Consider the following 65,659-nt stretch of genomic DNA (forward strand, 5'->3'; position numbering starts at 1 on the left):
GCTTGGGAAGAGGAAGGAGCATCAGGAGAGGTAGTAAGGGATGAAAGGGAACAAAATAAATTATAAAAATGTCAATGGAATCCATTATTTATTCATATATGCTAATAAAACTTTTAAAAATGTTTCAGCTTTGGTGTTAGCTTGGTTATTCCTAAAAAAAATTAAATATGTAATATCATAATCCCGTTCCTAGATACATTCCTAAACGAAAAGACAACAGAGACTGGAAATCAGTTAGTGAGTGGTGGCCAAGGAAGGAAGGAAAGGAAGTGATGCCAGGAGTGAGAAATTGAAGGGTAATGGATGTTCTTCCTCATGACTCACGAAAAAAAAGTTTTCGTCAGATGTGATGGTGCACGCTTTTATCCCAGCATTCTGGCTGCAGAAGCAGGAGAATTTCTTCCAGTTTGGAGGCCAGATTAGTCCCAGGCTCCAGCCGGAACGTTAAAACACCCCCCCCCCGCCCCCATGTACACACATATGCTTGGTCTTGAGGTGGTTCCCCTGAGTAAAGGGCGCAGGGGCTGTCTCTGACACGGACTCTGTTGCCTGCTTTCCCATCACTTGCCGGGCCACCCTTGTAGAGGTCCTGATGCAGCTTGAAGTGCTGGGGTGGGTTAGCAGGAGGAGCTCCCCTTTTCTGAGTGGGAGGGGAGAGGAGGGTAAGAGGAAGGAGGAGGGTGGGTGGAACTGGGAGGAGAGGAGGGAGGGGCATACGATTGGAATATAAAGTGAATAAATAAACTACAAAAAACAAATTCTCTAGTGGAGAGGGGGCACTGGCACAGCCCTGTGACTGTACTAAATGTCACTCAACCGCGCATCCTGAATTTCTCTGATCTAAGCGAAGCGCCTGGTTAGTACTTAGGGGGAAGATCCCTTTGGGAATATTTGGTGCTTTAGGCTTGAGAAACAAATAGGCAAGTATGGTATGTGAACCTCAAATAAGTTTTAAAGACTTCACAAATATAGCATGGGGGGGAGGAAGAGAGGGAAGCTGGAGAGACAGATACCGGGGGTGGGGGATGTTGTGATAGCGAAGGGAAGGGAGAGGACAAAAAGAGAAATATGAATTAAAATGCTTAATTTACTGAATTAATTAAGCATTTCAATTCAATTAATTTAATGCATTTTAAATGCTAAGCGCATGCCCTGAAAACTCTCCACAGCTGGGGTTCAGTCACGGTGGTAGCATTTTTTTTTTTCCAGCAGAGTGACGTCAAAGCAAGATTTCACACCATCTCTCCACCAGGCTGGGTGTTTCAGAACTGCAGCTGGGGAGGTCGGGTCTCTGGACACACCCACGTCGGGGCTTGCGGACCCGCCGGCAGTATAAATAATTACACAGACGCTTTTTAGTATTTTAAAGCTTAGGCCTTTCAGCGAGGGCGCTCTTCCAACCAGCTTTCTAGCTTAAGCAGATGAATCCCGGCACTGCCACATCCCGCCCGCTCTACCTTCTGCTCCTGTTCACGGAATCTCTCTCTCTCTCTCTCCCTCTTCCTCTTTCCCCTCCTCCTTCTTCTCTTTTCTTCCTTCTCCCTCTTCCCTCCCTCCCTCCTCCTTATTACATCCATTCGGCAAGTGAGAAAGGACGAACGACATTAACATTAATATAAGACTGGTGATGGGCCATAGAAACAGTACCAGGATCTAGTACTTAGCTCTCTGCGGGTTTGGCCATCAACACACACCCACTCCGCCAGACAGAGCCGGCTGCACAGAGGACCTGTGTTGAGTCCGTTCCATTGTGTAAAAAAACCCGATCGCTCTCGGTGAGCCAACAGTGGGCTGCCCCTGTGAGGAAGAGCAACAAGTACATTAGCCAGGTACCGAGCAGCCGTGGGGTCGGCCAGGAGGTCACCCCTTCACCCCAGGGAAGACACGTGCTTGCCAAAGCGGGGCCCGGTCGGACGGAAACCTTCCCAGACCAGGACGACAGGCGCTGGGCACCGCAGGCTCGCCGGTCGGGGTGCTGCACCCAGCCCGAGGGCACCCGGGAGCATCTCATCCCGGGGCCCGGGGCCCGACCGCTCACCGGCTCGATTCGCTCGGCGCGGGCCTCGGTGAACGGACCCCGGCGCCTGGGCTGGCTGGACGTCTTCCGCGCCGGCTCGCGGCGCCCCGGGCCCTGCCCGCCTCCCTGGCTCCTCTCTTCAGCCCGGGCTCCCTCGACTTGCTGATAGAAGTTAGCGGGAAAAAGATCTCAGTAAGCTTTAGAGGGAAAGCGGCAGCGGTGGCCGCCAGCGGGGCCTTCGATAGCTCAGTTGGTAGAGCGGAGGACTGTAGTTGGTCTGACTCGGCAATCCTTAGGTCGCTGGTTCGATTCCGGCTCGAAGGACTTCCTCTGCAGTTTTTATTTTTTAGCTTCCCCCTGGCTCAAATTACCCTGCCGGGAGAAACGCTTACTTAAAATATGGCCCGACCGTTTGCCGGACTAGTGCTGACCGCGGGCGGGAGACGTAGGCAGCTAAGTAGTCGGAGTACAATGCGGCTTGTTCGCGCATTAGGTGTAAAGATCAGCGACAGGTCCCTCAGGAAAAGCCCCTATTGCTTACGTGTTTGTTACTGGGCTGTGTCTCCAGGCCTTGCTGAGGGTTCCACCCTGCGGTGTAGCTCCTCTCAGCCACAGTAGAACCCTCCTGCCCTATGGACCGCCCAGAAAACCATGTAAAGACAAAGGAAGGTGAGCTACCACGGCCGGGGGATTAGCTCAAATGGTAGAGCGCTCGCTTAGCATGCGAGAGGTAGCGGGATCGATGCCCGCATCCTCCACTCCTTTTTTGCACTGCGTGTCGGCCTTCTCAGCACCGGGCGCTGTCGGTTTCTTGTTCTGGTACGGGCGCGTGGTCACACCGCAGGGCGAGGGGCGCAGGAGGCAGGGATGCGCTTCATAAGGTCTCTTGTTTTCCGCAGGTGAGCCTCTGCCTGTGCGTCCGTAGGCCCCCCTCGCTGTGTCCTTCCCGCCCGAGGCGGGCGGTTAACCGCCTACGGAGAAGACCGCCGCGGCGGCGGACGGCGCTGGCCCGCGGGAAGCCCCCAAACGGCCCCCGCACAAGTACCTGCCAACGTGCGCGGAACCCTGCGCGCCGACCAATGGCAGTGCGCTTTACTGGGCGAGTAGCCAGCTGCTGCTGCGGCCAATAGGCAAGAGACTTCTTGTTTCCTGGCAGAGCGGGGTCCCGGCACCGCGGCTCTGTGGTTTTGTGTGGGTCCTGGGTGAAGGGCCTGGGTGCCGGGGCCCGAGGGCCGCCTCGCTAGCGGGAGAGGGAGCGGGAGCAGCGGTGAGCGGGAGCAGAGGTGAGGGGCTCTGCGCGGACTGCGGCCCCGCCGGCCGGCCCCGCCCCCTTCTCCAGCCCGCTGCGCCCGAGCCCCTCTCGAATGCCACCCCGCCCCCCGGCCCGGCCGGCCGACCCCGCCTCTGGTGGACCACCTCTGCCCCTGTGGCCTCACCTCTGACCCCTAGGACCGCCCTTCCCATCCTCCTGTGTATTTGTCTCGACCCCTCCCAGGCCTCCAAACCCCACCCTGCCAGTCAGTGCGAGGGTCCTCGCGAATCGAGCAGCTGCCTGCTACTTCCCTGCGGGATTCTACTGGCCCAGCCTTCCTAAGGGTGCTTAGGACGCCCGTTACCCACACCTTCGAGGGTAGCTTTTGCACTGCCTCCAAGTGTCTACAGGGCGGGAGGATGGAAACAGAGCCTAATTGGAACTGAGGTTCAGGGCAGGTGAGCAAGTGGCTTTGACCTGGCACAGGCCACCTTTTTCTAGTTTTCATAATAGGTGTAGTAGAGGAAAGGGGTGGCAACAACAGAAACAGCTCTTCAGAGTCTCAGAGGAACAACAGCATAATTCTAATTAGTGCTTTCGAAGACAAAGGGTAGAGAAAGGAAGCTACCCTTTACCCTTAGAAACTTGGTTCTTCCTGCTCTGGGCTGCACAGTACAAAGCCAATCTAGAAAAAAATTTCAATGTCCCCTCCCTCGTAGAGTTTGCGGCAGTCATCTGACCTCTAGTCTCTGCTCTTTGGGTTGTTGAAAGGCTTGAGAATGTAGCATTCCCCAAGTCAGCTAAGGAAGCCATTGAGCATCTGATTTGGGAGCAGCTGTGTTGTAAAATGGGGTCTTCTTTATTATCACTCATAACCCTTGGGTGTTCAGGGACAATGTTCTAGTTTCTCTTGATCTTGCCCAAAGTCTACTTCCATGTTTTCTGAGAAAAAGGAGTATTTTGCTTCATAGAATAACCAAGACACTGTTTCATTTTCTTCCCCCTCCTCCCTATCCCAGCTTTCAGCTCTCAGGGCCTGTGTGGGGAGAGGATGCTTTCCCAGCCCCACCATGGAGCTGCGCTGTGGGGGATTGCTGTTCAGTTCTCGGTTTGATTCAGGGAACCTAGCCCATGTGGAAAAGGTGGAAACTGTGCCTAGTGATGGAGAAGGAGTAGGAGGGGGGACGTCAGCTCCCACTAGTAGTGTTTCTTCTCCTGACTACGAGTTCAACGTTTGGACCCGGCCAGACTGTGCTGAAACAGAGTTTGAGAATGGGAACAGGTATGAGGACTGCAAGGGAGGATGGGAATGTCTAGGTGCCCGGATGCGTACTGTAGGCAGTCCTTTGACTTTGGTTACACCAGCACAGTATCTTTCCCAACACCTCCTCCCTTTCCTCCTTGCCTTTTGTTGTTTGGACTTGATTCAGCTTTCCCCACGAATCTCTCTAACCTCCCGAATCTAACAGTTGGTCTCTCTTTTGGCTCTCAGATCATGGTTCTACTTCAGTGTCCGGGGAGGAGCTCCAGGAAAGCTTATCAAGATCAACATTATGAACATGAACAAGCAAAGCAAACTATATTCTCAGGGCATGGCCCCCTTTGTGCGGACACTGCCTTCCCGGCCGCGCTGGGAACGCATTAGAGACCGGCCCACCTTTGAGGTAAGTTCTTCATTAGGAGGAGGGGCTGGGTACAAGTAGATGAAACAAGTTCCCGAGAGCAAGTACCAGGCAGGTGGAACCCCTACATTTTAGTGTGTTCTTTCTTCCACCCCTAGCTGGGGTCCAAGATGAGCCCCTGCTTCAGCAAGCCTGAAGAAGCTGGTTATCTTAAGGAAAGTATCAGAGGGAGGGGAGTTGAGAAAGGCATGGCGTCAGTTCCTGCTGTCCTCAATTCTGATACAAATGACGTTTCCCTCTTCCTCCTCTGGTCCCTAGATGACAGAAACACAATTTGTGCTGTCCTTTGTTCACCGTTTCGTAGAGGGCCGGGGAGCCACCACCTTCTTCGCCTTCTGCTACCCTTTCTCCTACAGTGACTGCCAGGATTTGCTAAACCAGCTAGACCAGCGCTTTGCAGAGAATCACTCTGCCCATAACAGGTGCTGACCCCTTCTTTCCTCTGCTACACTGTGTTGGATCCTACAGCACCTCTGCTGCCTCTGGCATTTGTTCTAAGACCCATTGGCCAGAACGTCGTCAGTCTTTTCCCTTTGTGGAATGTAACATTTTTTAAAAGGTGTTCCTACTTAACCGTAATCATCGCGTCACCACCCACACTCCCTTCTCCACCTGCCCAGCTCACGTACCTACTCCAGTTGCCATGAGTTATCTAGAATTTAGCCAGTACTGTGGTTAATCAGCATAACTTCCTCATCTTCCTCTACTGAGAACAACTCTCTGTATATATGAATTAAGCTATCCTGATGGTCCACAAACTAGGAATGCAAACAAAAAGTCCACCCTTAAATAAAAGGGGTGGAGGCGTGACAGCCAGATGGCTGCTTGCTGCCAACCTGATGATATGAATTCATCTCCAGAACCGACATGCCAGAAGGATAGACCCAACTTCTCCGAGTTGCTGTCTGACTTCCACATGTCATGGCATGTACTCGTGTGGGTTCCAGCGCATGTATGAATGCATGCACACATGCGTGCGCACAGGCTGAAAACTTCAGTCCTGCACTCTGCATCTGGCAGTGCAGATCCACACGTATCCTTCGCCTCACCAGCTCAAAGCACTATGAGGCCCCAAAAGTTATGGGACCAGATAACATAAGCCCTGAGCTGGCAATGCTGCACGCTCTTGCTAGAACTTTAGGGACTCCTGACTAGTGATTTTATCCTTATAGTCCTGTGGATAGCATTTATTACCACCGGGAGCTTCTCTGCTATTCTCTGGATGGACTTCGGGTAGATCTACTAACAATCACTTCCTGCCATGGGCTTCGAGAAGAACGGGAGCCCCGTCTAGAGCAGCTATTTCCTGATCTTAATACTCCCCGACCATTCCATTTCACAGGCAAAAGGGTAAGTGGGGAGAAATAAAAGTGGTCCTCTTAGGTGGAAGAGATGGCGCAGTTCTAAGAGCACTTGATCCTCTTACAAATGGTCCTTGTTTGGTTCCCAGCACTCACACTTTGTGTAGTTCCCTGTAATTCATGTTCCAGGTGATAACAGCTTTTTCTAGCCTCCACAGGCATCCATACACAGGCACACTGACATACATGTAAATAAAATAGTACTCTAGCCTTATCCACCAGACACTGTGGAGAGCTTAAAGCTTCACCTTGACACATTTTGGACTCAACTTAGTCTGTAGTCCAGGATAGAGGATTACAGTCCTCTGCCTCTGGCAAACAGAAGTCTTAAGGCTCTTTCTGCTTCAACCACCCCTGCCCACATATATGTCAGAATAGAACTATAGCATCACTGACCTCATGTCTGCTTTCTTCTCCACCTCAGATATTCTTCTTAAGCAGCAGGGTACACCCTGGAGAGACTCCATCTAGCTTTGTGTTCAATGGCTTTTTGGACTTCATCCTCCGACCTGATGACCCCAGGGCGCAAACTCTACGCCGACTGTTTGTCTTTAAGTTGATTCCCATGTTAAACCCTGATGGTGTGGTCCGGGGCCACTACCGGTAAGCAGCCTTCCTGCATTTGCCCCAGTCTCTCTCATGTCCTACTTCTCTGTGAAAGTCAGCCAGCATTCTGACTCTTTTTTTTTCTAGTTCTCTTGTACCCTAACATGAGCAAGCCCCTCTAATCTTCCAGTGAGCTGAAACGGTATGGGATTGCATGTAAACGTACCCTAGGTGGGAGCAACAGCAAAGACTTACTTGAGTAGAAGGAATTTTCCTTGGACTTCTGTGGTAGGGTGACAGTAAATCAAGGAAGGGCCATGTCCTCCTTTCTTTCCCAGCATAATATAAGCCTTTCACTTTACAAGTCTTCCAGTCCCCTTTTCACCTACTCCGGCGTCTCCTTTGCTGCCCAGACCTCTAGACCCTGTTCAGTCCTGTCTTCCTACAGCACAGACTCACGTGGAGTGAATCTGAACCGTCAGTACTTGAAGCCTGATGCTCTCCTGCACCCAGCCATCTATGGTGCGAAAGCCGTGCTTCTCTACCATCATGTGCACTCCCGGCTAAACGCCAGGAATCCCTCTAACCAGCAGCCCAGTCTTCATCTCCTTCCTGAAACTCCTCTTTCTGACCTCGAGAAAGCCAATAATCTCCACAATGAAGCTCACCTTGGGCAGTCACCTGATGAGGAAAACTCTGAGACCTGGACTGAGACGGAACCAGCAGATGAGAAGACTGACCCTGTGTGGATTGTACCACAACAGTCTCCTGAACCTGAGGAGCCAGCCCCTGACACCATTCCCCCAAAAGAGAGCGGTGTTGCTTACTATGTTGATTTGCATGGACATGCCTCCAAAAGGGGCTGCTTCATGTATGGAAACAGCTTTAGTGATGAGAGCACCCAGGTAGGACTTGGGATACTGTGTGGCAGTAAGTGTTGCAGGTTGGGAGATAAGGGTTATTTACAAACAGGGTGGGAGGGTAGCCTTCTGGAGGAGCAGGAAGCCTGGGCACACTACCTCTGTACAAGCGTCAAAGGACACAGAGAGAGGGCAGAGAGATGCGCAGGGGCATCGTAGCCATTTTACCATGACCTCTGAGTGAAAAGCAAGCTGCCAGCCTCCCAGTCTTCCACAGAGCTTTGAGAACCAGAGCAGAAGGGAAATTTGGAGGGGAAATCTAAGAGCTTAAAAGAACTAATGCTCAACAGTGAGACTTGAAGAAACATTGATTACTGCTGATGGTTGTAATGGTATATGCTTCAGAGTCACATGGCTATCTGCCTGATTTTCTTTGCCTTTGTCCTTTCTTTCTGTCATCTTCTGAGTTTCCTTTTCCTCCCCGAACAGGTGGAAAACATGCTATATCCAAAGCTCATCTCCTTGAATTCAGCCCACTTTGACTTCCAGGGCTGCAATTTCTCAGAGAAGAACATGTATGCCCGAGACCGTAGAGATGGCCAGTCCAAAGAGGGAAGCGGCCGTGTTGCCATCTACAAAGCCTCAGGGATAATCCACAGGTTGGAGGAAACTGGCATAGTTGAGAAAATAACTTCTTTAAGGAAAAAGATAATTATTCCAGGGTGTTTGAGGGGCTGGAACCACCTGAGTCTTCTCAAAAGAGAGCTTCAGTTAGCAAGGTTGGCATTAATCTGGGAGTCTTACTTCTGGAGGACTTCTGGGCCCATGGTCAGTTGTTACTGGGAAATTACTAGCATTTTCTCTTGGCCTTGTTTCAGTGATTACGTTCTTAAACCATCTACAGTGTCCGTCAGTGTTCTGTCCTGTTCAGACAACACACTGATATAGGTCTCTGTGTCTTAGCTACACACTTGAATGCAACTACAACACTGGACGCTCAGTAAACAGCATCCCTGCCGCCTGTCATGACAATGGGCGAGCCAGCCCTCCTCCCCCACCAGCTTTCCCCTCCAGATACACTGTGGAACTATTTGAGCAGGTATGAATCCATAGAGTAAGTGGGAAAGGGGGAGCCCCAAAATCTGGGAAGAGTTGATGCCCAACCCTAAGGTCCACTTCAGGGTTGTACTCATTTTCTTCAGCTAATTTTCACAGCAATAGGCAAGAACACAGACATGATTTCTGACCACCACTACAGACATTACCCTGGTACATCTAAGTAAATCACCTGGTCTGAGCTGATCTCCTTCATAGGTTTATTCAAAAGCACCATTATCTCGATGTGTACAATAGAAGCAGAACTGCAGGTTGTAAACAATACAGACTCTTCCGAGAAAGTCACTCATGGTGTCAGCCAGGAGTATAGCAGCCCCTGCCCAGAATAGCAAGCTGTAAATATGTTTGAGATAAAAAACCTGGGCACAAAATCTAGGGTACCCCCTGTAAGTTTAGCCTCTTTTCTATTGTTGTGTGTACCACACCCCCAAACAGCAGATTGGAGGACAAAGATACTGAACCCATCTGAATTCCCCACAGGTGGGCCGAGCTATGGCCATCGCAGCTCTGGATATGGCAGAATGTAACCCATGGCCCCGAATTGTGCTGTCAGAACACAGCAGCCTCACTAACCTTCGGGCATGGATGCTGAAGTATGTACGCAACAACAGAGGTGTGACCAGTAATGTGAATGTGGGCGTGAACAAGAAGAGAGGCTCTCGAACTCCTCCCAAAAGTAACAAGTAAGAGCAACAGGGAAGAGAGTGCAGGGAGGCAGGCAGGCTCTAGGGGCAGGGGTTCCAGGGAAATGCCACCCAGTGAGTGCTTTTGGTTAAGTGAAAACTGCTAAGATTACCTCAGTTTTTGAGAATGGAATCCTCTTTCTTTCCACCTAGTGGTGCTACATCTAAGAGAGCTGAAAATCAGGCCAAGGGACTCCTAGATCTAGAGCAGTGCACAAACCCACTGTCTTTGTGGTGAGGGTGTGGCAGGTCTGACTCCAAAAGTTCGGAATGACTAAGTGCAGAGGGTTCTAGAGCCAGCACCAACAAAATAAGGGAGAAATTCTTTGTGAAGTTTAGCTACTGAGGATGATCTTCCAAGATTAACTGGTATGCCCCAACTTAGATCCTCATTCATGGCTATGCATTCCCTCTTTTCGTCCTAGGAATGGGTTCCTATGCCCTTTTATACCTCAGAAGGGGATTTTAGTTGTCATATTCTGAAGAAAACCCTAGGATACTTCTTCCCAGGCCCAGGGTTAACTGGCATCTGCTTCTTTGCAGTGGATTGCCCACTTCCTGCTCTGAAAATGCCTTGAGCCGGAATCGAAGTTTTAGCACTGGCACGAGTGGTGGTGGTAGTGGCAGCAGCCAACAAAATTCTCCACAGATGAAGAACTCTCCCAGCTTTCCTTTCCATGGCAGTCGGCCTGCAGGGCTGCCAGGCCTGAGCCCCAGCACCCAAAAGGCCAGCCATCGGGTGCTGGGCCCTGTCAGAGGTAAGCCAGTCTGGGAGCCCCTGCAGCAGGCGTTTGGTTGTTTGGGGTATTGCTGGGGGAAAAGAGCTTGAAGACATGCAAGGGGTGAGTCAATAAAACTAGCCTGTAGCAGAAGACTCTGCAGCCTCTCCTGCGACCTTGTTGTTCCCTGCGGCATGACTTCAGAGCAATACTGTGTATGGCCGACCCTAGGAAGAAGTCTGGGGGATTGTAGTTTGAGCACATGCTAGGAGCCAGGAACATTTCCAAGGACAAAACACTAGCTAAAGCAGTGCCAAACACGGACATGGAACTTCCACATCAAGGACAATATCACAGTGTCTTCTTGTTGGCAGTAGGAGGAAATGTCTTTAGAATTTAAACTGTAGCACTATAGAATGAAGAACACTATTCACCGCCTCTGTGGGCTGAAACTTCCTGGCTTCACGATAGCAGTATCAAGATTCCAGTTCCTCCAAAGAAAAACAGAACTGAACCAGCTCCTATTCTAGGTTTGTAAACCAACAGCCTACCCATTCCAGCAGTGCCCAATTGCTCAACTAGGCATTAGTAAGTACCCTCAGGTCTGATGTGATAAGAGATTCTGGATCAGAAGTTTATGACCAAAACACGGGCTTGTAAGCAGTGGGGTGGGGGCAGGGAGGAGAAAACTGGCAGAAGCTGGACTGTGGTGGGGTATTGTTCTGGACATACATACCACAGATCAGTACTGTGGATGTCTTCAATGTGTTGTCAAAAATGGAGACTTGTAAGGTGGAGCTTTGTAAGCTTACAAGCTTTATTGGGCCTCCAGCTGTCTCCAGTTTTTGAGCATTTTCTGCTTTTCATTTTGCAACCTGGTTTTTGGAATGGCCCTGATGTGCACTGGGTCAGTGTCTGTGAATCTGTTAGTTAGAGAAGCTGCAGCAGAAGTCCAGCTTCAACGAATTGGGCTGTTGCTGTTTCTGATATGAAAACTGGTTTTGTTCATATTCCAAACCCACTTTGAGATTCTGTCTAAATTTGGGAATAAATACTTAAATGCACTGTGCTTTAAAGTATTAAATTAGTAACAATAATGCTTCCTATTTAGGTAGCTTTAATAATGAATAAGATAGCTTCACTTATCTGACCAGGTCCTGTGGGATAGACGGTATTCCCATCTTTCTGATGAGAAAACTTAGGAGACTGTTTTAGGAATGGCTCATCCAGCTGGGTGTGGTGGCATGTGCCTACCTTGGTAGGCCAAAGCAGAATAACAGGATGAAGGCCAATCTAGCCTTCCTCTCACGGTGGGTGAAGATAGTGAAGAGTGGTTTATTCCACAAGCGCAAGTTAGCCCAGCTTGTGTTTCAGGCCCCAGTATAGATTGGCTAAATCTGGATGGAATTTTTCTTTTTGTTTATTTTGTTTTTCTTTTGTCAGCCTTTCCTAGGTCATAGCTCATAATGTCTTCATCAGCATTGTAAATTCTCTGTCCTTGCCCACAAAGAGCTTTCTCTAGATCTTTCCTAAAGGATTCAAGGCAGATTTTTGTTTTTGAGCCAAGGTCTTGTTCTATAGCGTAGATTGGCTTTGAGCTTAGGATCGATCCTCTTGCTTCAACTTCCCAAGTGCTACCATTCCCAGCTGTAGGCAGTTTTTAGTCAGTATTTAATTGACAGTCTCCATTCCCACTTTTTGATAAAGAATTTTGCATTGAAATCCTTGAGGGGGGGGCTATGTATTTTTTATCTGTTACTTCCTCAGAGAACTAATGGATAATATGCACCAGAGTACTAAGTAATTCTTGGTTGACTGACTTGAAGCTTAACAGAGGAAACAAGATAATAAATACAACATAAAAAGTACGCGCACATTACAAACATCCAAGGCATTTGGGGAGCTACTGTGGTAGGTCATGAATAATTAAACAAAGCATGCTCAGTTGAGAAATCGCTCTGAAGAACAAATAGTATGTGGCTTGATAAAAATGTTTCAGAAATGAGAAATGACAGCCATGATGAGAAACACAGTTGTTGGGTGGACAACAGAACAAGGATGCTGAGGTGAACGAGGCGTATGGCAGCAACTGTATGTTTCTAAAAAGGGGGGAGAAAAGACTGCACCATACATCCGGACAGGAATGTATGAGAGGCTTGCAGTCATTTACAGATGCACTAACCAGAACTTGTACCAAGGTCTGCAGAGGAAAGAAGTCTTAAGTATTGGAACAGAAGCATCAGGATCCAATAATGGTAAAAGGCAGATGAACTAAGACTTCAAATCTGTGTACTGGAAGAAAGTTGCGGTGACATTAAGACACAGTTGGGGGGGAAAAGTGAAAAGCTATTTCAAACATGCCTAGACTCCTTGGGTTACCTATGAAGATGCTTTGTAGGTAGAACCATAGAAAGGGCAAGTGGAAGGGTTGGAGATCTAAGTCCCAATATAGAAGTGCCAGTAAAACCAAGTGAGAAGGCACTGTTCCCTCAGGGGAATGAGCTTGGGACAGAAAAACAGCTGGCTAGAGAACAGATATATACATTCTTAGACAAAGCAGAAAACTATGGCTTTAGAGTCAAGGGCCAAGATGAAAGGTTTATTAAAATAGACACTGTAAAGAGTTAAAAAGTGAGGTCCTAGGAATCTTAACAGTGTTCCCCTGGGCATTTACTGGCATGGTACTTTTAAGATCTCCAGGAAGGAAGACTGGTTCTGATTTAGATAGAGCTGCAATGGAGACTAACATCTAGACAGGACATCTTGAGTCAAATCTGGAGAAAACTTGTTTGTCCAGTGTGATCTGTCTTCCCATGTGCTTTGTGACATTTGTTGCCACACGTCTGACTCTTTGGCCTCTACCATAGCAAGAGAAATGGTTTATTTACATTTATTGTGAGTGCACTTATGTCTATGGGGACGGACACATGCCTTGGCACCTATGTGGAGGTCAGAGAGCAAATGATGGGAGTTATTTTTCTTCTTCCATGTGGGTCGTAGAAATTGAACTCAGCTTTTCAGGCATGGTTTATATTCACTCAGCTATCCTGGCTGGCCTGTTGTTTTCAAAGCTGGGAAAAAACAAACAAAAAACACCCACATGATCTCAGGTCTCAGAAATTTTATCTGTAAATGAGCTATACTTTCCAGCGCCCAAATTTGGATTGTGGTGATAATTTTGTTATTTTTGACTTGTGAATTTATTTATAAAATTTTGATGTCAGGTGTGGTGGTGCATACCTGTAATTCCAACACTTGGGAGATGAAGACAAGGTCACCCCTTAGCTACATACTGAGTTTGAGACCAGCTTGGACTACATAAGACCTATCTGCCCACCCACTCCCCTTAAAAATTTCAATTACTGCATATTAACTGTACATTTTATTGGTCTTGTTGGCTAGAACAAACATGAGATTGGAGGTTCCAGGGAGTTTTCTGAGAAAGGATCTGGACAGCTTAGCCAACAGGGTAAGACAGAGAGGTAACTGATCTGAAAGGTTCCATCTAGAGCTGGGACATGGTGCTGTAGAAGGCCAATGAATCACCAACGTTAGACAAACAGGAAAGCTGCTAGCACAGGAGGCCAAAAAATTCTGAGTAAGTCCTAATTCCCAGTACCTGACCTTAGGGCCAGAGCCTACCTGACTCTTCCCAGCTGCAAAATATGCTCTACCTACCTTCCCAGATCTGTAGCACAGTTCCAGCCTACTGTCTCAGAAACACCAGTAGAGTTACTGTGGCTACAGGGGAAGAAGAGGTCACTGGAAAACAGTACAGAAGTGAGAAGTCAGAGGCATGCAAGGCACTGCAAAGGCAGAGATGAAAAGCTAAAGAGAGACAGGTGCCTAGGCAGTCTCTCCTGTGTATCATGCTTAGGTAGTTGAGGCCCAGCACACACAACTTCATGATCATGCAGTAGCCTCCTTCAGTTTTGCATTCCAGGATCTCACTTGCATGATTCCAGTCTTGACCCTTCAGTCTGTCCAGCCAGACACTGGCGTGAAAGATGAGGCACTGAAGTATAAAGGTGGGAGCCTCTGTCAGCCTGTCACCAGCACCTCTCTCATCTGACTCCCAGCTCTCACACTTGAACCGTCTATCACTACAAGTCTTTTCTGGCCTTGTCAATGCCTTGGGTCAGTCAACAGGCAACTTCTGGTAGAGTAGCTAATATCCAGCTATCAGCGGCAGTTCCTCTGGAGTGAATCAATAGAACTTGCTATCTTTATCACCATCGCCACTTTTATTCTTTCAACTAGTATCAGGAAATTCCCCCCAATACTTTAGTGTTCAGCAAAAACTTACTATGTGTTGAATGAAAAGTTTGGTTCAGAGTCAAATTAATGCTTATCTATCTTTCTAATTCTCATAGGGTTATAAGAACCAGCTGTGTGAGCATTCCAAGGATTCAATAAGATCTAGGGCTCTACATGGAGAGATGTCCCAAAGATGTTTGGAGAAATGTAGAGTCTAGGTATAAAGCAATAGACTAATACTTCTAACTTTGAGGCCTTAAATTCCAAGGCCTTACAACATGCACCCTAACACATTCCAGGTGAGGGCAGCCAGCTCAACTTACCAGACCATGGCTCCAGCCCTATCCTACCAGTCCCAGCTTGTTACTGTAAAATGCCATTTTACCAGTTTTGGAAGCAGAACCGATTATATTACCCTGCACTCAACATTAAGCTGTTGTCTGTAACTCAAAACTAAATACAGAATTGGGGCTCCTTTTATCCTCTCAACAGGAATTGAGTAAGGCCTGGATTAACAGGAGTCAAAAGTCAAAACACAAAAGTGAGCCAGAATTGTGTTTTTACTGACAGGAAGGCCTGGACAGGTCTTAGTAATTGAATTATACCATCTTTAATACCTTATATATTTCATACCAATTTGATTAGGGATTAAGATTCCTGAGCTTTAGCCTTGCTATCTTTCTCAGGATCTACTCCTATATTTGTATTGACTTTTTTTTCCTCTTTATCTCTTACCTGGTTTTCGTCATTATTTTCTAGAGTGACAGTCAGCTCTCCATTTATTACTAGAACCTACATACACCCCAAAGGCTTTAATCACTTTTTTTTTTAACGTGACAGAATCTCATAGAGCCCGAGTTGGGCTCAAACTTACTTTGTAGACAACTGGCCTTGAATTCCTTCTTCCTGCCTCCACCTCCAGAGTGCTGGGATTACAACGCATGCATTACCATACTCCAGTCACTTTGCTTGTTCATTACTTCCTTCCTTAGGGTAAGGTGAAAGTTCAGCGTATCACTATTTCAGCTTGTCTGTGTACAGACTCTGATCATCTGTAAACCCTATTACTTCTGCCTTCTGTGCTGAAGAACATGCTTTAATTTTTTTGACAGGGACTCACTCTATAACCCTGGCTAGTCTAGAATTTGCTGTATAGATTAGACTGGCGTGAACTAGTGTAACATAGAAATATGCCCACCTCTGGGATTAACAGTGCACATTCAGCCCTAAGGGACATGATTTTTAAATCCATATTTTAGTCAGAATCACCAGGTCTATACACTTGAGTCTCTCTATCACCGATTCACTGATGGTGTCAAATGTTTCAGGTTGATGTGGCCACAAGTTTCACTGACTTCTGTTATCCTATCAGCTAACTCTCATTAGCCCCATAAGGACTGGTTGTTTTGTACTCTTGTGCTAGCCACCTCAGACTCTAATTGGTACCCAGTGCAGTGTGACATAGCCAGAAGGATTTCCACCTAGGATCATCCATTCATTGTAAGAGTCACTACAGGTAACTTGAACTTATAGATTTCAGAAATATTCTTTGAAATAGGGCCTTATTATGAAGCACAGACTGGCCTAGAACTTGTGATCCCCCTGGTACAAATTCTGCATGCTGGGATTACAGGCATGTGCCTGGCACTGCCTGCTAAAACCAAGTATAGACAGGATAAAGTTACTGTCACTGACTTCCAAAGTTAGAGGCTTTTCACAGCACGTAATTTGCATTAGAGGACGTCTAGAATACTGGCACGACCATTTTATTTGGTTCAATGATGATTCAAGAGCATCTGGCACCTGCTAAAAGCTGCTGAACATGCAAGTCCCCTAACCCATCCATCTACCATCTATCTGGGATCCCAGCCTTCAGAACTTGCTATAGTCAAGTTCCAGCCAAAGCAGTACATCAGATTACTACCCCTAAAGATTAAGTATGCCCTTAAACTTTAAGAGGTAACTGATCTATAAACAACTACTAGCCGTGTTAAAAAAAAAAAAGTCAGTGGTGCTCTGAAAACCAGTTCTGCCTGTAAATGGCCAAGGTGACATTTACAGGGAGCTGACATTTAAGATGAACATGGAGGATAATCAAAGTACTCCCTAAAAAGAGAAAAAAATTTCAAAGGAACCACATAGCTCATAGCAGTATCAGCTTGATAGCCAGCATCCTAATGATAAGGTAGCCTGGAAACACAGCAGACAGGACTCTGAATGTACGATGTGGAAGGTTGAGCAGACGTTTATCTTTTAAAAACCTTCACAAGCTAGCCACTTGTAGTGGTGCGCGCATACAGTCCAGGTACTTTGCAGGGCGTGGCGGAAAGACTAAGAGTTCAGCTCTAGCCTAGCTTATGTAGTGAGGAAAGTCTAGACTACATAGTGAGGATCTTTCTGCAAATAAGTTCTGTTTCTCCCTTTCCCAAGCCACAGTTATTTTGAAAAACCAGGCCTTTATTTTAGGATAACTTGGTGGCGCCTATGTAAAGGGTGAGTGACTAAAAAAAAAAAAAAATGGGGGCTGGAGAGATGGCTCAGGAGTTAAGAGTGCTGGCTGCTCTTCCAGAGGTCCTGAGTTTGATTCCCAGCAACCACATGGTGGCTCACAACCATCTATACTAGATCTGATGTCCCCTTGTGGCATGCAGGTGTACATGCAGATAGAGCACTCATATATGTAAAATTAAAAAAAAAAAAATCAAGCTAAGAGAAAAAGGAAAAAGAGTGAAAAGACCTATATCTAGACACTAGTGATGGCATGAGAGTAGGATTCCATTGCACACCTACAACCATTAGATTTGACCAAATGCAATAGAGAAAGAGAAAAATTAAAGTTTTCTAACAGATAGGGAAAAGGAAAGGACTGGAGAGAGAACAATGAGATTTGGCTTGATAATCAGGGACTTAGCAGGTAGAAATGTCTGACAGAATACATTTTGGGATAAAAGGGCCTGAGAGAGAGATTTAAGAGAAGGCCAAGGCTAAATGGCTGGGAATACTGGTCCTTAGGTGGCAGGAAGATCAGTGACAAGAGCAGTAGCTGGCGCTAAGAGAAAAGCCCAGCAAAGCCGTGTTTAAGAAGCCAAGTTCAGTAACTTTTTACCAAAATAAACTGGCAGGATAAGAGCTGGCTAAGATCTGGATGACTAGAATAGATATTAGATATCCTTCCACTTGGTTCTCAGTTGTTTCAGAACAGAGTAGGTAGCTGGTTTGTTGACAAACTTGAAAGCAGGCATCTTTTGCCCATGCCTCACCAAGGGAAGATCAGTTAAGGCTATCTTACAGTGTCTCATTTATTTGATCTTTTACCTACTTGTGTCCTTTCCACCCAGAGTCGCGGTGCACAGAAAGAAGACGGAAGCAGCAGCCACTGAACCATCGCCCTAACACAAGCAGCCTGACCCCATCCCCAACTCTTGCTAGTTCTGCCCCAGCCTCCTCACGAAACCTAGGCTCCTGCCTCCTGCCTAATTCACTCAGCTTATCAGGTCTGTACGCACTGCCCCTGAAATCTGAATTGCCCGGTTTCTTCCCTCCCTACTACCCCGGGCCTAGACAAGCTATCAACTAAGCCTAAAGAAGAAACCCCTTCAGCCAACCTGGACTTCTTTCTTGACCCGATATACATACACAGACCAGGTGCAAGCTATTCTCCTAGTACCTCATACTCCTAACACGTGTGCCTTAGTACAGAAGGCTGGAATCCAGTGAAATAAGTCTGTAAAGTGACAGCTAACATTTATTGAACATTGTTCACTCTGTGCAGGACCTGCTGTATACTATCTGGTCCCCACTTTTATAGTTCAAGACCTGAGGATTTTTCTACCTGCAAAGTGCTGCTTACCCAAGTTCCCAAACTTTTCAGTTAACATTATTGTAAATGGCATCCTATATGCTACACTAAACTTCAAGTCATCTACTCTTATGTTACAGACCCAGTGTTTTGGTTTTTTGTTTTGTTTTGATTTTTGGAAGACAGGGTCTCTTTTGTAGTCCTTGCTGTCCTGAACTCTTTGTAGACTAGGCTGACTTCTAACCCACTGAGCACCATTCCTGGCAGGATTGTTTTCTATGACTGAGTGCAACATATACTATACCAACCTATCCATTTTTAATCAGTTGTACAGAATGGGCTTTTTCTTTTCTCCTTTTGAGCTAAGGTCTGTGTAGCTCTGGCTATCCTGGAACTCATTATGTAGACCAGTTGGCCTTGAAGTTGAAGAGATCTGCCTGCTTCTGCCTCTAGAATGCTGGAATCAAAGGCATGGCCACTGGGCCCAACTGACTTTATTTCTAAATACCTAAACATGACGGTGTGAGCTCTAAGGTTTATAAATTGAATTATTAAACTTTAGGGTTCTATTTGCACCAAAAGTTGCAGCTTCAATTCTTGGTTCAGATTAGAACCCTTCAGAAGCAATTTTGCCACCCAAGGAACATTTGGTTATTACAATGGAAAAGGACCTAGGGAGGAAACAGCACACAGTAGTTTGAGATAGGGATGCTGCTAAAATCTTACCATGCACAAACCACTCCAACAATAAATGCCTATACCGGCAGGATAAAAGGTTGCCCTTATAGTTCAGCAGTTAAACACTGAGCACTGGTTTAGCATGAAATCTTAGGTTTAATCTCCAGTACCATAAAGAAGACAAGGTCAAGAAACTGACTTAAATGAAGTTACCTTCTCTTCTAGCCCTACCTTGATGATAAGTTTCCTCTGTTCTCTAGGGAACAGCTGCTCATTCTCATCTTCAGGGGACAAGCCGGAGGCTGTCATGGTGATTGGGAAAAGTCTGCTAGGGGCTGGTGCTCGGATCCCCTGCATTAGGACTCGTTTGCAGGTAAAATTTTGGGCGTCCTTCCATGTCCTTAGCATTAGCAGAACCCAGCAAGACACTATTCTGAGCACTGAGGGGTGGACAGGGGGAAGATTTTTAGTCCTACTGTATAGCCTTTTATCACCAGCCTGTCAGAGCTGCTGTGGTACGTGTGTGTTAATCTACCCAGTCCAATTGGCCAGGTATCCTGCTTGCTTTCAAACTCCATTGTCCCTGCCAGATGCACCCCAACCACAGCCTGCTAGCTTTGGCTTTCCTACCCGTCCTTAGCTTCTCCTCTCTTTCTGACCAGACCTGCCAGAGGAGAGTTTCCGCCAAGAGGGGTCCCGGATTCCCCAGGTAACACATCTGGTTACTGCTTCTAGTAACAACCTTACCATCACCTTCAACTCAGACAAGCTCCCCTTCCTAGTTTGACCACAGTTGGGTAGAGGCAGAAGCTGACTGGACGGGTGAAGCTTAAGCTGCTCTGGCAGGGGTGGAGACTGAGAAAGCTGAGGGATCTCTGCCAGTCCCTACCATCCTTTTCCATTGTGCTTTTCTACTTGGCCACCCTTAGCCACGGTCTACCTGAGGAAGCTACCCTTAGATGAGTGATGTGGGAGTTCTACAGCTGCCATCCTGTCCTATCCTCTCAGTTAGGTAGTGCCCAGGAACCCAGGGCTCTAGCACCTGTCGACTGCTTATGCAAGGAAACTCTAAAAGCAGAAAAGCCTTGTGGAAGAACCCAACTTCTTAAGCCTACCCCTATCCACACAGGCTAGGCCCAGGTTGGGCCGGAGCTCACCGCCGACTCGCAGAGGGATGAGAGGCTCTTCAAGCCCCGCATCCCCTATCCCCCAGACCAGAGGGAGCAGTGAGCTGGAGCCGGGACCCCGCTCTGCTGTACCAGGGTGAGCACCAGAGTCCAGTCCTTCATTCTACCCCTCATGTCTACTATTTCTTCACCCCCATTTCTACCACTCAGGATAATTTTTCTTGCTTTCTCATTGATCCCAAAGACTAAATGCACTTTGATTAAGAATCTAGTCCCTGATTTTTATTCTATGACCTCAGTCTTCACTTCAAAGGTACCTTCTAGTTAGGCTCTTAAGGCACTAGCTAGCTGGTTCTAATGTCCGACTTCTGTGCAGTAAGTAATAAATCTGCTTGTCCCTACCCATCTTCACATTTCCCTTTTCATCTTCCAGCCCCTGGCTAACAGACCAGAAAAGGGTTGTTTCCACAACCCTGATTTCCTCTCTCTTCTCTGTTGCAGGCTGCCTCAGGCTGGCCCCCCACGGCCCCGCTCTGCCCCTGCCTTTTCTATTTCCTGTACTCTGTCTGACTCCCCATCCTGGATTTGTTACAGCAGGGGGCCCCTGAACCAATGTGAGGTTTGTTTTGTCCCTAAATCTCCACCACTCACTCCTTCTCCCAGGGTCTGATAATGCCTTTACCTTCGTGCCCACGATACAGCTCTAAGGTGAAGGGAACACAGTGAATGATATGTTAGTCCTGTCTTCTAGCTGCTGCTACCATGTGACCACCATAGCTGCTTGGAATATCGGCCACAGTGTCTGAGGCCTTGCAGAACATCACCCTGAGACAGAACAAAACAGGAACCCGCCACCCCATTCCCTCCCTTCACAGCACAAGATTTTGGGACCACAAAAAAAAAAAAATCTATATTTTTGTATTGGGGGGAGGGAGTAGAAGAGAAAGTAGCCCCTATACTGGGCCCTATTCAGTGGCAGCTTCTTGTTCCATAGGATTAAGGAAGACTTTGAGGAAATAAAAGTTGTTTGGAAAAATCCAGGTGTAGTTGCTTTGTATGCTGTGATGGGTAGGAGAGATGAAGTGAAGTGTGAAGGTCCCTCACACCCTTCATCTTGCCTCAGACTATGTCCTGGAACCCTAGAAAAAAGGGGAAAGACCCGAAGTAAGGAAGATGCTGCAGCTTTCCTGGTGGGGGGAGGGGGAGATCCTTCAGGAGCCAACCCCCATCTAGCCCGTTTCCCTTCACATTTTTTAAGCGCGCTTGGTTTCCAGACTGGGCCCCTCCCTTTTTTCTCTCTGGTTTGTATCTGTAGTTAACTCGTAAAACAACGTCCTTGGCCTCAAAACATGGAAATAGTTCTACGTTTTTTACTACCATGCTCCTTCTCCAAATCTACCTAGATAACGCCTCAGCCTCCATGGGAAAGTGGGGCTATTAAAGGCCTGATCCCACATACTTGGATGGCACAGTTACTGCCTTTGTTTTTACTGGTGTCAGCACCTCCTTTTAACCTCCTTTTAACTTGGGTCTCTGTCTACTGAGAACCTCAAAATGGAGACTGAGGAGGCTCCAGAAACCCATTCTCATTCTAGTAGGAAAAACAGGAGAAGAAGCAGAATATTTCAAGGCACCATACACAGCGCGGAAAAAGGGGCCCGGTTCTGGACTTGATATCAAGCTTAGCTCGAGCTACACTTTCTAACTTGAAGTTCCTAAGTCTGCAGGCCCTGGCGCAGCCTCACCACTCAGCTCTCCAGGGCCTGGACGCTACTGCCCCGAACGTTACCTGGGGCAGAAAGAGCGCCACTTTCATTCCTGCTTCTTGGGATTGTTGACTGCCACGTAGTGGTAGAGAACCACGAGCAAGAAAAGCGACACGCCCAGCATGTTGGCGAAGATGGCGAGCTGCACGTCCGTGATCATCCTGCGGACAAGGGGAAGGTCTGAGCCTCGCTTCCCGCGCTCCTTGCCCTCACCAGGGCAGAGCCTCGTCCCCGCGGTGCAGCCTCCGCCGGACTCGCCTGCGAGCCTCTCACCTGAGCAGCTCCCCTCGACTCCGACGCTACCGCCGCACAAGCTTCAGGAGCCGGAACTGCGTAGCGCCAGCTGAAGAACGCGGCACTTCCGGCTTTTCTACCCCGCTGTCTCGTCTGCTCCTTCGGCGCGCGCGCACACACACGGGTCTTGGGCGGAGCCTCGGGGAGCCGCCCAGCCGCGGGGGGCGGGCGGGGCAGGGGCTGGGAGCACGCAGCTGGCTGCAGCTGGCTGCAGCTGGCGCGGCGGGGGCCGCATAGCCTCCCTGGAGCGGAGGAGTAGGCTAGGGCGAGGATGCGGCGGGCGGGAGCCTGGACCTGACCTGTAGCCGCCAATCTACTTTCCTACACACTGCCCACCCTTCGCTTCCCTGCTCGACCCAGCCAGGTGCTTCCTTTGGGTCCTGCCCTCCGGGTTCCCTCCCAGGCTCGTTGGCGGTGGGGATGGCGTGGAGCAGAATGGGGACAGGACTGAGGAGGCTGGTGCTTTCACGGGTGCTAGTCCTTCTGAAACCACGTCCTACCAAACAGGAGGATAATGACTACTTCACCAGTGCCAGGCTCAGGCCCGCTCCCTGCCTTCATCCCACCATCCTGGAGGTGGGCGTCGGAATGGGTGGACACTCTCATAATCAAAAACGAAACGTGGGACCTCGGCCAAGTGGGAAATCACCCCCCGGATGTGAAGGAGGGGTTAGGAAAGGAAGGGCTGGGACAAGCCCAAAGGGGTCGTGGGTTTGTGGTGAAGAGAGTTGGCTGCAATTGACATGGAGACATCTGAGGGTCACTGGTGAGGGGAGCAGCACCCTGAATCTCTACAACCCTCTATCCAGCTAGAAACTGGTTCCCCCCTTCTTGCTTTCTCCTCAGCTTCACCATAAAAGGGAACGATGTGGAGCCAGACAGGGCCGGGGGGCTGGACGATTGCTTTGGAGCTGTCAGGGATAATGGAAGCCAGTTGCTTTGCGGTAGAGGGGGGCCCCGGGACTCAGGGGAGGCCTCTGCTTCTCTGAGCCAAAGAAAACTCTACAGGAGCTGCTATAGGGCTGGAACAGCTGGGACAGGGGACCACATTGCCTCCTGTGTGCACAGTGAGCTGGGCTTGCGCTATTCCAATGTTGGTTTCCCCGGTCTCAGACAATTAGCAGTTTGTGTCCAGTTTGCTCCCAAATTCAATACTTGCCTTCAGTAGTTACTTTATAGCTCTCCACGCCTCTTCCACTTCTTGTCCTAGCCCCCACCCACTGTTTCCCAGAAGTTTCATATTTAGAAATCCCAGGCCTGTGTTCCCTCCACATGACACGGGTGAAAACCCAGACGTGCTTTCCCTAGGCATTCCTCTGTCAGTTGGTGTGTCCCCAGCTCCGCCCCAAGAGAAGGATGTCTAGATTTTAGGATTACACATTATTATGCTTCATGTCTCCTGGAAAGTTGGGGCAGATCCAAGTCCAAGCACTTAGGTGTGCAACTGAATCAAAATTAGACTATAGTTTTAAAAGAAACTGTACTTCTAGGTTGCGGATGATGAAAGCCCGGGAAAGTGCTTCAGCTTTCAAACCAGCTGGTCATAGTATCCTAGAAAGCCACAACTGAAATGCACCTCCGTGATATGCTATTGTCATTTTATTTATTTATTGGTAAAGAAGGAAATGGGCCCAGAAGGCAACCTAACCAAGGCCCCACAGCTGGCTAAGGACAATGTCACCTGTTCTTCCGACCCTCCCCTATAGCAGGTAGACTCAGGAGTTTGTCCAAAAGGTCAAGGACAAACAGGAAAAGATTTATTTTAGAACTACCCGGAAATGGCCTTCACCTCCCTTTCCCTTCCTGTGCCTAGGTCAATGAGTCTTTATCAGCCTTCAATGGCTCATTTGGCCTCGTGCCTGAAGGAACTGAAATAAAAACTGGTCTCAGGATTGAACTAGACTCAGCTGAGAAATGACAAAGCTTGATTAAAAATCCCAGGCGGAAAAGTGTGTGGGAAGTGAGACAGACAAAACCTCATCCTGCCAGAATTTGGGGAAAGTAGTAGGAAGGCACTTACGGAGCTTAATCCCTAATATGATCGTTTTATTGTTTCTGTGATTTAAATAAACTTTCACTCCACAGCCCAGGCTGGCGTCAAACTCGGGGTTCTTCTGCCTTTGCCTTCCCAGTGCTGGCATTACTGGTTTGAGCAAGGACAGGACATGAGGTTTAGGATCAGGTTTACGAGTGAGAAGGCCATAGACTTGGGAAAGGAGAGAGGCTGGTCCCTGCTTCTCAGGGTAGTCAGCTCCTAAAATATTATACCTGGAGAAAGGCCTAGAAAGCAAGAAAAAAAAAGTTGCCATGGAGTTTGGCTTAGGTTTCCTTATGAGCTTGAATTTCCATCTGTTTTGGCATGATACAAGGCCCATGATACAAGGCCCAATTCACATGACTCCCCATTTTTCCTCCCAATATTTAGTCCTTTAACAGAAGGCCTTAGATAAAAAAATGTTCCTTATTTCTGGAGCGCCCTGCTATCCTGGCTCTGGGAACTTGAGCTCCTTGCTAAGTCACTGATAGCTGAATAAATTAATGTCTAGTATGGTCAAGATTTCCCTCAGGCACTAGGTCATCGGAAATCCCCCACCTTACAGATATTATAAAATAGACTCTATCTTACTATAGGGACTTAGCATTTCTTGTGAGCAATTCCAGCCACTCACTTTGGAAACTTGTGGCTGCCTGCCAATTCTACCACAGCAATGCCACTGCCACCATCGCTAGCACTCCTGCAGCCTATCCAACCCTGGGTGCCATTTGCAGCCTGCTTGCTCACCCTGAGGCCAGCAATGGGAATTTTCATTGCCAGTGAACGATGAGTAGAGCTTTCACAAACACACATGCATGTCAGAGCCTAGGTCTTGGCTCCTAATTAGAAGGTTAACTGAAATGCAACCTACTGCAGTTACTTTTCAAAGCCAGCCTTTGGTTACCTGACACATTTAAACTGTACAACAGAATTTCTAACTCCAGAGAGCAGGAGAGGGACTATGTGGCAACCAGACAGTAACAAGATGGCTAGGCTAATTTTTTTTTTTTTTTTTTCAGTGTCGTCAGTGGCTCCCTGATGGGAGAGGAGAAGAAAAATAGAAAACTCATAGTGGCAGCCAGGGCAATCTGGAAGGGAAATGGGTTGGTTTCTGTCAGGGCCAGGGCCTACAATTGATACAAAGACCCAGAGACAAAGCTCCCACCTTCTACAGGCATACTCCTGACATCAGGACCACCTGTGGACGCTTCCTTCAGGTTTGCCTGTGTGCTAGTCCCCAGGCCCCTGAAGAGCAATCATACTGCTCTTTCTATCGGTTCTGACGTTTGCTTTCTGATGTTTAGTCACCACCTTGACTTGACTCAGTATTTCTTCTAGCCATCAAGGCCACATCCTAGGTCCATGGCTCTCAGGAGCAGAGGCAGGTCACTGAGTCACAGGGAGGAGCTGATGACATTTATTCTCATGTGTTTGTGTGGCTTCCAATTAGCACTCTGTAAATTGTTCCCAGGATGCCTGGTCTGCATGCTTTTGCTTTTTTGAGACAAAGTTTCTCTTTGTATACTTGGCTGTCTAGGACTGGCTTTGTAGACCAGGCTGGCCTGGAACTCACAGAGATCCGCCTGACTCTGCCTCCCGAGTGCTGGGATTAAAGGTGTGGGCCACTGTGACGGCTATATTTTACCCTTTTTAATAGACTGTTCTCTCTACTAGAATGTGTTACTCTCTTTTTTTCCCTGGTATCTTCAGAGCGAAATAGCCTTTCTTCCCTCTAGACCTACTCTTTCCAACCTCCTCATTTGAGCTCGAGCTCTAGAATTTTCTGTGGTGTTCCCTTTTCTCTTCAGTCACTGAGCAGGCATAACCTTTCCTTTCTTTCCATGTTCATGATCACCAGCACAGCTCCTCTGCCTCGCTTTACAATGTAGAGTTTGGAAGAGGTCCTCAAGAGCAAACAGACTCCCAGGGGTGGTTACGGAATATAGTCAAAGTTACAGGCTCCAGAAATTGAGACTGAAGCCCTGTAACCTCCCTCTGGGTTCATTGTTCTTACTGACTCCCGGTGGCTTCACCAATCATGGAAGCCTCTCTCTCACTGGCCCATAATCTACCTCTCTTGACTTCTGCCCTGCTCCTTCCTGACAATTAATAGCTAACAGATGCTGAGTATAATAATATCAGCACTCAAAAGCTGAGGCAGGAGGATTCCCACAAGTTCCAGACCAGCCTGGGCTATGTACATAGCAAGGTCTTGACTCCAAAACATTAAAAAAAAAAAAAAAAAAAAAAAAAAAAGAACATAGTCTAAGCCTTGACCATATTCTAGGCACTATTCTGAAATGTTGTATTTGTATTAAACAACAAAGACCTAAGATGGAAGATGTTATATTATCCCTGTGTTTGAGGAAGAAACTGAGGCAGACCGAATCCCCTGAGCCTGAAAGCTCTGCCCTTCCCTCGCCTCTGTCCTTTACTCCTCCTCCTATCCTGCCACATGATGTTCAAGCTCTGCCTTTTTCAGCAGCTTTTCCTACCACCCCCAGCAGCCAGCTGTTCTGCCCCCCCCAAAAAAAAAACCCCCACATCATCCCTTTGTCCTGGCCTCTTGGCAATTGGTCTGTCCGTCCTGCTTTTGTGCTTCTCTGTCTGGGGGCCTCGTTTCATTCCCCAACAGCCTGAGTTATTCCTTAATTGACAGTGACAGAGTTTTAGACTTGCCTTTGCAACTCCAGAACCTCTCTAATGCCTGGCACACAGCAGCCTCTTGGAGCCTTTGTCTGTCTGGTACTTCAGCTTCCCTCTTCTAATGTCCCTAAAACATGCGGGTCCAGAATATAATGTGGAGAACACAAAGGCAAGAGGAAGCAGGCAGATGAGTTTCTTTCCCATTGAGGGCCACTAAATGAGGCAGCAGGACTCAATGGATGAGACCCTGTGAACACCCCACACACACACACACTTTCAGGTAAGCCTTTCGGGTTAAGCTGAAGACTCTCTGCAGGCTACAGAAAGGTGACTGGACTCCAGACAAGAAAGCAGCTAAGTCTTACCTCCATCATCACCCTTATCACCCCTCCTGGTTATAGCCTAACCTTCAGCAATGACGGCCAGGAAGGAGATTTTCCTTCATTGTTTAAGAAAAGACAGCTCTTTGTTTTCTGGTTCCTCTCTCTCTCTCTCCCTTTCTCTCTTTCCCTCTCTTTCTCTCTCTCTCTCTTGGATTTCCCTTCTTTTTACTTTACTTTTTTCTCCCTGGCTCCCTGAGTCACTACAGTCATTTAGAGTCTAACCTCAGCCATATCATTGACTTGCTGTCACCTTGGACAAATTAATTACTTTTCCACAGTGAGCTTCTAAAAGGAGGTAGCGAGACACAGTGGTGATGAGGTCCTGCTGAGCCCCCACATGTGCTATCTCCTGTATAGTCTTGCCTTCCTTCTGTCCTTGGGGCTCTCTCTCCTCTCTCTTCATCTTCCCAAGGGTCCCGTTCTGACCGACCCAGGGGATTGGGGACTCTGGCAATGGTTCCTGGTCCTAGCCACCAGCCCTGGGCCTCCTATCCAGATTTGGCCCCAGCTCCATGTGGCCTGTCTGAGAGGCTGGCCCCAAGCCCGGCGGCAACTCCACATTTCTCTGTTTTTCCTTTTTTTCCCCCCCTCTTTCCCGGAGTTAACAAGAAGCAGATGTGGCGCACGATGGTTGGAGAGGTGGGGGAGGAAGGGGGAGGCTGGACCGCCAGCCAGACAGGGGGAAGGGAGGGTAGAAAAGGGAGGGAGGGAGGAGGCTGGCCCGCCCATGGTCACTCTTGTGCCTTTCAACAGCCACAGGGGCAAAGCTCTGTCATCTTCAGGATCCAGTCACCAGGGAACAGAACAGGGAGACCAGAAGAGGGCCAGCTGGAGCCAGGGGGTGGAGGCTCAGGAAGCAGCCTCTGAGAGGGGCAGGGACCAGGCACAGGAGGCCAGGGGGCCCAGAGAACAGACTCCCCTCAGAAGTGCAGAAGAGGAGAGCGGAAGGAACTGAGGGAGGGACAGACAGGAGCCTGAGGAGGAAAGAGGAGGGGGAGAGAGGGGTCAGGCCCAGCAGCCAAGGAGGAGGCGTGCAGCTGGGGGCTGCAAGCAGGAAGCTAGGGACAGAACTGGCTTAGCGCGCTGTCCCCTCATCAGCGGCATCCCCCGGAGGCGCGGGTATATATCAGTGGCCAGGCCGGGATGTGTCTCTAAGGGCGGCAAGAGACACCTCACCATGGCCCCCAGCGCCATCTGGAGCTGCTATCTCTGCTGTCTGCTGACTGTAGCCACGGAGGCTGCCAGCTACCCTCCTCGGGGTTACAGCCTGTACACAGGGGGCAGTGGGGGCCTCAGTCCTGGGGGACCCCAGGCCCAGAACTCACCACGGCCTGCCAGCCGCCACAGGTAAGAGTCTGTATCTCAGCCAGGGCTCTGCTTGGGGAAGTCCTCAGAAGGTGGGCAGCAGGCCTAGCGCAATGAAGACAGCGAGGACACCCATCCATCAATGGCCCGCTCATTTGCACCTTTCAGCCAGACTTTTTCCAGGGCTTTGGTGGTCTAAGGGGACTCAGCTCTCACCCCTTCCCTATGGAGGCCTGCAGTTGGGTGCCCAGGGCAACTACACCGAGGGGCACGGACCAGACCTTCCTGCCAGCTGCCAGCTGTGTACCAGCCAGCTCTGGATCAGGGAGACCTTTTGTCTTTTTCTAGGGCTTCCTTGGCCCCGTCCACTAAAGTTTAATTATGACAGTCCTGCTGTTCTGTTCCCTCTGGCTCTACAGCAGCCCACAAACTAGAAGCCAGTGTGAATGGGGCCAAGAGTGCAGCACCGCAAGCCCCAGGGGGGGACAAAGCCTTTACTCTCTTCTTAGCCAGAGGCCAGACATCTGCCTGCCCCTGCTCTCCTCCTTGAGGGTGGGTGGAAACACCATGCGCGGGGAAGAACCCAGTTGGTGGACTTATACAGCTGGGGCTCGAGACAGCCCAAAGAAGGACACTAGGGACTGTGAATTCTGGCGTGCCCCGGGACCCCACAGTCATGAGGACTGACTTCTCTTTGTGTGTTTTTTTGTGTTATGTCCTCACTGTCTTGAAAAGTCTTCATCTGTTATGGTGACACAAGGAAGAGTGTTTATGTGTGTGGGAGGGTCATCTGTCCCTGCAAAAGCCCTAACTTTCAGCTGGTCCTCAAGGCCCCTTCATCTTTTGACCCTCCTTCAGCCTCTGGGCCCACTTGGGGCTTGTGTCTTTGGTCCTTTGGCCCAGGTAGGGTTGTGCCTACAGGAACTGGTGTGCCTATGTGGTGACTCGGACAGTGAGCTGCGTCCTTGAGGATGGAGTGGAGACCTTTGTCAAGCCAGACTATCAACCCTGTGGCTGGGGCCAGCCCCAGTGCCCCCGAAGTATCATGTGAGCCCCCAAATCCAGGGGGTTGGGTACTTAGTGGGAGCTGGGCAAGGGCAGATAGCCGGTGGCCACTTAGGGAGTCTGTGTGAAGCTGGGAGCAGGGGGAAGGACAAGACTTCAGTCAGAACCATTTTGAGAAAATGGTCGGGTTCAGGCTTGGCTGGTGAACTGCTACAGGCATACTCCCCTTGCTCCAGCCCTCAGGCCTTCTGTTGGACAGGTCAGCCTCAAAGAGCTTATTACCTCAGGGTTCCAGCACAAGGCAAGGGGAGGAAGAGCTGGGATTTAGCCCTTGGCTAAAAAACTGATAGCTGTCAACTGAGCAAGGCAACTTACTAGCCAGAGAGGGAGACCCAGCCTGAAGTACAGGATGACTGGCAGCACCGACAGAGTACAAAACCTTCCTTTCCTCTGGCCAGGTACCGGAGCTTCCTTCGCCCTCGCTACCGGGTGGCCTACAAGACAGTGACAGACATGGAATGGCGGTGCTGTCAGGGGTATGGGGGCGATGACTGTGGAGAGGGCCCTGCTTCTGTTCTGGGCCCCGCACCCTCCACACCACACCCCCGGCCCAGGCCTGCGCGGCCCAACCTATCTGGTTCCAGTGCAGGCAGCCACCTCAGTGGACTAGGAGGAGAAGGTGAGTCTGCAAGTTGCTAGGGGTGGGGAGACCCGGAGAGGAAAATGTGGGGCCCCGGGTGTGGAGGGAAACCTCTGCGCTCTAAATTGGGGAAAAGGTGGGTGATGACATCCTTAAGATTCTGCATGTGTGTATGCTTGCCTGATTTGAATGTATCGGGATGTGCGTGAGTGGGTGGGGGAGATTGACTGAAAAGACCTGAAAATCTAGAGCCAAATAAAAAAAAAGAAGGCATCAAGACAATTTGCTCACATACGCCCTCATGTGGCCAAGGTCCTAGTCGGGAATGGCTATGGGAGAAGCAAAGAATTCCTTTGAGGAGCTCTGTCCTCAGGAAAGACAGTTAAGACTACAAATCCTAGCATGCATTGCACCTGACTACAGGTCCCAGGCCCCTCCCTGTCCCCTGGAGACTGCAGGTCCCAGAATGCAATAGTCCCTGCTGCGTTTTCTTTCCTCCTGTGTGTATACGTTAGGCTAAGCACACCGGATGCAAGCTCTTTTCCTGCCAAAGAGATAACTGATATAATTATGGAAACAGGAACTTCTGGCTGACTGGCTAGTCAGCCAGCACCCCAGCAGGCTTGCTGCAAGAGCCTTTGTTTGTCCCTGTGGTGCTACAGGGAAGTGCCCAGACATTGCTACATTGGCATGTGAAGTACTTTCCCACATTCCCATTTTGAATCGTTTGACAGCCTTAAGAGGAAGGACACGTGGTGTCATTCTCATTTCCCAGATAAGGAAACAGTTTCCAAGAAGTCAAGAGGCCCTGAGGAAAAGATACGAGTTTGGTGGCCGGATGATCTAGATTTGAAATTTGACATGGCCACTTGTTAAACTTATACTCTGGAACTACTTGCCTAATTCCTCTGGTTCTGTTTCCTGTGTCATTAAATGTCAAGAGAATCCGTAGAAAAGTTGTTAAGAGCGATGGTTCAAATCTGGCTTAAGGGAATTCAGTGAATGGTGTTTTCTTTCTTTTCCTTTTTTTTTTTTTTTTCCTCTTGCTGAAATCATCCAAAAGAGAGCCAGATGACCCTTGACTCTTGCTGGACCTGGGGTGGGTAAGCAGGGCCTGGGCCTTAGATCCTGAGCTCTGAGATCCAGCCCCTCAGGCATCTGCCTTTTTCTCTCTCCAGGCCCTGGTGAGTCAGAGAAGGTGCAGCAGCTAGAGCAACAGGTAAAGAGCCTGACTAAAGAGCTGCAAGGCCTTCGAGGTGTCCTGCAGGGAATGAACGGGCGCCTGGCAGAAGATGTTCAGAGGGCTGTGGAGACAGCCTTCAATGGGAGGCAGCAGCCAGCAGACGCAGCTGCCCGACCCGGTGTACATGAAACCCTCAATGAGATCCAGCAGCAGCTGCAGCTCCTGGACAACCGTGTCTCCACCCATGACCAGGAGCTAGGCCACCTCAACAACCATCACAATGGACGCACTGGCGGGGGTGGCAGGGCCCAAGTCCCTGTCCCAGTTCCTTCTGGCCCCAGTGAGGAGCTGTTAAGGCAGCTGGAACGGCAGCTACAGGAGTCTCGCTCAGTGTGCCTGGCAGGACTGGACGGCTTCCGCCAGCAGCAGCAAGAGGATAGGGAGCGGCTGCGAACACTGGAGAAGCTGCTCTCCTCCGTGGAGGAGCGGCAGCAGCAGCTCATGGGGCCTGCCATGGCCAGGAGACCCCCTCAGGAATGCTGCCCCCCAGAGCTGGGTCGGCGACTGTCGGAGCTGGAGCGGAGGCTGGATGTGGTGGCCGGCTCAGTGACGGTGCTGAGTGGACGCAGAGGTTCTGAGCTGGGAGGAGCAGCGGGGCAGGGGGGCCACCCCCCAGGCTACAGCAGCTTGGCCTCCCGCCTTTCTCGCCTGGAGGACCGCTTCAACTCTACCCTAGGTCCCTCAGAGGAGCAAGAGAAGGACTGGCCTGGAGGACCAGGCAGGCTGGGCCGCTGGTTGCCTGCTGCTCCAGGACGGCTAGAAAAGCTGGAGGGGCTACTGGCCAACGTGAGCAGGGGGCTGGGTGGTCGCCTAGATGTGCTGGAGGAGCAGGTGGCAGGGGCTGTACAGGCTTGTGGACAGATCTGCTCTGGGGGCCCCGGGGAACAGGATTCTCGGGTCAGTGAGATCCTCAGTGCCTTGGAGCGCAGGGTGCTGGACAGCGAGGGCCAGTTACGGCTCGTAGGCTCAGGCTTGCACAAAGTGGGAGCAGCAGGGGAGGCCCAGCAGGCTGCGTTGGAGGGATTGCAAGGGCTCCTGGGCCGCCTTCAGGAGCGCATGGATGCGCAGGAGCGTGAGGCCACGGAACTCTCACTGCGCCTCAATCTTACGGCAGCCCAGCTAAGTCAGCTAGAGGGTCTGCTGCAAGCCCACGGGGACGAGGGCTGTGGTGCCTGCGGTGGTGTCCAGGAGGAGCTGGGCCGCCTTCGGGATGGCGTGGAACGTTGCTCCTGCCCACTGTTACCTCCACGGGGACCTGGAGCTGGTCCAGGTGTTGGGGGACCAAGCCGAGGGCCTCTGGATGGTTTCAGTGTGTTTGGGGGCAGTTCAGGCTCAGCACTCCAGGCCCTTCAAGGAGAACTCTCTGAGGTCATTCTCACCTTCAGCTCCCTGAATGACTCCCTGCATGAACTCCAGACCACTGTGGAGGGCCAGGGTGCTGACCTGGCTGACCTGGGGGCTACCAAGGACAGCATCATCTCGGAGATCAACAGGCTACAGCAGGAGGCCACGGAGCACATGACAGAGAGCGAGGAGCGCTTCCGGGGCCTGGAGGAGGGCCAGGCACAGGCCGGCCAGTGCCCCAGCTTAGAGGGGCGATTAGGCCGTCTGGAGGGAGTCTGCGAGCGACTGGACACTGTGGCAGGGGGCCTCCAAGGCTTGCGTGAAGGCCTTTCCAAGCATGTGGCTGGGCTCTGGGCTGCGCTACGAGAAGGCAACAGCACCAGCGTGACGCAGGCCGCGCTATTAGAAAAGCTGCTGGGGTCCCAGGCAGGCCTGGGCAGGCGGCTTGGTGCCCTCAACAGTTCCCTGCTGCTCCTGGAAGACCGTCTGCAGCAGCTCAGCCTGAAGGACTTCACTGGTGAGAACAGAAGGCGTGAGGGGGAAATCTCCCTTCGAGCCCTGTGTTATCCCCTTCCTCTCTACAACAGCCAGCAAGGAGGCCTGCTTCCACCCACCTCTTCACTCTGCCCCAGTTGTAGACCCTACTGCTCCTGGGGGGAGGGGGGTTGAAGTGTGTCTGCAGAGAGGCTGCCAGGGTGTGGCTCCCTGTCCTCCCTCTGGTGGCTTAGATGGGCCTTTGAGTGGAGCTTGGATATGGCTTGCGCTGGAGTGTGGCTGTGGCGGCCAGGTGCCTTGCCGCAGTACAAGGGACCATGTCTCCATCGTTCCTCTAAGCCCACCTGTTCCACCCATCTTCCTTCCCGTGGAGCCACCACCTTTCCCATCCCTTAGAAGCTCCCTTTACAACTCTTCATCTCGGTTTCGGTTTTGTTACCCTAGGACCTTCAGGGGAGGCTGGGCCCCCTGGGCCTCCTGGGTTACAGGGACCTCCAGGCCCCGTGGGACCTCCAGGACCTCCTGGCAAAGATGGACAAAGGGGGCCCATCGGACTGCCAGGTACGTGGGACAGGGTGTTCAGCCAGGGTGTCCACTCTCCCGGCAGCCCAGGCGTAGCACTGAGCTCAACTGAGAAGTGGAAAGGGGCAAGGGAACGGAGGCTCCCGAAGTCTAGCAGTGAAAAGAGAAGAAAGTGACTAGGAGCTGAGATGGCCGTTTGGCTCCTGGGCATTTTGGTCTCCCTGCCATCTTGCAGATTAATGCTTAGCCCACAAGGGCCACTCCGGGTATGAAAAGCTCAAGGCTAAGGCTATGGCCCAGCAGCTGCACAGACTGGACCTTACTTGTGTTTTTCCTGGCACCTCGTTCCTGCCTGGAAACACACCTACCACCCAGAGCACTACAAGACAGCCGATGTGTGCCGAGTGGCATAGGAAGAGATGCCCTACTCACTGTTGTCCCCCTTTCTCCCCACAGGTCCTCAAGGTGAGCAGGGTAAGTTCTCATTAGACCCTGGAAGGGGAACGGAGCTGGGGCCTGGAGCAGGATACCCCTCAGGCAGCCTGGGGACGGAGGCTGGGGTTTAGGAGCATCCATTCTAACTAGCGCTCACTCCATGCCTCTTCAAGGAGTGGAGGGAGCACCAGCAGCCCCGGTGCCGAGGGTGGCATTTTCAGCTGCCCTGAGTTTGCCGCGGTCAGAACCTGGCACAGTCCCCTTCGACAGAGTCCTGCTCAACGATGGAGGCTACTATGACCCAGAGACAGGTAACCCAGGAAGGCTGGGCTGAGCGGTTGAGGAAGTGGGTCAGGCTGGGCGGTGCTAACGCCCCATTCACGCCTCTGCAGAAAAGCTCATCTTTTCATTTTGTAATTAGAAAGACCTCCACTCTCTCCATGCCTTCTCACCACAGCTGGGCGGGGAGAGAGTGGGGAGAGGAGGAGATCTTATTGGGACGGACTCCAATAAAGATCACACCCTGCAGCCGCTGCGGGAGACGCAACAGCCGCTCCCCTACAGTAGGCAGTCTAGTGGAATAGCAGTGAAAGGACGGTGGGCCTCCCCACGGTCCAGGAGTGCTGCGCCCAGTCTCTGAGAGACCTTCCTTGTCCCAGCCATCATCTCCCCTCTTGACTGTCATCCTTGTTCCCAGGTGTATTCACTGCGCCACTGGCCGGACGCTACTTGCTGAACGCTGTACTCACTGGACACCGGCACGAGAAAGTGGAGGCAGTACTGTCCCGCTCCAACCTGGGCGTGGCTCGCATAGACTCAGGAGGCTACGAGCCAGAGGGACTGGAGAATAAGCCTGTGGCTGAAAGTCAGCCCAGCCCCGGCGCTCTGGGCGTCTTCAGCCTCATCCTGCCGCTGCAGGTCGGAGACACGGTCTGCATCGACCTGGTCATGGGGCAGCTGGCACACTCGGAGGAGCCGCTCACCATCTTCAGCGGAGCCCTGCTCTATGAGGACACAGAGCTCGAACAGGTGTAGACGGGGTCCGCCCAGACACCAAACTTATCTACAGGGGCAGCAGAGCCCTCTGGGTGGCGGCTCCCCACCAAGGCTGGGGCAAGTCCGGATACCACAGCCCGCTGCAGTTCATGCATCCAGAGAGGCCACTGCGGACGCCGGGACACCGTGGTCCCCGGGACCTAGGCGTCTCCTCTTGACTTTTGACCTCACTGCCGTCCCCACCAGAGCCATCTCCAGGACCCGGGCTGCGGAAGAGGAACCGACCCTTACACCCTTTGCTTCCTCAATCCTCGGGGTCCAAGGCTTCCCGAGCCCACACCACCCTACTAAACTATTCAGGAATAAAGACACTTGGGTTTTTTGTTTTTTTGTTTTTTGTTTTTTTCCTCCTACAAAACATAGTTATTCTGCGCCGGTACATGCTCAAGGGTAGATCAGGGGCAGGACTGGAGGAGACACAGTCCTGTGGAGGGAACCTTGGCTCGTGCTGTCGAGGCGCGCTCCCTCCGCGACCCGGCCGCCGGTTCCCCAGCGACCGCCAGGGGCCGCTGGGCTAGAATCACCCGGCCGTCTGGCAGGGTTCTCTGTCACGTGATGTCCACTAAACTGGAGGGGGCGGGGCCTCGACCGGGAAGGGTGGGCCGCGGGGCGGGGGATGGCGGGCTGAGCGTGTGCTTCGGTGCTCCGCCTACGGAGGAGGGCTTTCTGTTGGCCGACCGAGCTAGTCTGGGTGGTCCAGGGCACTGCAGGGTAGCGGGCGCAGGGGGACCGCAGAGGCGATGCGTTGTTAGCAGAGCGCTTTCGCTCTGCGTTAGCGGGATCGCCTGGCCCGCCTCATTCTGGCAACCGAGGCGGAAAAGTGAGAGGTTCCACCATTGGCCGGACCCGTTAACCCCTGGCAGCTGCGGGAGGCTCCCTGCAGGAGGAGCTCCGCGCGCGGAGGAGGAGCCAGGGTAGCCCCTGAGAGGTTGGGACGCCGTCCTCCGGTAGATAAGAAGCAGAGGCCAGCAGGAATCCCCTCCGCTTGCGGGTTAGGAAGCTTGGGGAGCAGCCTCATGGAAGAGAAGCAGATCCTGTGCGTGGGGCTGGTGGTGCTGGACATCATCAATGTGGTGGACAAATACCCAGAGGAGGACACGGATCGCAGGTAGGGGCGCCCAGGCCCCTCGGAGACCCCCAGCTCCGCTGTCGCCCTGTCTTTGTGCCTGTCCCCCTCCCCATGCAGTGAGGCGTGAGTCCAGCCTAGAGTGTGGGTGCTCCCTGCCCAGGAGGCCTAGGGGTTCTCCGCAGGCGTGAAGACGTGAGACTGCAGGCTCTTTTTTTTTTTTTTTTTTTTTTTTTTTGCCGGGGGCTTGCTATGTCAAGCTGTCCTAAACTACTCCTTTAGCCTCCGACATTAACAAGAGTGCAACAAAGACTGCGCCTGGGTCAGACCTAGGCTTTGCCTGGTACTGTTAGCTGGGTCCTATTTCAACCTAGGAGCGCGCCGATCATCAGAACCCTCGTTTTAGAGAGTGGGCTTGAAATATCTTTTTTCCTCCTAAGGGCACACACCTGATAAGGTGCCAGACACATTTTCCTCAGTATCCCCACCACCCAAATCCAAGCCTATGCACTTCTAATTTACTGTCTACAGCTAAAATAAAACACGAGGTAGGTAACTGTGAGGGGCGTGTGCAATTAAATCACTCACAAACATTTAACTACCGGCGTTTGAGCCTTGCCTAGCTCACGGGCTGGCAGGCAGTGTAAGCAAAGCTGGAGCCTCGCTGGGTTAGGTAGGGAGAAACTTGGCTCAAGAGCCACAGCAGGCTTTTCCCTGGAATTAATGCCTAAAGGAGTCTACCAGAGGTCATCTAACAAAGATGGATAAACGCCTTAGAACGGTCTCTGTTGTCTGGTGGAGGCTGAAGTGTCCTTTGATGGTCCTTATCTGTACGCTTGATAAGGGCCCCTCCACCGTGCTGCCAGGCTGTGAAGGCATTGCTGTGGAGTGGAACATTGGCTTTCCCTAGTCTAGTGCTTTGGGCAATGGAGATTGCATCTTGGATATTAGTTGTCCCGGCAAAGAACTGGATGAAAGGAAGTACAAGGCTGACCTTGTGGCAAGACACTAGCGTGCTGACAGCACTGAACTTTCCCGGTTGGGAGGTTTGGTGCTCTTTGGGCTTTGGATCCAGGTAGTACTTACTATCCCTGTACTGTCTCAGGCTCCGCCCCCCTCCTTAGATGAGGAAGCAGAAGATCTGGAGGGGCCAAACTGTTTTTCAATCCACATAGTTAGCAAGTGGCATGATCACAGCTCATGTCTCCAAGTTCAGTGTGCTGCTCTAGCTCTCCTCTGCCCTACTCGTTCTGTCTCTGTTGCTGCCTGTCTCATGGAGTTTACCCTTTGCTTTGAGTTGCTCTGTTTGCCCGAGGTTAGAGCCCTTACCGGGGGAACAGCGATGGTGGTGAAGGAGTACAGGGTGTTTAGTTGTGTAGACCCAATCTACTTACCAAGGTAGAGCCATCCCTGGTGCTCCGAGGGGACATTAGGCAGGCTCTCTCCTTTAAAAGATTGATTTGTTTTATTTTTATATGCATGAGTGTGTCCATCGCATGCAATCCTGGTGCCTGAAGAGGTCAGAAGGGGGCACTGGATCCCCTGGAACTAAGTGCAGATGGTTGTGAGCTACAATGTGGATTCTGGGAGTCGAACCTGAGTCTTATGCAAAAGCAACAAGTTCTCCTAACTGCTAAGCCATTTCTCTCTCTCCCCCTTCCTTTCCCCCCAAAAAACTGAGTTTCTTTGTGTAGCTTTGGCTGTCCTGGACTCATTTTGTAGACCAGGCTGGCCTCAAACTCACAGAGATCAGCCTACTTCTGCCTCCCAGAGTGCTGAGGTTATAGGCCTGTGCCACCATGCCCGGCTGCCCCCCTCCCCTTTAAGGGTTTATTTATTTTTATTTTATGTGCATTGGTGTTTTACCTGTGTGTATGTCTGTGTGAGGGTGTCAGACCACCTGGAGCTGGAGGTACAGACAGTTTTGAGCTGATGTGTGGGTTCCGGGAATTGAACCCAGCTCTTCTGGAAGAATAATAGCCAGTGTTCTTAACCGCTAAGCCATCTGTCCAGCCCCATAGTTCAGATTTATTTATTTTTTTGTATGAGTATTTTCTCTCAGTGTGTATGTACCTGGCACCTAACAGACATGAGAAGAGGACTTTGGATGCCCTGAACTGGAGTTACAGATGGTTGTGAGCCACAGCATGGGTGCTGGGAATCGAACTCCGGTCCCCTGAAAGAACAACAAGTGCTCTTAATCACTGAGCCATCTCTGTAGCCCTAAGGTTTCTTTTATTCCAGGAAAACATGCATATTTCAGGCTCCACGGTACCACATTCTGCTAGCCTGAAGACCCCATTTCCTTGAGTTTAGTGAAAGACTAAGCTCAGCTGATAGGATACCGGATGTTCCTCTGTAAGAGCCCCTTCCCTTGTTTGTCAGTTTCCTGGTCTCAGAACGTACCCCCCTCAGCAGACCTGTGTTTCTGTTTAACATCCTTGTTTCTGGACTCTGTTGAGTCCCCCAGAAGAGCAAGAATGAGTAGGACTCAGTCCTTCCTGACATCTCAGCCCTATCTGACCCAGGACTCTCAGAAGTTGGGGTTTGTAATCAGAGATGACCTGAGAAATGGTTCCTGTTTCTCAGAGTCCATGCTGAGTAAAGCCTTCCAAGCGGGGGAGGAACCCTTGTCCCAAGTACTTCTCCACAGTTTGATGCTTCAGTATGACTTTGAAGGGTTTCACTGTGAAATCTCATTGCGACTGAGGAGGGGATGGCCCAGAGTTAAGAGAGCCCTCAAACTGAGATGGCCCCACCCAGCAGGTAGATTCCTAATTCCCTAAAACTAGGTGGACGCAGCTATGCCCTTGAATACAGCCCAAGATGTGAGGACAGACCCCATCCTCAGTTCCTTCCCATGACTGAGCCTCAGCAGCTCCATTTAGAACAGGAGCTGAAACTCAGACATATCCCAGCTCTTGCATTCTTCGGACTCCTTCATAGGGGACTGAGTTTGGTCCTGCTACCCCCACTCCGGGGTGGTGGAGGACCCATTCGGCTGGGGCCGCAGGGACTTGCCGTGTGCTTTACAGGTGCCTGTCCCAGAGGTGGCAACGTGGAGGCAACGCATCCAACTCGTGTACTGTCCTGTCCCTGCTTGGAGCCCGCTGTGCCTTCATGGGCTCCTTGGCCCCTGGCCATGTTGCCGAGTAAGTTTAGATGGAAGTTCCTGGCACAGGGATGCTTGCCTGCAGGGTGTAGGGAGAGGAGAGCTGCCTGAACCCCGAGTGGGCAGGATGGAAGCATGGTTGGTGGGTGGTGGCCTACAGGAGAGTCCAGACTCCTTGATCCTTCTGGGGTGGTCTGTCTGCTGTTCGGAGACTAACATCACTCCTGTAAGGGTTTCCTCTCTACAGCTTTCGGATCCTGCTCACGCTGCCCACCAGCTCCTCCGTTGCTTTCTGTAGACTCTGCCTGTGCCCTTCCCACATCCCCTATCCTGGCTGTGTTTGAGGTAAAAGGCAGTTAGAGACATGCTGTGCCCTTCTCCACCTCAGGGGTATCCATCATCCATGGATGAAGGCCCGCAGTTGAGAATTAGGGCCGCTGCTCAGGTCTCCATTGTAAGTACTAAGAGTACACTCCTCAGGACATCCTGGGGTCACATGTTAACATGGGCCCCAAGCCCATTTGCTCTGGAGGCTGCCATCCACAAGTGACCCATGCGCCTTCTCCATGTCAACTACTGCAGGGACCCAAGAGCCCTTTGACTCCTGGCACTGTCAACTCAGCACACGCTTATCAGGAGGTGTGGCCCACACTTTGCCCACTGTGGGCACTGGAGCAGACTGCCAGGCTACTGGACTGTAAAGCACAATAGCCCTTTGAACCCTAGTTTGAGGGGGTTGTTGCCAGCCAAATTTCCAGTCTTGGAGAACTGGGACAAAGCTAATAGAGTGAGAGACGTTGGAGATGGGACAGTAGTTCCTTCCTTGGTGGAGGCAGGACCCCAGTCCTTCTTCAGGATGGTTGACTCTCCTATACGGAGCAATCATTTTGGTGGGTGAGCCATTTAGAATTCTCTATGCATTCAGCAAACATTTCATACACCAGGCACTGTGGGTTCAAAAAGTCAGTTAGCAAACCAAGCCATATTTCTAATGCTTTGGGGTGGAATGATGAAGGGGCCCTTGAGTTGTCAGGTCAAGGGATGATGCCTTGTGTGGGTGCCATAACCCTGTCCAGCTTAGGTGCTACTTACTGAATGGGAGGTCTGCTCACAGTGTGAAAGCCCAGGAAGGCTGCGCTGCTGGGCACAGTTGCTAGCTGGGATTTCCTGGCAGGAGAGGGACTGGCTTCCTTGCTGTTCCTCTGGGCTAATCTTGAAGTGATGTCCCTGGACTCATTCTAACTAGAAGGAAGTATGTGAAACCATGCTGGATCAGGCCCATATTTAGGGACCTCCCATAACTGTACCAGCTCATGAGCCAGAGGGGTTCGGGTTTGGATTAAAAAGCTGGATTGCTTTTACAAGATGCCAACAAACAGGTCCCCCAAGCAATGACATTTTCTGGGTGGTTGGACCAGAGGAAATGTAAGATGAGGTACCATGGCAAGATTGGAGGGGACCCCAGAAAGCAACATGCCATGAGGATGAACACGTAGACGGCAGCTGAGAGGGGTGCAAAGTATCACATTGGTGATTAATTATTAATTCTGCCCGGTCTTGCAAGAGCCAGGCCACAGTACCCACATGCATTTAGGATTTAGGCTCTCAGCCTCAGATCTCCCCCTGTCCAGCATTAAAGGTTGTGGGGCAAAGCTTTCCAGTGTGAACTGGACTGAGACCGACCTGGAATGTTCGCTCCTACTTCTCTGGTGTCCCCCTGCCAGTGACAAGACTGAGCTTGCCAGTTCCCTCCTACTTCCCTCTGCTCACCCCGCTGCCTTTCAGGGTCCCTGGTGGCCCTACTGTTTCCCTGCTAGTCCTTCAAACTCTCGCCAAGCTGCTCTTCCGGGTTACCCCACCCTGGCAGTTTTGTCCTGGACGACCTCCGCCGACATTCTGTGGACCTACGATATGCAGTCCTTCAGACTGAGGGGTCCATCCCCACTTCCACAGTCATCGTCAATGAGGCCAGCGGTAGCCGCACCATCCTGCACGCCTATAGGTTTGTACACGTGTCCGCTTTGCCAGCTGCCGCCGCCGCAACCATCACCACACCCTCAGGACAGGACCCTTCTTCTCTCGGAGGCCCACGTGTTCCCGTTGGCCCTCCCCACTCCTGGGGGAGGTCTAGGATTTGTGTAGCTCTAACCTGTGTCTCCTTGCCTTCTCCCTGGCTCGGGTCCCTCCCCCAAAGCTTCCTGGTGGCTGACTTCAGGCGGAGGGGAGTGGATGTGTCTCAAGTGTCCTGGCAGAGCCAGGGAGATACCCCTTGCTCTTGCTGCATCGTCAACAACTCCAATGGCTCCCGTACCATTATACTCTATGACACGTAAGGGCCCCTTGGCCTTGCCCTACCACAACCTACCAATCAGTGCCCTCTCTCACCAACTGGCCAGACCAACTGCTGTCCATCCATGGCTTCTCCAAAAATTGACACCCTCCCCGCAATGCTAAACTGTTCGGTAATTTTTGAATTGTTTTCAATTAGGGGAGAAGTGAGGTGGGAGGGGGTCTTGGCTCTGCCCTGCTTGGTAATTTGCCCTCGATCAGCACAAGGGTGGGCAGGCAGGCCTGTAAAAAACGTAATTCATGATATGATTGTTTCATAATCGGTCAATCAACAGCTTGGGTCTGGGTGTATGGAGATGGGCGACAACCCATAGAAAGCCTTGACAGGCTAAGGGGCCCACTGAGACTTCCTGGGTCAATCCCAGAGTTTCGAGCCTGCAGCATGGCACCAGGAGCTGAGGTTTAGGCCTCTCCAAAGCGAGTGGGTGTTCACATACTAGAGGTGACTTTTAGATTAGGCAATCTTTGTGATCTACCTGTTAAGCAGGCGATGATCGGCAGCAACTCCGATCAAGGGCGGGCACATGATACTCTCGGGCAGGGAGAGGAGGTGCTGAGAAGAAAGGTTTATTGCCCTCTGGCCTGGGTCCAGGCATATTCACATACATATCTCCAACTGCAGAAGTCCCAAGAGACTAAGGACTTTCAGCCCTGTGTGCCGATAGGAAAGCAGCCCCAGAAAGGCCCACGCCACTAGTGAAGTGGATGGAAGGTTCCACAGCACGACAGAGAGAACATAGGTGTGCAGCCAAGGAGTGTCAACGCTTTTCTGGGTCTCCACACCTAACCACGCCGAACATACAAAAACTCTTCCGCAGAGTGCCAACTTTGACCTTACGGATAAAGAATGCAGGACAGGGTGTTCTGTCACTGGCAAGCTCCCAATTAAGAGAATCTGATTAAAGAAAGACAGTGCGGAGCAGCCTTGGGCTTTGTAGTTCGCGAGGCCATTGCATGCTGGGGGCTGTGTGCTCCCAGTGAGGGGCCTTCTGGGAAGTGTAGTCTCCTGCATTCTTAGCGCATTCTGGGGCAGGTGGTTTCCAAAGAACACGGAGCTGGCCTCCTTTCACATGTTGCAGTTGTTTTTATCCTTCGGTAACCCCCTCCCCCGCCCCCAACTCAAAAAGGGCACCTCACCCTAGGATCGGAGACCCTGCGCTCCCCAGCTTCCTGCCATGCTGCTGGTATCGCTACTAGGCGCAGGGTCCTTCAGAGAACCTGGCCCTGGCTGACCTCCTTTTTTCCCTTCCCGTCTTGTGGATGTAGGAACCTGCCAGATGTGTCTGCTAAGGACTTCGAGAAGGTCGATCTGACTCGGTTCAAGTGGATCCACATTGAGGCAAGCCCTTCCCTGTTTCTAGGAGCTTAGCCTGCAAGGCCCCTCAGCGCGGTCAGCCTCTCCCGTGATTTCTTTGAACCATGCAGTATAATAGGGATAATGAATAGCCCTCCCCTATCCCTCTCCACCCTTCCTTATGAGGACACTGAAGCCCAGAGAGATGGGGAGATACAGCAGCATATAGGCACAGATGGACCGGGCCAAAGACCCCCCCCCCCTTTTTTGTGTTAAGGGTACCTTCCTCCTGGAATCCGCCTCTGCAGACTTCTTTCACTTCTGAGAAAACAGAAAGTAGAGGGCCTGGAGGGAATTAGAACTTTCTTTCCAAGGGAGAAGCTTTGGGACCCAGATGACAGGAAACCTTGAGAGGTCCAGGGTTCCAATCCTAGTCTTGTCGTTTGACTTAATGTTGCTTCTTCAGGACTGTCTTCATCTCCATCTCCTCTTCAATTTTCCTTCTCACCTCTTCTCTCTCCCTTCTTTGTTCTCATTCTCTCTTTCTCTCTCTCATTTGTTGTTGTTGTTATTTGCCTTATTATTATTATTTTGGTTTTGGTTTTTTGAACAGGGTTTCTCTGGGTAGCCTTGGCTGTCCTGGACTTGCTCTGTAGACCAGGCTGGCCTCAAACTCAGAGATCTGCCTGCCTCTGCCTCCCCAAGTACTGGGATTACAGGCATGTGCCACCATGCCCTGCTTTTTGCTTTCTTGCTTCTTTTTCTGCCCACTGTCTTTCTAGAGTCTTACTGTGTAGCCCAGGTTAGCCCAGAATTCACACTCTTCCTGCTTCAGCCTCCTAAGTGCTGTGGTCACAGGCATGTAGGCCTCATTCGTGAAATGGCTGATAAGGCCTCCACAGTCCATGACAAGCCTAGAGTTATGCAGCTTCTCCGGCCCCTCCCCCTCCTCACCCAGAGTTCCACCAGGGAGAAAAGAATGGACTCTTTATCAGCTAGCCTCTGAGCTACCCTGTCCTGCCCCAGGGCCGGAATGCATCAGAACAGGTGAAGATGCTGCAGCGGATAGACCAGTACAACGCCAAGCAGCCTCAGGCGCAGAGGGTCCGGGTGTCAGTGGAGATAGAGAAGCCCCGAGAGGAACTCTTCCAGCTGTTTAGCTACGGCGAGGTGGTGAGTGCCCTGCAGCTTCTCTTGGCTATCTCTAGCTAATGGGGTGTGTGTGTGTGTGTGTGTGTGTGTGTGTGTGTGTGTGTGTGTGTGCAGGTTTATTTATTATGTATACAACGTTCTGTCTGCATGTACAGCAGAAGAGGGCACCAGATCTCACTATAGATGGTCTTGAGCCACCATGTAGTTGCTGGGAACTGAACTCAGGTCCTCTGGAAGAGCAGCCAGTGCTTTCAACCTCTGAGCCATCTCTCCAGACGACTAACTGGGTTCTTAGAAGAACTAGAGAGGACCCTAGTCCTTCCTACCAGGCTCTGAATAGCAACCCGGGAGGTTACAGCTCCCAGGTTGTAGCAGTTATGGTAGCTGGGTTGTGGTGGCCCGGAAGTAGAATTTTCCTTCTCAGGCAAATATATAGGAGTAAGATGGACAGGGGCTAGATTAGCTATGGGCATTTTCTTGCTTGCCCTCCTCAGCCTTTCCCTCTGCAAAAAAATGAAGAAGGGAATGGATCTGTTCTCTGAGGTTACTTATAAAATTAAAGTATGGTCCTAGCCCAGCTATGCTGACCTGACTACTTCCCAGCCACATGTCCCATTATCTGCCCTGGATGCTCGTGCTCTCTGCTTTCTTTGTCTTCATAGTGACGCTCTTTCTCTCTGCTCTCCCTGGAACCCCCTAACTGGGGTCTGAAGTACCACCTCAGCTCTCCTCTCCAGCCCAGCTATTGGCTGTTTATCTCTTTATTAACCAATCAGAGATGATGGAAAACAATTTTTACAGAATATTGAGACAGGAGAGGCTTCAGCAGTAATGACACAGACTGCAACCAGATCTCTGGGCGCAGAAATCAGCACCTGGATGCGGTGTACAAGACCATCCCCCCAACAGTTACCAGTTTTTTTTTTCCACTTAGGTGGCAGGTGGTAGGTTTGTTTTGTTTTGTTTTGTTTTTGCAATGAAAGGAGAGTGGGGAGACTTGTACAAGGAAAATTTAAACTGGGCTGTGTGTAAAGGAAATTTAGGCTATAATCCCAGTAACATTGCTAAAGCTAGTTGGACAATGTCCAGATGTGGTTTGTTGGCCTTGGTGCACAATTGAAAAAAAAAATGGCAGGCTGAGCCCTACTCCCCCAGAACTATCTTAGGTGCTCTAACTTGAAGCCACTGTGGAGAGAGCCTTATTTTGCAGATGAATAAACTCACTCTGATAGGGCTCGCTGTGTGATGAGCAGAGGAGACAACTCACTCTTGAGAGCCAGCCTGGCTCGATTTCACCCCAAGATGGAGCTCCAGGCTCTTTCTGGATTTTGAACTCCCTCATCCTAGACTAAAAACACCAAGGGCTACAGTGCCACAATTCACAAGGCTGTATTTTGACACAGCTAAGCAAACGTGAAGTGCGTCCCTGTGGGACACTGAGATGCCATGCTGGGGACTTACATGACCGAGTTGGAGGAGTTGACACACCAGGCTGTTGGTTGTTAGAGGTGGCTGCCAGTCTCTCTCTCACTGCCCACAGGTGTTTGTCAGCAAAGACGTGGCCAAGCACCTGGGGTTCCAGTCAGCGGCAGAGGCCCTGAGGGGCTTGTACAGTCGTGTGAGGAAAGGGTGAGTGGGGAGGCCAAGAAGGGGCCGGGGGGTCTGGGGCATGAAGTGGACTGACACTGATCTGAGTGGGCCTCACAGGGCGACGCTGGTCTGTGCCTGGGCTGAGGAAGGTGCTGATGCCCTGGGCCCTGACGGCCAGCTGCTCCACTCAGACGCTTTCCCACCGCCCCGAGTGGTGGACACTCTGGGGGCCGGGGACACCTTCAATGCCTCTGTCATCTTCAGCCTCTCCAAGGGTGAGCCCATAGGCCTGGGGTCAGGGCAGGGCTGGGCCTGCCACTGTCCCGAACGCCGGGCTGACCCTGCTACTTGTCCTTTCTCCAGGAAACAGCATGCAGGAGGCCCTGAGATTCGGGTGCCAGGTGGCTGGCAGGAAGTGTGGCCTGCAGGGCTTTGAGGGCATCGTGTGAGAGGTGTGTGGTGAGAGGCACCGGCTCAGCACTGCAGAGGCTGGCACCATCACCTACCATTGCCTTCTCCACGTCACCCAGACTGGCGTCCCACTGCCCTGTTCCCTGGGCAGGTGTAGGCCGTGGAAAGGAGGCTGCCTGTGTCTGTATTTCTGTATACCTCTATCTCTACTCTGCAGATACGTGGAGCAAATAAATCTTCCCCCGAGCCAGCTCTGTCTGTCTGCTTGACTGGTTTTTGTTATTGTGAGTTTGTTTTGTTTGTGTTTGGTTTTGTTTTGTTTTCTGTGTTAGATAGGGTCTGGTTGTTTGGCCCCGGATGGTCATTGTACTGGTTGTTTTGTGCGTCAACTTGAGTCATCCGAGAGGAAGGAGCCTCAGTTGAGAAAAATGCTTCCATGAGATCCAGCTGTAAGGCATTTTCTCAATTAGTGATCAGTGGGGGAGGGCCCAGCCTATTGTTGGGTGGGGCCATCTCTGGTCTGGTGGTTCGGGTTCTCTAAGAAGGCAGACTGAGCAAGCCATGGGAAATAAGCCGGTTAGCAGCGCCCTCTTTGGCCTCTGCATCAGTTCCTGCCTTCATGTTCCAGCTCTGCTTGAGTTTCTGCCCTGACTTCCTCCAATGATCTGGAAGTGTCATTCCTTTCCTCCCCAACTTGCTTTTTGGTCATGGTGTTTTGTCACTGAGAAACCTTAGAGTCATGAACTTGAAATCCTCCTGTTTCAGTTCCGTTGTACTGGGTTCATTTGTCCTTTTGTTGTTGTTTTGTTTTGAGACAGGGCTTCTCTGTGTAGCCTTGACTGTCCTGGACTCACTTTGTAGACCAGGCTGGCCCTGAAGTTGCAGAGATCCGCCTGCCTCTGCCTCACCTAATGCTGAGATGACAGGCATGTGCCACCATGCCTGGTTTCATTTGTCCTTGCTACTCACACCACAGAGGCTGAGATTCCTGAGGCTTTGACCCTATAGACCTCCATCTTTTTTCCACCTTCTTCATTCTTCAAGTTAACCCCACCCACCCAGGCCCAGAGGAGAGGCTGCATAGACTAAAGCAGTGGGCATGCTCCACCCTCCTCATCAGCTGTCTGCAGGAGTTTCATCCTGGCCAGGAAGGACAGCTCTGTTCTCACAGCAAGAGAAAAAAGCTGTCCAGGCCCTAAGCTGTGTGGACTATGTGATAGCCACGGTGTCAGGGAGCCTGCTTTCAGGGTCCACGGGTCTTTGTTCAAAGCTGCCTTTGTCCGTGGGGTTCCCAGGAATCTGAAAGTCCTCAGAGCTTACCTTCAGTCAAGTGGGTACTTTGACCACAAATATAACCTGATGCAGAGCACTGCTGTCTCTTGGGGAGGTTAGATCTGGTGACATGGCAGGGTCAGATTCTAATATGAGATTTGGGATAGCTGGGCAAAAGCATAGGCTTCCTTGTCACACAGACATGAATGAAAATAAGTTACTTAATTAGGTGTGTACCCTCTGAGTGTGCATTGCTTAACTCCATTGTCTTCAACTTCCCCTCTGTCAAATGGACTGGGTTTTTGCGTGGCCATAGAATTGTTGTGAGGATAAAAATCAGATAAAATATTAGAGTAAAATGTCAGCCTGAGCAGGACGTGGTGGTACATGCCTGTAATCCCAGCACCTAGGAGGCAGAGCTGGTCTTTGAGTTCCAGGCCAGCCTGGTCTTCAAAGTGAGTCCAGGCCACACAGAGAAGCCCTGTCTTGGAAAACAACAACAACAAAGAAGTCAGCCTGGTGCTTGGTGTGCTTGGCGAGGAGGAAGAAAAAAAGAAATTGAGAGGATGGTTATTAATGCCATTATTGGAGTGGGAAACTGTGCAGGAGTGTGGGGGACCATCTGCCTGAGCTATGGGGAGCGCAGGTCTGAACACTAAGTCAAGGGGTTAGCTCCGGAGTGTTTGTGCACCCAGAGAGACTAAGCTTTATTTTTTGATTTGGTTTTTTGAGACGGGGGTTCTCTTTCTAACAACCCTGGCCGTGCTGTAACTCACTTTGTAGACCAGGCTGGCCTTGGAGCTCGCAGGGATCCCCCCACCTCTTCTTCCTGAGTGCTGGGATCATTGGTGTGTGCCACCACTGAGCTTTCTTCCTGGGATTGTTGCAGCTGGCTTTGGCTAGTGCGTCTCAGCGCTCCTGGCCAGAAACCCCAGGAAAGCTGAGTCTCTGTCCCTCCAAGAGGCTTGTATAGTCCCCAGACCCTTGTGTTCTGAGGCAAAGGATCTGGGTGGGCTGGACCAAGGACACATGGCCATGGAGACAAACTCATTCTGTTCTTTATTGGTTGGTTGGGGCCTGAGCGCTGCCTTTCAGCTTAGCGTCTCCCTGAGCTGCACAGAAAGTCCTGCTTCCTATTGAAGGCCAGAAAGGAGACATGGGAGTGTTTGTTTGTTTGTTTGTTTTGTCTTTTGCCCTCATCAAGACAGGGTCTTACAGAGTAGCCCAGCCAGCCCTCAACTCGCTATATAACCTAGACTAGCCTGGAGCTCTCAATTCTTCTGCTGTAGACTTCCAAGTTCTGCGATTACTTCCACCACCATACCCATGTCAGAGGTGGCTCTTATCCCAACATATTCACCCCACTCTTCATGCATCCGCTCTGCACTGAGATTCTGAGGGAGATGAACCTGTGTTGTCTAGTTCATATCTCATCATTCTCCAGCTGAATACTGTGAGCCTCAACCTCATTTCGAGTGTGCATGGTCTCCACTGTTTCCGCTGGCAGTTCTTTGGCTGCCCCTTCACTGTCCTTGCTCTCTACCTGTCCCTCAGCATCCTCTCGGGGAGCCAGGACAGCTCCTTCAGCCTCTGCCTGTCCCCCAGCCTCCCCTTCAGGGCCTAGAGTACCTACTTTAGCCTCCGTCTGATGTCCAGCCTGCTGTACAGGCTCCAAGGAGTCTCTTTCACCCTCTGCCTGGCCCCTCATTTCTTCTCTAGCCCCCAGGGATTGCTGGGTTTCTGGTTGCAATGGACTGTTGGCTAAAAGCCCTCCAGCAGACTGTGGCTCCTGGAGAGCTGGGGGAAGGGAGCCTGCATGCTTGGGGGCCTCTCCTGGGAAGTTGATGAGCTCTGCAGGAGTCATGAGCCCATCTCCATCCAGGTCCTGAGTCTCAAGCACCGTGTCCACTACAAGGATCACCTGTGGAAACAGTTGCCATAGATATTTTTGGGAACCCAGCCCCTCCCCAACAGCCTCACTTCTGCTGCATAGGATCTGAGCTTTCATTTTCTGGGGAGTCTGTCAAAAGTCATGACGAAAAGAACCAAAGCTCCAAGGAGCTAGTCACTCATTGTTTCCACTGGTACTTACCGGGTTGACGGGAAAGTGTTCCGCTCCAGGGGCCAGAGCTGCTGTCAGCATGGACAACAGCTCCAGGCCATCCAGCTGTCCATTCTGGTCATAGTCATGAAGAGCAAAGAGGTAGAGCAGGACTAGGGAGGAGAGTCTGGGTCAGACAAGGCAGGAACACACAGAGGCCAGCACTGAGCCCCAGTTCCATTCCTAGGAGCACCCCCAACCCCAGTGTGGAGCCCTAGCCCCTCACCTTCCTCCCGGTTCATGCGCTCTGGATCCTCTTCCATCTTTTCTAGTCCCTTGAGGTAATTCTGCAGATGTCTGTTGAAAAAGTGGCAAATCAGCCAGGAGAGTCCTGTTTGTGACCCAAAACCTGAGCAGTTAACACCCACAGAAAACGCCCAGCTTACTCACCGGAGCTGCTCGGGGCCTGGCTGGAAGGGATTGGCCATGAGCTGCTGTGGTGCATCGGGGTCAGGCCTAGAATGACGAGAGAAACGTCAGCCCAAGGCTTAGCTTAGCAAATTTCTCCCCAACCCAGAGTTGTCCCTCCAAGTTCCTGGAAAGGGCTGTATGGAAAAAGCTCTCCGGGTGTCATTGGAAACAGAACCTTACTTCCTGACTGCTTTTTGCAGTTCAGGTGTCTTAGTTAACTTCAGAAACCCAAGGAAGGGACTGGGGAGATGTCTTAGTGGTTGAGAACACTTGCTGCTCCTCTGGAGGGCCTGAGTTCAATTCCAAGTATCCATACTGGGTGGCTCACAACTATCTATAACTTTAACTTCAGGGGATCTAAACCCTTCTTCTAGATCCTGCAGGCACCCCCACACTCATGCACACACGGACATACACATATAAATAAATATAGAATTAAAAAGAAAATGCCTAGTGAGGTTGAGGCCACCATGGCAGACACACAACAGAGGCCCAAGACAATGGTCCAGTGAGTGTCAAGACATAATAGCCTCTTGTGGTATTCCTTCTTCAATGCCAGGATCCACGGAGCAGATCTCAGGCCGAGGCTGGTAGCAATGCCCAGGTTTCTCCAGACCCAGTTTGCTCCGTGACACATCATTGTCTGTTCCTTTTTTTCAAGCGGAGAGTATGGATGGCAGTCTGCCCAAGGTCTCTAAAAAATGTATCACTACTTCTGCATGTGCTTGCTCACATCCGCCTGGAATGGCAGAGGTGACAGGAGTTATCACAGGCACCTCAGTCACTGCTGCCAGCCCTCCAAAGCCTGTTGGGGCATCACTCCCCTCAGCCCCACCATCTTGCTGTACATACTGATTGTAGAAAGCAGCTCTAAGGTGACTTCAAAATCCTTCAACATTTGCTTAATTAGAAAGAAAATGTTCCAGGTTAACAGATTTGAGCTTCATAAATATAAATTCTGGGCTCCCATAAAGAAAGAAAGAAAGAAAGAAAGAAAGAAAGAAGGGAGGGAGGGAGGGAGGGAGGGAGGAAAGAAAGAAAAGAAAAAGAAAAAGAAAAAGAAAAAGAAAAAGAAAAAAGCAAGCAGCTCTAGTAAGCCAGAAACATAAGCTAAGGATCCCTATTTCCTGTGTATTCCCAGTGTCAGTTCTTGATTCTAAGATGACAGCCCCAGTCTCAGTTTCTAGCCTCCTCCTGATGCTTCACACCAGCCTGGAGCTGAACCCCTGGCTGCAAAGGGGGTCTACAAGCATGCACTAAGTCCCTCCTTGTGGCGTTCTGATAAAGAGAAGGCAGAAAGGTGATGTGCTCAACACAAATGAAGGAAGCCATACTTCTGCAGGCTCCTGGCTCTCCAGAGTCCTGACATCTTTCCAGAACCCTCCCTATGCCCAGTCCTACCCACCTAATGCTCTTACCTTGCAGCTCCATCCTTGGGAGCAGCTTGACCCAAGGGGAGCAGCAAAAGCGGGAGCATCAACACTTGCATCGGCCACTGCAACATCCTTCTGGAGACTGGAGCTAGGAACAGAATCAGGAAGTCAGGGGAGGGGTGTCTGCCGCAGTGTTTGGGGGGCAGTTGGATCAGACAGGAATGATGTCTGTCCTTGCCTGTGGAAACAGGCAGCATAGGAGAAAGGACGCCTGATTGGGGAGAAACTACATTGCACATGAGCAACCTTCTATGGAACTTTGCTCAAGATAAGTCCCACATATAAGCAGATATAAAAATCCTGCTTTGGTATGTAAAGTGCACTGTGGGAATTAGCTCTGGGTGTGAGGACACCTCCTCATGTCCCATTGGCCCTGCTTAAGTACTGCTTGAATATGTCTGCTCTAGAGCAGGCCATATTATTTGCAGATGGTAAAAAGGATAAATCAGAATGCTGGGACTCACTGAAGATTGACATGTATACAAAGAGACAAAGAGCAAGATGGACTGAGTCTGTATTTATGAAAACCCACTGAGGCCTGGTGTGGTGGTACATGCCCTATAATCCCACTCAGAGTCTGAGGCAGGAGGATTGTGAGCTCAGGACCAGTCTGGCTGTTTCTACATTATGCAGATTTGGAAATGGAAATATAGAAATGGTCAAATATAAAATAAGTTCATTGAAAACACAAACCATAAAGCTTCCTGGTTTGTCCCAGGGGTGTGTGTGCGTATATATTGTGAGTTTCCAAGGAGATGGAAACCCATCAAAACTGAGACATCCCCCCAAAATCATCTCTGTGCAGAAAAATAAGCAGATGTTTGATGGTCCAAGCAAAGGATCAGGACCTCTCGCCCACAGAACTGAAGACTCAGGCAGTCACTAAATTTTCCTAAAGGACATTTTGTAACTCTCAGCAGATTCTCTAAGAGGTCCTCGATCCTAAGAAGGTCCAGATCCACATCTGGGGTAGCCATCAGTTCTGGAAGAGTTGAGCGGTAGAGCAGGTAAACACTGGCTTGCAGGAAGATGAGCAAAACGTTTGTCTTTTTGAGCTGCCTTGAGCAGGAAGCACCAAAGGATAAAAGTCCAGAAAAAGATGAAGCCATCACAAACATAGAACCTGTGTTCATTTTTCCATTTCGTGTGTATGTCCATGTGTGTGCGTGCGCATATGGAGGCCAGGATCAATGCTGGGTTCTTCCCCAGTCACTGTCCAAGGTCCTCAGTAGTCACCTTACCAGGTGAACATCTCCCAGCCCTGAGCCTGGTTTTTTACATGTGTGCTCAAGATTGGAACCAGGTTCGCATGCCTGTGTTTTACCAACTAAGCCACCTCTCCACCTCCTGCCCTCCCACCCTCATCGACATCTCCGTTTGTCTGCCTGTGACTGGTCCTGACAGGTACACTGAGTATGTACAGCTTGCTGATCTCTAAAACCCAGTGGATAAAGGGATGCTGAAGCCACCACTGCCTGAAAGGTATTGGCAGCATTAGCTGGTGCGTGGAGCCTTGGGTTGTGGTTATACTGAGGAGAGATGACAGGGTCTTGTGGTAAGCATCTAGAACTGAGTTCTCCGTGTTAGCATTAAACCCTCAAAGGGACACAGCCCAGTGACAGGGTGACTTCCAACCTGAAAGTATGATAGCAAATGTTCTAAGCTGCCTACAAGAGCAATGAGTAGCAAGAAATTGTCAGCATACCTAAGCACAGTGGGACCAGTGATGGGGGATGGTGAGTTTGACATCAGCCTTTTCAGGAGTGTCTGTCAAAGCTAAGGCATGTGAACAGCACCTTCAGTCTGAGTGCTGCATGGGGCAGAAGAGCCAGAGGTAAAGCCTGGGCTCGCCTAATGTGAATGGACTAAGAGGAGACTCCGTACATCAAATTGAAATTCCAAATAGCTATGCTTAGTATGAGTGAACCAAAGGAGGCTGGAGAGATGGCTCGGGGGCTAAGAGCAGTTGTTGCTCTTCCAAGGACCAGAGTTTGGTTCCCAGTATCCATGTCAGGCAGCTCACAGCAAGCTGGAACTCCACCTCTGGGTCATCTGATGGCTCTAGGCCAGCCAGTTCTACAAAGAAAGAGACCCTGTCCTATAAAAACCATCGCATCAACAAAACAATAACAACAAATGAGAAAATGTCTAAACTTATCAGTTGTTAATTACATTTAAGAATTTTAATTTATTTTACGCATGTAGATGTTTGTTGCATGTGCCACACGTGTACCACATGTGCCTCATGGCTGCAGAAGCCAGAAGAGAGCATCAGATCCCCCTGTGACTGGAGTTACAGACGGTTGTGAACCACCATGTGGGTGCTACGAGTTGAATCTGGAAAAGCAGAGTCCTTAATTGCTGAGCCATCTTTCCAGCTCCCTAAACTCATAATATTTAAGAGGGAAAATGTGAGCTGGGCATGGTACTCCCAGCACTCAGGGAGGCAGAGGTAGTCAGACCTCTGTGAGATCGAGGCCAGCCTGGTGTACAAAGTGAGTCCAGGACGGCCAGAGCTACACAGAAAAACCCTGGAGAGAGAGAGAGAGAAAGTGGGCAGATTTGAGAATTTCAAGTCTAAATTTCTGCAGTCATGGAAGTTCAAGGAATCGAGGGACAGCAGTTTGAGTTTGGAGGCCACCCGGATGCCTCAACCGGAAGTGGAAGGCAGAAATGTCAACAAAAAGCCAAGCTCTGCAAATTGGTGCCTTATTTCTTTCTGGAGGGCTGGAGAGAGATTAGAGAGGAGACTCTGTCCAGACACCTGTGTGGCAGGTGGCTGTGGGCTAGAGAACTAGATGGCAACCTTAAAAGCTCTTTGCATGCAAAGTCTCTGGAATAAGGGTGGGCCAGCGGGGGTCCAGTCTCTAATATAAAAAGAGGGGCAGCATAATGGTTGAGAGAGCTTGCTGTCAGAGTGGTTAGAAGGAGAAGGCCAGGGTGTGTGGACCTTGGCTGCATCAGAGACATGACGCTATGGTGTGTGGTCTGGATGTGCTTTGTTCTCTAAAAGTCCTGTATTAAAGGTGAAGGTGGGATCGCCAGCTTGGCACTGCTGGGAGGGGGCAGAAACTCAATCCCGGGCTGGGTAGGTGGCTCAGGTAGTAAGTGCCTGCTGTGATGAGGACTTGAGAGCCCATCCCCAGCAGACTTGTAAGAGAGGGCATTGGGAAGGGGCTGGGGAGGGGAGGCAGAGACAGGTGGATCCCTGGAGCTCACTGGCCAGGCAGTTTAGCCAATTAGTGAGCTCCAGGTTCAATGGGACTCTGTCTCAAAAATTCAGAGAGAGAGAGAGAGAGAGAGAGAGAGAGAGAGAGATTGAGGAATACCTCCAATGTCTGCCTCTGACCTCCACACACACATACACAAACAGCAGGCTCTGCCATGCACTGGCTGTGAGCTCTCTCTGTCTCAGGTCTCCCAGGCTGACAGAACACTTCCCCAGGGCCACAATGGTGGCCTGTATGAGACCAGGCTTACGCCTTCCTGAAACTGTCCTGTCTGTTCTGCAGCGGCTTCATACATTCCTTCCCTCCTGGCTTTCAAGTTGCTTTCTCTTCCCCATCTGTTCCCGGCCCAGCAGCAGACTCACACAACTGAAATCCCTCAGGGCTGTCCATACGAATTATCTGGACTGTGCCTGTTGTCACCCAGCAAGGTTGCTTTTTACAAGAGTATATTAGAGCTCCAAAGACAAACCCTAGTTGGTGGCAGTTTGGGGCCAGCAGGAAGTTCCCACTCATCCAGTCACTCAGGCTGGCTGCAGGGGGTCCCAAAAACATGCTTTCAGTTTTGTTTGTTTGATTCTTTTTTTCTTTGGAGGGGGAAGTGGTTTGTTTATTGGTGGTGGTGGTGGTGTGAGTGTGTGTGTCTGTCTGTCTGTGGGCATATGTACCCAGTATGCATAAGGAGGTCAGAGAACAACGTTCAGGAGTCGGTTCTCTCCTCCCACCATATAGGTCCTGGGGATCAACTCAGGTCAAAGGCCTTTACTATCCAGCTTCCTGGTCTGTGCCTACAATTTGTTTTTACTCTCCTTCCCTGACCCTGGAGTCTAATTCACCTTCTCTTCTATGTTTGGCCTTAGTGACTGGCTTCCAGGTGACTAATTTGGCTGAAAAGGCTGCCATGTCCAAGCAGTGCTTCTCTGTCCCCAAACCAAAACCAAAAAAGCCCCTTAGAGATCTTGGGACCACCCTCCCAACCCACCAGACAAGTCAGAGAATGAACCTTCCATTGGAATTGTGAGCCTTCAGGCTGTCCTCGCCAGCAATACAGATAGAAGAAAGCTGGTCTCCACTGCCCTGCCTAGACAGCATCCACCGGTAAAGCTAGGGTTATCATCTGAAGCTACAAAGTTGTTTTGTTTGTGTGGTTTAATGAAACAAGGTCTTGCTATGCGGCCTAGGCTGGCTTTGAACTCATATAGCTCAGGCAAGCCTTAAACTCACTTAAATAAAATCGTCTTGACTCAGCTCCCAAGAACAGGCATTATAGCCATGCAACTCCACACCGAGCTCTGGTTGTTTTCATGAAACAGGCTGTCTCCCTATGTAGCCTCCTGCCACGTGCTGGAATTACAGGAGTGGGCCACCATATCCGGCTATGATGTGCTGCTTTTTGGCTTGAGGGTTCCCACAGTACTGAAGCATCAGTGTGATAATCTAGTCTGCAGGGCAGGCGCTGGAGCAGCTTTCATCCATGCACGCAGCATGCCTGATGAGGCTGGAAAGCTTGAGACCATTTGTAAGCACTAGCAGAAAGAGAGCGAGAGCGCCTGCCATGGATGGAGCCCCTCTGAAGACCTGGGGGTAATTCTACTTAGCCACACAGGCCTTGCTGTCTGTTGCTCTGCTGGAGCTATCTTGAAAGTATCAACCACTTCTGCTCTGGCATCTAGAAATCATGTGCGGATTTCTGAGGCCTCCCTGTGTGAATCCGTACTGCTGTCCCCTTCTCTGTCCCGTGAGTCTCTTGTACATGTAACTATTTAGTGTTTACAGCAGACAGAGCCAGGAACCAGCTTCATGGGCTTGCAAGAAATAGTAAGGACAGCGAATTCCTCCTCTCATGCACTCTGTCAGCCTTTTACTGCTGTCCCAGCCTGTGGTACTGTCTTTATACCCACATCACATAAGTCTCCCTTTGCTAGAACTACATTTCCAAAAACTGCGTGTTTCCAGAAACATTTTTTAATTATTTATTTTATTGGTGGTTTTATGTGTGCTTGAATGCAGGCCTGTGTGTGCCAGGATGCACCTGTGGAGGTCACAGGCCAACTCTTGGGAACTGGCTCTCTCCTGCCACCTTGTGGGATATCTGCTTTGAACTCAGGTTCCCTGGCTTGCTTGCAAATACCTCAACCCATTTTGCTGTTTCATTCAAAACCTAAAATAACAACAGGTCCCTGAAAGATGGCTCAGCTGTTAAGAACACTGGTTCTGTTCCCAGGACCCATATTTTAGCTAACAATTATCTGTGACTCCAGTTCCAGGGGACCTGATGCCCTCTTCTGTCTGAGTAACACAAATGTTATGCAAACATACATACAGGCCAAACACCCACACATAAAATAAAAACAATAAAGGCCGGGGGTGGTGACACACCCCTTTAATCCCAATACTTGGAAGGCAGAGATAGGTGGGTCTCTTGAGTTTCAGCCCAGCCTGGCCTACAAAGCAAGGTTCAGACCATCGAGGGCTACAGAGAGACCCTGTTTCAATTAGTTAATTAATTAAAAAATCCCACAGGGTCTCATGTATCCCAGGCTAGCCTCTAACTCATCATGTAGCTGAGGCTAACCCTGAAATCCGGATCCAAGTGCCAGCGTTACAGGTGTGCCCACCACTCCCGGCAACTGCAGGATGGCTCCTTGATTTTCTCATAGTCCAGAGCGCCCACCTGTGCGTTCAGGTTTCCCGCCATCTTTATCTCGTCCTCCAGTGCTCCATTCTGCAAGCACTGCTTCCAACAGCGGCACACTAGAGTTTCTTACTTTTTATTTTGAAGTGTTCGGATCCAAACATGTTCTGCCTTCAGGCTGGACCCTCTTGATGGCCTTAGCATTCCGTTGCAGTCTGCCTCTGAGATTAAAAGCACTGCACGGGGCCTTTGAGTCTAATGTTCTCTTGGCGCCTCTGGGCATCGTTTAAGAGAATCGAGCCAAAATTTCAACTGAGGTGTAACAAGGGCAGTGTGACATGACTTGCTCATAGCTACACCATTTTAAGTCCTTGTAAGAGCTTTTATAAGTAACAGAAATAGAGTGGTCACTGAGCAACTGTTAGTAAAATAAAAATGGTCCTAGCCATTTTCTATAATTATAAGAAGCACAAACATAACTACCCTAATGAACACTTGAAAGCCACCATACCTGCTAGTTAACAGTTGTGATATAATTCAGTAAAGTTATTCAAGTCACACACACACACACACACACACACACACACACACACACACACACAGCTACAATGACCTTCTGCCTTCAGTTTCTTTAAGCCTTTGCCCTAGGAGGAGACTTTGGCCTTGAGGTTGGACCTTTGTTCAGACCTTGCACTGTTATGTGGTCCAGGCGGGGTGTCTCTCAGCCCACGCTGTGGCAGGGGGGTCTTTGAAGGCTTATCTCATATGGCTTCCCATCCCGTGGATACATCTCTTTTACAACATCTCTATCCGAAAGCCATAATGCCTCTCCCGAATCTTTCCAGAAGCTGAAGGGCATCCATTTCATTTCTAAACAAGTGGAGAACTTACCCGAATCTAGTCGTCCCCCTTGATTTAGCCCTTTAGTGGTCGGTTCTAGGGAGGGGGACTCTGAAATGACTGCCGCTGTGCAGCCAAAGGGGCACACACCTGAGCTACACCGTGAGCAGCTACCTACAGTTGGATGATGACGGACAGTGTCCTTCAATCATGTCCATCGACCGAATGAGGGGGAACCGCCAGCCAGGGCTCTTGGACCTACCATCAAACCCAGGGCTCGGGGGCGGGGGGGGGGGGCTTTCCACCTCTCTTCTGTCTGCTCTGAGGGATGACCTCTTCCCCAGTGGTACCGGGAGGCTAGGCCACCTCCCTACCGAGCCCAAGCCGCAGGGGATGCGGAGGACTGCGCTCTCTGCACCGTGACAGCAGGCAGAAGGTCTCCACCCTCACCCCCACGGTGCGGGGCACCCCCGACGCCCCGCTGGGCCCCAGCCCCTGCCGGAGTCCGACCCACCTGCTGCGGCTGCGCTGGGCGCGACTGGGGCTCCCGCTTCGTGCGCGCTATAGGCACCGCGCCGCCCTCGCCCGGCTGCCCGCAGCCGGCCCTCCCCCGGGCTGCTCCACGTGGCCGGTCCACGTCGCCCTCCTGGCTGCAGCCGCCGCCCAGGCCCGGGCAGAGTCCGGAGCGAGCGAGCGACAGGCACGGGAGGGCCACCGCCCCGCCCTGCCCAGACCTGTCCCGCAGCGCCTCCACCTGGCCTTGTTCCATGTGGGTCTGAGGGAAGATGGATGGGGTCCTCAGTGTGTGTCAGTGTGACCTAGATGGAGAGGGACCGGTTTGTGATTTTGAGTGTGACAGACCGGTGAGGCGGAGTGTGTGTGCACGACAGACGGGAAAGGATTTGTGAGCATGTGTGTGGGTGGCTGGTGAGGCATCGTATGAGACACATATTCAAGAGACAAGACTCAGAGCAGTGAGTCCGGTTTGTGGATAAGGCAGAGTCACAGAGTGGTGAGACTAATTGTGCACGTGTGCGTAAGAGAGAGACACTCAGAGATAGAGGGATGAGGCGGGGTGCTGTGTGAGACAGACAGAAATAGATACGACCAGACAGAAATGAGGCTGCTGCTCGTTAGAAATGTGTCTGGGATTATGCTGTGGGCACTGCTGGCTTTCTCTGAGAAACTCGTTTGTGACTACATAGAACATGACTTACTGTTAGCGTGTGGGATTGTGGCCTTCCCTGGAAAGAACACCGTGGCCGGTACACGGCCGACTATCCAGGAGTGCGATGGTATGAGTGTTAACAGGTTATATTTGTCAAGGCATCGGAACAAACGCCTCTCAAGTTGTTAGGGCTGAGATTCCTGGGAAGGTATCACTGTGGCCCTGGGACCATCCACGTCTCCAAGGAAGAGTTTCCATGTGAGGGGAGAGGCAGGCGGGTCAGGAGTCAGGAGAAACCACAGGCACAGTTGCTTTCTAGCTGTATGGCCACAGCTTTTTGATCACAATGGAGTGCCACCGATTTTTCTCCCAGTGGAGAGACCTGAGCTCTGAGCTCTGAGCTACATCCTCACCCACTGGCCCACGGACTTAGGGGTTTTGTTGTTGTTGTTGTTTTGTTGTTAATAATTTCATGCCTCAGAACCTTTAGTCAGCAGCAATCACAACCACAAGCCCTTCAGACTGCCCTTCCTTTGGGGGACGCCAGTTGGGCACTGGCTTGCTGCCATGCTACCGCTCCCCGTGTGGTCGGTTGGTCTCAGTTTTCTGCATGCGCTGGTGTTCCCCGGTATTCCCGTCTCACTCTCCACTTGCTCATGTCTCCATCCGTTCACATAACCTCCATCGCTGTCTGTCAGGGGCTCACATGTGTGTTGCAAATGTTCATATGCTGAAGCTGGAACCCCCAGAACGCCTGACTTGAAAAGAGGGCAATGGCAGACATGATTAATTTAGATGAAGTCATGCTGGAGAATACAGTTCTATTTGACTGGTGTCCATAGCAAAAGAAAATGCTCGAACACGTTCAGAAACAACACCGCCACGGCCTGAAGGATCTCCCAACATGAGTGTCTTGAGACCTACCTTTGTTGTGGTGCTGCGTGGTGGGGGCTCTCAGACATGACTAAGCCAAGAGTTCTGCCCCTGCACGTGGGTTGGCACCCTCATGGGAGAAGCCACAGATCGTTTGTTCCTCTTGCTCTCTTGCTCTTCTGTTCTTCCCACCACGTGAGGACTCATGAATGGCATCATTCATGAAAAACAGGCCACGAGCAGACACTAAGCCATGCCAGCACCCGATCTTGGATCACACTCTGAAGCTGTGGGCAACACATTTTTATTGCTTATAAATTGTCCAGGATAGGCCTGGAGAGACGGGCTTAGTGGTCGAGAGGGCATAGCGTGCTCTGGCATAGGACCCAAGTTCGATTCCCAGCACCCATGTCAGGTGGCTCACAGCTGCCTGAATTCCAGCTTCGGGAGATGTAATGCCCTCCACTATCCTCCCCAGGCACCTGTACTCACATGCACCCCCAGCACACACTCGTGGGCATACAAACACATGCAAAGATACAATAAAATTAACCTTTAAAAACTGTCCAGCAGTCAGGTGCGGTGGCCCACGCCTGCAATCCCAGCACTCAGGGAGGCAGCGGCAGGCAGATCTCTGTGAGTTTCAGGCTAGCCTGTTCTACAAATCGAGTCCAGGACAGCCGAGGCTACACAGAGAAACCCTGTGTCAAAAATAAATAAAATCCAGTGTGTGGTATTCTGTCATAGGCTCACCATGTGAAGGTAGAGACAGAGCTCAGAGTGCCTCTGAACACAAAGGTCACCGACAAACCATCAGAAGCGCAGATCCTCAAGGAGCTAACTCTATGACATCCTGATTCGTGCGTCTGCACTGTAAGAATACATGTCTAATGAAACATCCAGCCATCCAGCCTGTAATACCTTGTAAAACCAACTCAACAAATGAATTTATCATCTAAATGCTGATGAGCCAAGCATAATAGTTTACACTTGTAACCCCAGCACTTAGGCAGAGACAGGAGAATCACTTTAAATTCAAGGCCAGCCTGGTCTACATAGTGGTTATTGGGCCAGTCAGAAATACACCCATTTTCAAAAAAAGCAAAACAAGCTAGCAGATGGTGGGACACACCTTTAATCCCAGTATTCAAGAGGCAGAGACTGTCAGATGTCTGTGAATTGAATTCAAGGCCATTCTGGTCTACAGTTAGAGTTCCAAGACAGCTTCAGCTACATAGAGAAACCTTGTCTCAAAAAACCAAAACAAAACAAAGCAAAAAAAAAAAAAATACAAAAAAAAAAACAAAAACAAAAACAAAAAAACTCAACCCTGCTCCCCCCCCCAAACAAAGCCACCCCAACTAAATGGAAATGACTCTAAGATATCTAACTCCAGTCTAAAAGGCCTAAACCTCAGGAATTCAACATCCTACTGATTTGTGCCTGGGTCAGTGATTTTAAAGAAAAAGTTTACCTTGGAGATAAAAGTAAAAATCAGCTTTGCACAGTCTCAAGGGGGAAGTCCCAGTGCCCTTCAGAAAGCAAACAGGAGCAAAGGCAGGCACAGCCCATAGTCGTTTTCTGAAGGAAAGACCAGGCAGGGGCAAGGCTAGGATTAGCCAGCTCCAGCAATTCGAGAGGGCTCTGGAGCATAAGGCTGTTTTCAGTTGCTTGAAAGAGTGGGCTCTGGGTTTCAGGGGACGCATAAACAACCTGAGCAGACAGCTTGGGCTTCTGATTAATGGATGCAGATAGAAAGGTACAGCGTCTAGGAAAACAGAACATACCAGCATCCTAGTCTAGCATCTGAATGTTTTATCTTCCTCTTCTGGCCTTTCCCTCCTTTGGCCTCCCCACTCCAGGGATAGACACACCTGCCTCTGAGTAGTCAGGAATCTGAGGGTCATCCCTGTTCCTCCTCAGCCTGGCTTCCAGCCCAGGGAAGAGTCCTGCCAACTCTGCTTTCTGTCTTGAGGATCTTCCTTCTTCTTCCTGGTGGCACTGGAGGACAGCCAGCTGTTTTCTGTGCCCAGAGTGCGCTTAACAGTGCCCAGGTGGCCCCTTTGCCTCTGTCTTTATACTCCTTCTTCCCTAAGCGGCCTGAGGGTTTCTCTCTGTTTGCGCCCTTCCTGGCCCTTGCTGGGTTTCCTCTGCCCTCGGGAAGCTGCTCAGCACCTGGTTCTTGACCACCCACACTCAGCCACGCTTATTTTTTGCTAAAAGCCCCTATCCTCCATATTTTCACTTATTGTGGAGCTGGCACTCTCGCCTCCCACCTGCCGGGGAAACCCCTACTTATTTTCCTGCCTCTCCCATTTGGGTCTCGGCATTATTTTCACTTTCTCCTACACAGTAGCAAGGAGTATTTCTTTCTAGTACTGTTTCCTGTCCTAAGAGTTCAGGCCGGAGGAACATTCAAATCTCAGAGGGGGTTTGCATTACATAGGTTGATATACCCATGCCCTGGCTGGTCCCTGGACCAGGAGTGGTAGACTCCCAGATGATTCTAGCCTGCAGATACCAAGGGAAGCCAAGGTTCTACCGCAGACCCTATTCAAGTACCCTAATGAAAACAAGGACAGGATCCCTGGGACGTTTGAATCCGTTGCCTGCAACAGAGCTGATGAGCAAATCATCTGTTGCACCCCTGTTCTGTTGGCGGGGACTGTAAGAGACCACGCAGAGACACTTGACCTAGGGAGTAGAACGTCACCCCTGAGCGGCTGAAACCTGAGTATGTAACCATCTGTTGGGAGTGCTTGTGCCCAGTGTGTGAGGGTCACGGTGAATGGCAGTACTCTGTGACTGAGCAGAATATTCTCACAGGCGTGGCTGCGGAAGCTTCCCAGGCTGCCTGATTCCGCCTTTGCGGTCCAGAGATGGCACGCACCAAGATGGCAGCTGCGGGGGCGCTGCTTGCCTTAGGGCGGCCGTGCTTTTCACCGTCCAGGGAAAGCGGGAGGAGTAGGAGGGCTCGGGTGACCCGGCCAGCGCTGCCGGGGCTTGTGAGGTCCGCGGGCACGGCCAAACACCGCCCCTCGCCTCGGGCCTGGCGGTGGGCGGGGCCGACGGCGGACCCACAGAGGCCTGCCAATGGCGTGCAGGAGGCGGGGCCCCGACAAACCGCAGGCGGAAGAGTCAAAGTTCAGGAGCTAGAGCCAGCCGGGAGCCTGGGAAATGGAACACCCCTACACAACCGAGATGCTGACTTTCTCCCTGGGCCCGCAGAACGGCACCTGGTCAGACACCGCCTCTCTGCTCTTAGCTCTTGGCGTTGCTCTCTACTTGGGCTACTACTGGGCATGTGTGCCCCAGGTGGGTGAGGGCCGAGCTCTGGCCGGCGTGTTTGGGGCACTAGAATGTATGGGGGTAGTCTCCAGCTTGGGCTCGAACCCTTTCTGAAAGCTTGGCTAGATGATTCTGCCGCGCCACTTGAATTCTGCTATTATAACGTACCGGAGAGCCGGTTCCTCCTCTTTCGAGTCTCAGAATCTTCCCCTGCAGCTGGGTCTTTCGAGCACGGGAAGGGTGCTTTCCCTACGTAAGGACTGACCTTTGCGTGAAGGGTGGTGGAGGATACCCTCAAGTGTCAGAGATCGGGGCTTTCTGCTTTCCGCTTCTCTTTAGGTGGCCTAACTAAAATGTGTAGGTTATGTTCGCTAGCTGCACAGAATAGTGGAATGGGTGCCTGTGTGGTTGTGGCGCCAGCTTAGCGGTCCTCTCTCTTGAGGACTGACCGGGCTTCTGGCCAAACTGAGGACAGATGGATAATTCTACCCCTACACACTCAGCCCTGTTCTAAGTTCTAGAGTCTGTGTGTATGCAATGCTGAGAAGTCTTAACAGGTTGTTTTTGATCAATTTGATTTCCTCAACTGAAATGTAGATTATCCAGGAAAGCTAAGGTTTTTTATCTCATTAAAATCTATTTAGGTAACTGAGCCTAACAAGAAACCTATTGATTGAGCTTTCTACAAAAGATCTATAGGAGGCAAACAGTTACTCCTGGCTACAGGAAAGGCTGAGACAGGAGGATCACTTGAGCCCAAGAGTTTTGAGCCACTCTGGGCAACAGGCAATAAGGCAAGGCCCTGTCTGTGCCCACACAGTGAGGTCGTGGGCCCTGTTTCAGAGAACAGAGAACTGCTGGGGCGACTGGCACAGAAAGGTAATGAAAATTGGCAGTAAAGAGGTGGCTCAGTGCTCAAGGGCACCGGGGTTCGGATCCCCACAACTACATGGCACTTCCAGTTCCTGATTGTTTGTAATGGTCTTTCTGGCTTCCCGGCATACAGGTGGTGCACAAACATACATACAGGCAAACATTCACACTATGAAATAAAAAGAAATCTAAAATATAAATAGTAAACATTTTAAAATGTTTAAATATCACATGAAATGCTTACGTTAACATAATCCCTGGACTGCAGTGAGCATTCAATAATTTTCACCAACGAGTTATTATTGTCAATACCATAATTATTAATTCTGCTTTACTCCTGTTTGCCCTGTCTTTGGGCAGACCAACTAAGTTACGAGAGTCATAATTTCTTTGCTTTTCCTCTTATCGAATAAGGTTGGGATTAGGCTGCATTACAGCACAGTGAGCTCATTGTTGCAATTCCAGGGTTTAAGGACCAGGGTCCAAGTCACAGTGTCAACTGGGCCTCTTTAGTGGACTACTCGCTTAGCCCCTGGTAAGTAGCAGGACTGTAAGATAAAACAGGATCTGATTAAATTCCTCACACATGCAATTTATGATAAAAAAATTACTTCCCCCAAACTGGAGATTGAACCTAGGGTTTACCACCCAGTTACCACATCCTAGCTCAGCCCTTCCATCCCACTTTTAAGCTAGAGCCTTCTGATTCTGTTCAGCACACTCTTAAGCCTGTGAGGCTAGGCCCTCTCATTTACTTCATGGCAATGCAGAAACAAGCAAAGAGGCTGAGAGTCAGGGCTTGGCGCCCACTGACCTCATTTGTCCCTATTAGCCTATCACTGTTCCCTTTTCCGCAGTTGGCATGAACAAAGGAAATATTTGTTCACATTGTTCCTCCCGTATAGCATAGCCTAAAATCTGGGCCTCCACAAGAGATGCCCTTATAAAAGAAGCCCTTCATCCCTGAGCACACACGCTGGAGAACGGCAGAAATATGTAGACAGTGGGGTACTAAAAGCAGTGGGGCACAGGAGCTGCCAGAGTGACCGGAGCAAGCTTCGGGGAGATGCATTTGGACACTTCAGCTACAATGTAAAGATCACAGACTGAATGACGCTGACATTTCTTTGCCTGCTCAAGTTTCTCAACCAGGACAACATGGTGACACAAGCCCAGCAGGAAGGCAGGAGGATTAGGATGAGTTCAAGGTCAGCCTGGGCTGCATAGTACAACTTTGTCTCAAGAAACCCAACCGCCCTGGGCTGCAGATGTCCCAGCCCTGAAAAGCATGCAGACCA

The 65,659-nt window shown here is 50.6% G+C and overlaps 6 protein-coding genes and 2 non-coding genes across 18 annotated transcripts in view; 6 read left to right on the forward strand and 2 right to left on the reverse strand.

Moving 5' to 3' along the window:
- Window positions 1-2,252: 2,252 nt before the first annotated feature.
- Trnay-gua (transfer RNA tyrosine (anticodon GUA)) lies at window positions 2,253-2,341 on the forward strand. The gene is given in 2 exon segments: window positions 2,253-2,289; window positions 2,306-2,341. It is a non-coding gene; the product is annotated as a tRNA-Tyr (tRNA).
- A 361-nt stretch (window positions 2,342-2,702) lies between these two features.
- On the forward strand, window positions 2,703-2,775 carry Trnaa-agc (transfer RNA alanine (anticodon AGC)). Its single transcript has one exon. It is a non-coding gene; the product is annotated as a tRNA-Ala (tRNA).
- A 419-nt stretch (window positions 2,776-3,194) lies between these two features.
- Window positions 3,195-20,981, forward strand: Agbl5 (AGBL carboxypeptidase 5). 4 transcript variants are annotated; one of them, XM_055626590.1, is made up of 16 exons: window positions 3,195-3,300; window positions 3,513-3,727; window positions 4,289-4,551; window positions 4,762-4,933; window positions 5,210-5,373; window positions 6,124-6,301; window positions 6,737-6,915; window positions 7,307-7,763; window positions 8,208-8,377; window positions 8,682-8,817; window positions 9,315-9,517; window positions 10,061-10,275; window positions 17,832-17,987; window positions 19,231-19,343; window positions 20,100-20,233; window positions 20,599-20,981. In XM_055626590.1, exons 3-16 carry the CDS (start codon window positions 4,340-4,342, stop codon window positions 20,765-20,767), a joined length of 2,658 nt encoding a protein of 885 aa, XP_055482565.1. In that variant the 5' UTR covers window positions 3,195-3,300; window positions 3,513-3,727; window positions 4,289-4,339; the 3' UTR covers window positions 20,768-20,981. The 4 variants fall into 4 exon arrangements, with proteins under 4 accessions (XP_055482565.1, XP_055482582.1, XP_055482573.1 ...); XM_055626607.1 differs by lacking the exon at window positions 20,599-20,981 and adding an exon at window positions 19,633-19,679 and having other exon boundaries at window positions 20,100-20,191; XM_055626598.1 differs by lacking the exon at window positions 3,513-3,727.
- An 18-nt stretch (window positions 20,982-20,999) lies between these two features.
- On the reverse strand, window positions 21,000-22,234 carry Ost4 (oligosaccharyltransferase complex subunit 4, non-catalytic). Of its 2 annotated transcripts, XM_055626629.1 has the most exons (3): window positions 22,137-22,234; window positions 21,887-22,024; window positions 21,000-21,236 (listed from the first exon to the last, which is right to left on the reverse strand). In XM_055626629.1, exon 2 carries the CDS (start codon window positions 22,021-22,023, stop codon window positions 21,910-21,912), a length of 114 nt encoding a protein of 37 aa, XP_055482604.1. In that variant the 5' UTR covers window position 22,024; window positions 22,137-22,234; the 3' UTR covers window positions 21,000-21,236; window positions 21,887-21,909. The 2 variants fall into 2 exon arrangements, with proteins under 2 accessions (XP_055482604.1, XP_055482613.1); XM_055626638.1 differs by having other exon boundaries at window positions 21,887-22,225.
- A 5,749-nt stretch (window positions 22,235-27,983) lies between these two features.
- Emilin1 (elastin microfibril interfacer 1) lies at window positions 27,984-35,592 on the forward strand. Its single transcript, XM_055626645.1, has 8 exons — window positions 27,984-28,568; window positions 29,448-29,573; window positions 29,990-30,210; window positions 31,350-33,275; window positions 33,698-33,814; window positions 34,232-34,249; window positions 34,384-34,521; window positions 34,908-35,592. The coding sequence occupies exons 1-8, from the start codon at window positions 28,399-28,401 to the stop codon at window positions 35,243-35,245; spliced, it is 3,054 nt and encodes a 1,017-aa protein (XP_055482620.1). The 5' UTR covers window positions 27,984-28,398; the 3' UTR covers window positions 35,246-35,592.
- A 331-nt stretch (window positions 35,593-35,923) lies between these two features.
- Window positions 35,924-46,490, forward strand: Khk (ketohexokinase). Of its 6 annotated transcripts, XM_055626655.1 has the most exons (9): window positions 35,953-36,374; window positions 39,368-39,484; window positions 41,312-41,446; window positions 41,639-41,773; window positions 43,060-43,132; window positions 44,114-44,260; window positions 45,780-45,868; window positions 45,947-46,104; window positions 46,193-46,490. In XM_055626655.1, the coding sequence occupies exons 1-9, from the start codon at window positions 36,283-36,285 to the stop codon at window positions 46,276-46,278; spliced, it is 1,032 nt and encodes a 343-aa protein (XP_055482630.1). In that variant the 5' UTR covers window positions 35,953-36,282; the 3' UTR covers window positions 46,279-46,490. The 6 variants fall into 6 exon arrangements, with proteins under 6 accessions (XP_055482637.1, XP_055482645.1, XP_055482630.1 ...); XM_055626662.1 differs by lacking the exon at window positions 41,312-41,446 and having other exon boundaries at window positions 35,924-36,374; XM_055626670.1 differs by lacking the exon at window positions 45,947-46,104 and having other exon boundaries at window positions 35,948-36,374.
- Window positions 46,491-48,548: 2,058 nt separating this feature from the next.
- On the reverse strand, window positions 48,549-58,805 carry Cgref1 (cell growth regulator with EF-hand domain 1). Its single transcript, XM_055626684.1, has 6 exons — window positions 58,674-58,805; window positions 51,443-51,545; window positions 50,004-50,069; window positions 49,840-49,910; window positions 49,605-49,726; window positions 48,549-49,433 (listed from the first exon to the last, which is right to left on the reverse strand). The coding sequence occupies exons 2-6, from the start codon at window positions 51,526-51,528 to the stop codon at window positions 48,936-48,938; spliced, it is 843 nt and encodes a 280-aa protein (XP_055482659.1). The 5' UTR covers window positions 51,529-51,545; window positions 58,674-58,805; the 3' UTR covers window positions 48,549-48,935.
- Window positions 58,806-63,330: 4,525 nt separating this feature from the next.
- The window catches only part of Abhd1 (abhydrolase domain containing 1), a 5,239-nt gene continuing 2,910 nt past the window's right edge, over window positions 63,331-65,659 (forward strand). The window contains exon 1 of one of the 2 annotated variants that reach the window (XM_055626701.1): window positions 63,331-63,515. In XM_055626701.1, the coding sequence (XP_055482676.1) occupies window positions 63,378-63,515 (138 nt within the window). In that variant the 5' untranslated portion in view covers window positions 63,331-63,377. The remainder of the gene's footprint in view (window positions 63,516-65,659) is intronic. The other variant, XM_055626707.1, reaches the window with a different exon arrangement.

This window comes from Psammomys obesus, unplaced genomic scaffold (genome assembly GCF_907164565.1).
Source record: "Psammomys obesus unplaced genomic scaffold, mPsaObe1.curated_primary_1811, whole genome shotgun sequence".
Taxonomy (NCBI): domain Eukaryota; kingdom Metazoa; phylum Chordata; class Mammalia; order Rodentia; family Muridae; genus Psammomys; species Psammomys obesus.

What these genes read in the sequence shown, in the direction of transcription:
- Agbl5 (XM_055626590.1), top strand. Translation starts at nt 4,340, where the DNA reads ATGGAGCTGCGCTGTGGGGGATTGCTGTTCAGTTCTCGGTTTGATTCA. An exon ending in TCCATTTCACAGGCAAAAGG is followed by an intron (nt 6,302 to 6,736) that starts GTAAGTGGGGAG and finishes TCTCCACCTCAG; the next exon opens with ATATTCTTCTTAAGCAGCAG. An exon ending in CTGTGGAACTATTTGAGCAG is followed by an intron (nt 8,818 to 9,314) that starts GTATGAATCCAT and finishes AATTCCCCACAG; the next exon opens with GTGGGCCGAGCTATGGCCAT.
- Ost4 (XM_055626629.1), bottom strand. Translation starts at nt 22,023, where the DNA reads ATGATCACGGACGTGCAGCTCGCCATCTTCGCCAACATGCTGGGCGTG.
- Emilin1 (XM_055626645.1), top strand. Translation starts at nt 28,399, where the DNA reads ATGGCCCCCAGCGCCATCTGGAGCTGCTATCTCTGCTGTCTGCTGACT. An exon ending in CGGCCTGCCAGCCGCCACAG is followed by an intron (nt 28,569 to 29,447) that starts GTAAGAGTCTGT and finishes TTGTGCCTACAG; the next exon opens with GAACTGGTGTGCCTATGTGG. An exon ending in CAGCCTGAAGGACTTCACTG is followed by an intron (nt 33,276 to 33,697) that starts GTGAGAACAGAA and finishes TTGTTACCCTAG; the next exon opens with GACCTTCAGGGGAGGCTGGG.
- Khk (XM_055626655.1), top strand. Translation starts at nt 36,283, where the DNA reads ATGGAAGAGAAGCAGATCCTGTGCGTGGGGCTGGTGGTGCTGGACATC. An exon ending in GAGGAGGACACGGATCGCAG is followed by an intron (nt 36,375 to 39,367) that starts GTAGGGGCGCCC and finishes TGTGCTTTACAG; the next exon opens with GTGCCTGTCCCAGAGGTGGC. An exon ending in CATCTTCAGCCTCTCCAAGG is followed by an intron (nt 46,105 to 46,192) that starts GTGAGCCCATAG and finishes TCCTTTCTCCAG; the next exon opens with GAAACAGCATGCAGGAGGCC.
- Cgref1 (XM_055626684.1), bottom strand. Translation starts at nt 51,528, where the DNA reads ATGTTGCAGTGGCCGATGCAAGTGTTGATGCTCCCGCTTTTGCTGCTC. An exon ending in CCCAAGGATGGAGCTGCAAG is followed by an intron (nt 50,070 to 51,442) that starts GTAAGAGCATTA and finishes TCGTCATTCTAG; the next exon opens with GCCTGACCCCGATGCACCAC. An exon ending in GCGCATGAACCGGGAGGAAG is followed by an intron (nt 49,727 to 49,839) that starts GTGAGGGGCTAG and finishes TCTCCTCCCTAG; the next exon opens with TCCTGCTCTACCTCTTTGCT.